Genomic DNA, 72,089 nt, shown 5'->3' on the forward strand with positions numbered 1-72,089 from the left:
TAATGCATTTACCTTAGCCTTTTCCAATTTTCCTTAACCAAAACACACATCCAGTGATGCCCACTAGGATATATTTGCCCAACAATCAGCTTGGAATAAGTTTCCCTTAACCGTGGTCTTATTTTGCCTTTATTAACTTTTATTACATGAACTTTTCACCAGGGTTGTTACAAAATCCTCCCCCTTGGGGAACACCATCCTCATTTTTAAACCACAACAAAACCTCAGCAAAAACATTGAAAAGAAAACATACTGCCCATGGAGCTTTATAACTTAGCTCGTTGCAGTATTTACAATGAAATACCTGCTCAAAATCAAAACATCATGACAACATGACAATATAAAAACCATAATAATATGACACCCATACCGCTTATTGGAGCTTTATAACTTAGCTCATGGCGGTATTTACATCCATATACATATACATACATATACCAAAACATTAGAAAAACATATTCCAAACATATACCAACATCAAACCAAAACCACTTTGCCTCAACCAGCAAACAATGAAGGATACAAGGCCTACATCTGATCTACCATCTCCCATGTGGCTTCTTCAGGCCCAAAGTGCTTCCACTAAACTTTAACTTTATCTATGGCTCTGTTCCTGAGCATGAGATGCTTTTGCTGCAATATGCATTGAGCCTCTGGCTGTAACTCTCCTTCTTTCTCTACTTGCAATACAGATCAATCAATAACATGATCAAAATCCTTTATATACTTCTTAAGCAACGGAATATGGAAAACATCATGGACTTTCACTGTTGGAGGCAGTGCAAGTCGATATGGCACTCGTCCAATCCTCTCAAGGATCTCAAAAAGTCCGCAACACCGTGGTGCCAAATTGGCACATGAACCAATCCTCAAAGAGATTTTCTTGTGCTTGATGTGAAAATACACATTCTCCCCAACCTGAAACCCCTTGAATACCCTGTGTTGGTATGCATAACTCTTTTGTATCTTGTGTTTCCTTTAGATTCTTCTTTATAACCTGCATTTCCTGATCCATGTCGGTCAACATATCCGGTCCAATAAATACTTTGTTCACTGGATCACTTCAGCTGATGGGAGTGTTACAACTCCGCCCATACAATGCCTCAAAAGGACTTATCCTCAATGACTATTGATAACCATTGTTGATTGTGAACTCAACCAATGTAAGATATTCCTCCCATTTCTTCTGCTGGTGTATGACATACATCCTCAACATATCCTCCAAGATCATGTTGACCCTCTCTGCTTGTCCATCTATCTGCGGATGATAAGTTATACTGAAGGCCAACTCTATACCCAAGCCTGCAAATAGCTCCATCCAAAACTTGAAAGTGAACTTTGCATCCCTGTCTGACACAATCTTCTTTGGAACACTGTGTAATCTCACTATCTCTTGTATGAAAACCTGTGCTACCTCACTGGTTGAATATGTAGTCTTTACTGGAATGAAATGATATACCTTGCTCAACTTGTCAACCACGACCATAATAGAATCATGTTGCCTCACTTTCATTGGAAGACCTGTGATGAAATCCATGGAAATGACCTCCCATTTCCATTCTAGAATTGCTATAGGTTGTAGTAAACCACCTAGATACTTACATTCCGCCTTTACCTGCTGACAATGTAAACATCTAACCACGAACTCTACCACTTCCTTCTTTAGATTTGGCCAATAGTAGAACTTCTTCACCGTCGTCAATGTGTTATGATATCCTAGATGACCCAAGTATGGCCCGACATGAAACTTCCTCAAGATAAGCTTCTTGATCTCACTGCAATTCAATGCATAGATCTTGTCTCAAAATCTCACCAAACCATCTAACGTGAGATGATAGTCTGCATCCTCATCACCTGTACTTGTATCTGTACTTGTGCTCTACTGTAACCTGTGCATAATATCCATATATTTTTCATCTCGTTGTCCTACCTACAAGATCCTATCATGTAACTCTGTCCCATAAGGGCTCATAAATTCTATATGATTTACTTGTACCTTCTTGCTAAGAGCATCTACAACATGGTTCTCCTTCCCTTTGATGTATTTGATCTCGAATTCGAACTCACTAAGGGTAGCCAACCATCTAGCTTGCCTAGAATTTAGATTCAGCTGATCAAACAAATACCTCAACCCACTATGATTACTCATCAATGTAAACCTCCTGCCTAGAAGATAGTGTCTCCACATCTTCAATGCATGTATAATTGCTACTAGCTCAAGATCATGCGTCAGATAGTTCTACTCGTGCTCATTCAGTTTTCGTGAATCATAGAACACTACTTGTCCTTCTTGCATGAGAACTCCACCAAGTCCTCTCTTGAAAGCATTTGTACACACTACAAACTTCTTGTCCAGATCCACAATCTTTAACACTAGTGCATGTGTCAACAACTGTTTAAGATGCTCAAAACTAGCTTCACATTCTTCTGTCCATTCGAACTTCTTACCTTTTTTCTGCAATGATGTGATAGGATATGAAATTCGTGAGAAGTTCCTAATGAACCTCCTGTAGTAACCTGCCAATCCCATAAATGATCTCACCTCATCCACATTCTTAGGAGTTGCCCACTCCATGATGGACCTTATATTTTTTGGATCCACTACTATGCCATCCTTGGAGACAACATGCCCAAATAATGTAACTCTGTCTGAAAGAAGTTGCACTTGCTAAGTTTAGCATACAACTGATGCTCTCTTAGAAATCTCAACATTGCTACTAAATTCTCGACATGTTATTCCTCATTCTTATAATATACCAGTATGTCATCAATGAATACAATAACAAACTTGTCCAGATATGGACGCAACACACTATTCATCAAACACATGAATGTAGCTGGAGCATTAGTCAAACCAAATGGAACAACAACAAACTTATAATGCCCATTCCTGGTCATGAATGCAGTCTTGAAGATATCCTCTTCCTTGATGCGTACTTGATGGTATCCTGATCTCAAGTCGATCTTAGAGAACATTGTTGCTCCCTTCAACTGATCAATCCTCGACAAAGGGTACTTGTTCTTGATTGTTACCTTGTTCAGTTTCCTGTAGTAAATGCACAATCTGAGAGTACCATCTTTCTTCTTCACAAACAACATTGGTGTGCCCCAAGGTGATACACTTGGCCTAATGTATCCCTTGTCCAACATTTCCTTCAGCTACAACTTTAACTCAACCAACTCAGGTGTGGTCATCCTGTAAGGTGATTTTGATGTTGGAGCTACCCATAGAACCAACTCAATAGAAAAGTCTACCTCCCTGTGAGGTGGAAACTCTGTAATGTCCTCAGGAAATACATCCTGAAATTGTTGCAAAATTGGGTACCTACTTAACACATCTGCATCCTCAACCTCCTTACCTTTGTCACTAGAAATGTGTATTACAAACATCACACAACCTTTTCTGCAACTACGCTTAGCTTGCATAGCAGTAACCATCCTCATTGATGTAGGCTTCTTCTTCCCCTACAAAGTCCTCTTTTCCCCACTATCATCCACAAACTCAATGGCCTTGTCGAAGCAATCCACTTTGGTTCTGTGAAGGTATAACCAATCCATAACCAAAATCATACTATATGATAGGAATGACAATACATTCAAATGTGTTGTTGTAGGCATACCATTTAACTCAAATGCACAAGCTCTCACCCAATGGTGAACTCTCTTATTTGTACCCGTAGCTAACTATACCAACCAAGATTTTGCATGCACTTGTTTTCTCAAGCCACACTTATCCACTAGGTCAAGATTAATATAACTATAGTTAGATCCAAGATCAATCAAAATAGAAACAACTTGATCGCAAAGCTTACTGTCCATCTCAATGATTGATTCCTGATGGTCCACCTGCCTGTTGTCCACCGTTGCATATATCCGAGGAATGATATGACCAACATCACCAATTGTATGCGCCTCCTCAGCACTATAGATATGGGTTCTACCACCACTCTAATATTGCGGACAATCTCTCTTATGATGATCCTTACCACATATCCAACATTGCAATGGTTCCCTACCACCGCCTCTAGCTTGCTTCTCTCCACGTCCCTTCTCAGCTGTATTGAATCTCTTGTAAGGAACTAAATTTTCTTTCCCACTTGCATATTTAGGCCTTCCTCTCTTTTTTGGCCATTTTCCTTTAGCTTTCTCATTTATTTTCAATTCACGCTTAGGCTCAACTTTACGCTTTGAATGCTCATAATGATGCTCAACTTTCAGATGGCCTCCTCCAATGATCTAGGCTCATCGAAATCAATTTAGTCTTTGTATGCAACTGGAAATCCACTGATGAATATTTGAACCTTGGCCTTCTCCCCCCTGAGGTAAGGCACATATCTCAACAACTCCAAAAACTTGCTAGTATACTCAGCATCTGTCATAGAACCCATCCACAGCTCATAAAACTCCTTAGCTTTGTCATCATAGTACCTCTCAAACAAGTACTTCTTCTTTAAGAGCCTTTCAAATGCATGCAAAGTCAAATCCTCCTCATGTATACCTTTGACATTCTTCATGTCTTTCCACCAAATATCTGCTTTACCTTTGAGATTGAAAGTGTCTATCTTTGCTTTCATGTTTTTTGAATAACCATACAATCAGAATAATTCCTTCATACTAAGCAACCATGCTTCTGCATCCTGTGATTTCTTCATCTCTCCATTAAAGTTAGGTGGGTTTTCCTTCTTAAACTCATCTGGAAAGTATCCCCTATCACTCCTCATGTAAGGATGATAACGATGATGATCGTGATGTCTATCAGAGCTAGAACTAGAATAGTACCTGTGTCGATCACCTCTCTTATCCAGAGTATCCAACAACCTGCCATCTCTGATCATGTCAGATATATCTGACCTATGTCTACTAGGAGACCTAATGTCGTATTCCTCATTAGTTCGGTCCTCATGTCCATGGCTAATCTGAAGTGGTCCTTGTCGCCGCAAATCTGAAAAACTATGAAGTAGTATCGCATTCACCTCTACTTGTTTCTCTTGTGCCTGCATGATTTTGTCATTGTTTACTTTGTAACTCCTTATTTCTTCCTTCAAGCTTCTCAATGTGCTTACCAAGTCAAAAGAGTTACCTACACCATGCTACCCATCTAATGCATAGGGAGATTCTATGTAGTCTACCACCTTGCTAGCCATCTGATCTCTTTCCTGTAAGGAATACTATGTCAGCTAAACCAATTCACAATAAGCCAACGTACGTTATCATAATTAAGGGAGGATACCTTATCTGAAAGATCATTAAATCAACGTGATACATGTATAACATAATCATAACAACATATAGACATGTATTGAATAAATGTATCAACGCATAAACATCATTCTAGCTAGAGTCCAGTCATCAATGCAAGGCCATATCAACATTGCATGTTATGACCACATGCATGACAGCAACCATTACTCCATTGCACACATTTCCACATGCAACTATCAACATGCATAACCAATGCCTAATCAACTACACATACGTATGAACACATATAGTTGAGCACAAGAAATCAATTCTTGTAATCAACCTACAAGACTGATACATGTAATCAAAACATTCAAGAATGCACTTGACATACAAGGATGTAGTCAAGCGACATATAACCATATGCAACCAGTTATATACTTTCGACAATGCATCCCACAAAATCACATCAAGTTCCACATGACAACCTTACTACAATCATGATCAACATGATGCAATGCAACACACACATGAAATGCAAGAGTAAAAGACACACATGCAACTAACATGCATGCATGACCAACACTTTCACCCAAGGAGAGTGCAACCTCGCTCTGATACTAATCTATAACACTCGCTCCTCCCAGGTCCACCCAAGCAACCAACAAACCAAGGTAAACATGCGATGAGAGAGGCTACTATAAGGCATTCAACTTCCTTGGTGACCTTAAAAAAATGGAACCGACGGAACATATAAAAAAACCCATCCACATCAACAACATAACCCACAGGAGACATGTCATCCACTCAGACATCCTGTCCCTAAGTCCCACTGATGATTTAAGCCTTTTAACCCCTGGTCGCTCTCATGTCATAGGCAATATAGCGACTAGAAGCTAAAGTCTCTCTCACAGGGCTGTGTGCCAACATCCCTGGACTTTTTCCAGTAGACCTGTGCCAGCGTCCCTGAGATTTGAGCCACTTTTCTAGCCCAAAATCTCTGGCTTTGCCCAAAACTTGTTACAACCTCCATAATCCATCAAAGACATAATGACAATATAAACAATTCAAAATTCAACCTCAAGACTAGGGCTGAGCATCCCCATCTAGGACAGACATTCTATCAAACACTTGGCATCAATGCAACCTACAGGTCTAGGATACAAGACAAAGCATAAATGACTAAAAGAACTTATGAAACATAACCAAAAGGATCACCTCCTTCTCCATTGAACTATTATATCATCAATTAGGTCTTGCATCCATTCATTTAACAATTACAAGTAAATACATGAAATAACCATGACATGAACCAGTCATTTAACCATGCTTATAGCCAGCATAAAACCATATAAAAATCAGAGATATGACAACCATTAAATCCACATATAAACAAGTGGAAAATTAAGAGAGCTTAACTTTTATTAATCATAGGAAAATTCGAACAGGTTCAGGACTTCCACGTACCACCCGACTATAGACATGAATTAACCAAATCTTTCTTTCAGCCAGTCACCCCCATGCCATATTCCAAGCATGTGGGATCTTACAGAAAAGCTAATCCAAAAAAACCAAGGGAATATAGAGGTTAAACCACATCCACCTCATCAATGACAACCATGATCACACCAAAACTAGTGCTCCAATCAAAACCTAATCGAACTTGGAATGTCATCCGGAATCCATCACTATCCTTGATGAATTTTTCATCTTTTTTTCTCTCAGGCTTCACTGCAATCCAATCCTGGATCACTAGGATCTAAACCGAGATCAGTCCCTTAGGCTTTACTGCAATCCAAACCTGCATCACTAGGCCCTAAATCAAGACTTCTCCCTCAGGATTTACCGTGTATACTGCCAAAACCAGTCAATGGATTCCTAGGCCTTTGGGAATGAAACTTGAGACCACCTTTGCTCGGATTCCAAAATCCATACAGCAAAACAAAGCTCAAAACCGAGATAAACATCCCTACATACCATGGCATCCGGAAGAAGGCAAGGCTAGGCTGAAAACCGTTGTCATAACCCGACAAAACCATGCCACCAAAAAAAAGAGAACCATACACCAACATGAAAGGCCATGCATGTCCAAACCAGCTAGCAAATCACACATGAAAAAGGTTACCTGCAAGTATTCTTGTTGAAGCTGCTTAATCCCGCTTTCCTTTCCTTGATCCTTGATTTCCTTCCTTTCCCTTTGCTTGTTTTTCCTTCCTTGATCCAAAGCTAGAGTGCTCCAAGAAAACTCTAAGTGACCAAGAGTGAGGGAGAGAGAGAATAATGAAAGAGTTCCAAACTTGAACTGGAAAAAGGTTACCAACTGATCCTCAGAAGCCTTTTTATTAATGAGACCTTTATTTTCTTCATTTTCCATTATTTTCCTTCAATTTCCTCCTCACATGCAACCTGTGACCTTTCACCTCACTTTTCTCCTAATTTCCTTTATTTTCATAAACAAATGTGCCCCAAATGCTTTTTTTCCTTTCAATGCCTTTGCCTTGGCCTTTTCCAATTTCCCTTAATCAAAAAACACATCCATTGGTGACCACTAGGATATATTTGCCCAACATTCAGCTTGGAATAAGTGTCCCTTAACCGTGGTCTTATTTTGCCTTTATTAACTTTTATTACATGAACTTTTCACCAAGGTTGTTACATTATTTAATATAATTAAACACTAGTATAGTTATATAAATTAAATAGTTGGTAAATGTCAATAGACATCAATTCATAATAAGCATCAAAACATTTTTTTTAAGTGAAATTATATTGCTTGAAATATTCATAGTACATGGTTTTTTCTATTTAAAAACTTATCAGTCCCACTCTGCCATACCGAAATCTGGATGTGGAGACTGGTAGAAAATTGTCCCTGAGACTGCCAAAAACCAAACTAGTATCATCATCTAAATAGGAAAAACAGTAATCAATACACCCTACAAAATGATTGCATAGCATATGGTTCAAGACTCCAATGAAGTCATTGTGGCAAGGTCATCCGCCTTCACCCCAAGAGGTTCTTGAAGCTTGAACTCGGACTCAATATGTTTTTCCATGTGAACAAGATGAGTCCCTAGCTTGTTTAAAGTGTCCTACATCTTCCACTGATTCCTATGGATTTTGTTCAAGGATATGATCATGTAATTTCTTTCTTCATGTTTTTCTTAAAGAACACAACCTACCAGTATCTTAAGATGCCAGTGGAGAGTGATTGATTGAAGATATTGGTTCCTTCTTCCCCTGTTTTGACCGTGGTTAGGAAGCTAGTGGGATACCTCATCTAACACATCAACATTAGAATGAGCGAGATGCTCCTTAGTGACCTGAGCTTCCCACTTTCAAATGTCCTTACACGTAATAGGGGGAGTCACTACATGGAAGGCTATAGCATCCTCCTTAGTCTACGCCTTCGTGCATGGCTTACAGGGCTAGCTCGGACCCCCTTCACCTCGACGCCCTCTAGCTCGAAGTCGGGTCATGTGTCCAAAAAACTAGAGAAAGTCAAAATAGAAGAGAAATAACACACACCCATGACCCATAGGTATCCAAGAAATAAGACCTCCTCCTCCATAGGAAAAGCGACCTAGATAGCAAAAAAAGATCAATCTCACTTACCCCACTCAACACCAAAACTACCCAACTATCCACACTATCCAGCAGCCACAAACAGAGGTTCCACAACCACTGAAAGTTCTTCCATAGGTGGTCAGTCCCTCCAATAAATGAAGAGAAACTCAGGACCTGACCAAGAGAAAATTCCCATATACCTAAACAAAACAAGCACATAAGAGAGACAACCAGGCACTTTCTTAACACAACTACTACCTCAAAATTTAACAGGGTTAGAGTGCAACTCAACACATGAACATATAACAAACAAAGTCATAATGAGATAATTACCTGGAATACGAATATCCTACCCAGAAGAAGACCGCAAGACCAAGACCAACCACTACTCCCCTTCGCCACTAAGCCCGGACGAATTCTTAGCAAGTGTTCGATGAACCTCACACCAGGATGTCAATCCCCATACTTGAATGTGACTTCAACAGGAGACCATAAGCCACTTAATACACACTAAGTAAAAAATATGCATAGAATTTGCAGGGAAGAAGGAGGGAAAGGATTCTAGCTCCTTGTTGGCATTGTGCCCAAGTTATCCCAAACATAATATTGCCATACCATTGACTAGAAACAAACAATGTGGAGTTGCACAATATAGCCACTTTCCCTCACCTTCATCAACTCTTTAAAACCTTGAAGCCTTAAATGAATGCTTGCCATCTTAACTGCCTTGAGTAGGGGAGTGTTAACACTCAAGATCTCAAGCATGGGAATAAGCCTCTCCTACATGCAATAGTCTACCCACAAACAATGGCGAGATGGATAACCCTGATCTAGATGTCGCAATGTAATGTGTGGACCACCCCGATTGAGGAATAAGCATCAAAACACTTCATCATACAAGTTTGCTAAAATTGAAAAAAATAGAGTAACTTTATTTAAAATAATAATAATTAATGATAATATATATACACACACACATTTTAAAATTACATGTAACAATATTCTTAACCATGGAGATCCCCATTTTATAGTGAAGATTCTTAATCTATAAATAGGCATTGTTAAAATACCATGGGCCAATACCATGGCTTATCAATACCACATGTCCAAATTACCATAACGCATTTCATATGCCACTTATATGATATTTTTTTAATTAATAAATTTAATTAAAAGGGAAAAAAGGACATCGTAACCATCTTTGATTTGTTTATACTACTAAGAATATTCTATGGAGATTACATACTACCATCCACCTAATAATTATTAATGATTAAATTAAATTTTGGAAACCCAATTCCAAAATAGGCATGCCTTATCGACGTAATAATATATTATTTTTATATTTTAAACATTTAATTTTAAATTTTAAAAATAATATAATATAATTTAACAATAATATAAAAAAGCCTAATATAATATATATCACATAAATTTTGAATTAAAATGTATCGTATAACATAACTAATCTAGATTCATCTTAACTCCCAATGTCTATATATATATATATATTCTTATAATACCAGTTGCAAAACCATGGATTGTAAAGATGGATAAAATGTTTAAGAAACATGATAAGATAGGATATTACAACATTCTATCTTAACTATGGATCTACCAAGTGTCAAATCTCTTTTCACTCTAAAAGAGGTTTGCACCTCAAGAGATTTGATCCCTCTTCGTGCTTGGTAGATATGGAGTTAAGATGATCTGGGTTGTTTTTTTTTTGGTAACGAAAAAAATGTAATTGGGTCACTCTTGTACTCGTGTGGCACGAGGTCGATTCCGACTGCTACCACTATACCTTTGGGGCTTATGACTTGTCCTCCTCTGTAGACTAGGTTACAAGATGGGGATTGAGCTTTGGATCTCTTAGTTTCCATGATTTCATATCACTTCGATCACCAATTGAGATGCCACTAGACTAAGTTGGTTTAATTATTAATTATAAGTATAATTATTAATTTGATTTTTTATTTTTATGTAATTTGACCAAGTCAAAATGTTTTATTAATAATTATAATTATTAATTTCATTTTTATGTAATTTGATCTAGTCAAAATGCTTACATAACATAACAAGGCAGGACATTACAACATCAACATCTCTTCCATACTCCACTGGAGAGTGCCTCTCGACATACTAAAATAACATACGGAAACTACGCAATATGTGACCTAAGTCTGTGATATATTATAAGACTCAATTCACTTTATATATATCATTCGTATATTATTTTATCTTTCTATTACATTATTGTTTGGTCAATTTAGAGTGTCCTAAATTGCTATATTAATTGTCAATCCGGGAGTCGTAAACTGTTGAAGTGTGGCGCACTATATGTGCAAGATAAGCTATTTCTTACTTTTTGTCGTTTTTTATTTTTTATTTTGTTTTGGAGGTTTTTATCTTCGTTTATCTCCTAATGTGAAATGGAAATTCTAAAAGACAAGTATGGATATAAATTTTCAAGGCAATTATGTCCTTTATAATGGTTTCCAAAACTTCAAACTTCAGAAGGTCTTAGAACATGCTAATGATGAAATTAATTCCTAAAAGAAAATGAAAATGTGCCACTGTTCTAATCAAACAAACAGTGAACTATTGATCATGAAACCATTATCCCTGATGTTGCCTAAATACAAAAGAAATGAATTAAGCTACTGTACTCAAAGAAATCCAAAAAAAATTGCAAGTAAAGTAAAGCTAAAATCGAATTACATCAATTCATATTCTGACCCCTCGCCAAATAGTCTCGCTATGGCTTTCAGAAGTAATCATCAACAACTTGAGAAATCTGATATCTAATTGCAGAAAAGTAAACTTAAAATCAAATCACATCAATTCATAGTCTGACCCCTCGCCAGTTAGTCTCGCTATGGCTTTCGGAGGTAATCATCAACAACTTGAGCAATCTGATATCTAATTGCAGAAAAATAAAGCTAATATCAAATTACACACTCATACTTCAATCCCTCGCCATTAGTCTCGCTATGGCTTTCGGAGGTAACTGAAAATGATATGAGCAATTCAATATCTAAGCTAACTAATAAAGCCAATGAACAAAACTGAAATAAACAAAACAGAACTGAAATTAAAAGCTAAGAAAAGTAAGTCAGTAGAAAGACTGATTCCATGTCATTAGTCATTGTGAAAACTATATGAAAATGCTCGGGCTGCCTATTGTAATCTGGAACATACACACTGATCAGCGTTAACAACAATTTAAAGCATGTAAAATTATGAACAAAAATGAAACGTTAGTACCATAGGAAATGCAATATACATAAGTGAATAACTATGGCATAATAAACATAAAGAAACACAGCATGAAACTGTACAACAATAAGAAACAAAACCTCGACGTGTGTAGGGTCCCTCTGCACAACCTCGAGCAACAACTATCAATCAAGAATTATGCTTCAGAAACAGAGTCTGCTCATATATTCAGAACGCAGTCACAATAATGGAACTAGTGTCATGACACAGTGGGCTTTTTAATAGCAAAATTACATTCCAAAAGATTAACTATTATGCGTATAGAAACACATTATTTATAACAAAAGGCTACATAACCTAAAAACTGCGCTGACAAAGGACATGTGAACGACAACGTCCATGGATCTAGCATCATGGTTGCCGAGATGATGCAATCTATTGAAAGCGGCTTGTTGGATTTACATCGTGGGCAACCTACAGGTGTCAGCGTGCCTCCAGAAATCTAGAAACGGCCACGAAAATCTTTCACGTGCTTGGAAACAGAGTCCTGTTGCCGTAGGACTCTTCTGTTTGACCACCGCTTGACCACCGTTGACCATGGCCTCCTCTGATGAATTTGACTGAGCCAATAGGACTTAGTCCATGTCCACGTCATTTTCAACTTGCCCATGTGGCTCGATTTTCCTGAAGACACCTGCAATATAGACTTTAACAAAAACGGTTGCAGAAAGTTGAAGCAGCTGCGGAAAGTGACAGGATTCCGCAGCTCAATGAGCAAAAATCTAATTCAAACAGCAGACACAAAACATAGTTAAAAACCACTTTAAGTGCTCTTTTATGATTAATATGCAATGATGTTGATAGCTTAGGAGGTCCAGGTAAATGGAAAAAGTCTAGGAAGGTGTATAGGAAAGATGCAAGTTCAGGGCTCAACAATTATTCTTTTTTATTAGTATTGTTAAGTCATATTATAGTATTACCTTGATGGGGGTGCATGCCTGGGAGGACGGTTGGATCGTCGATCACTCCCGTGTGGAGACATGACTTGAAGCTTAATGCAAGGTGGTGGGAGGGAAGGTGAGCCGCCCCCACGTATTGTTTCATTAACTATGCAAGTGTGTGATAGTCGAGCCCCTCTGGGATGGTGGCGGTATAGCGAGATGGGTATAAGAGATTGGGAAGAAGTCAGGCCAGAACATTCGGAGGTGAAATCGTTGTGGAAAACAAGTTTTGTGTCTCCTTTTGTATACCAGTGGGAGTTTCAAAAGAAAGTTGGTGCATGCTAGCTATGGCGTAGATAGGAATCTGGAGGACTCTGACGGTCTAGGCGAACCTAGACTCGAAGGTGGTGGGGTCCTTTTGGTAAGTTTGCTCGTCTTAGCTTTTTGTGTTCATAATGCGTTCAACCATCTGGATTCTCTATATATTGGTTTTTGAACAAGGCTGGGGTGGTGTGGGTGTCGAACCAGTTTGATCAAGATTAAGTGCTATTCTAGTGGACTATGCATGGGGTTCTTTGGGGATATTACCAGTGTTTAGGTTCAATATTCACATTTGCATACTAGGTTTTGGCTTGTTCGATGTTCTAGAGAATTGTCTCTTTGTTGCTTTACTTTTAAGTTTGGAAGGTTATTGTGTTAGTGTTTGGAGTGCCTAATGAACTCTCGCATACTGAGGAGCTCTTTCTCTTGGTCGCAGTAAAGAAACATCACCCCAGGTTTGTCAGTTCTCTGATCTGGCTTGGGATCTCTGGTAGTGGGGGAAATATTGTTTGTGGTGGAAGTTGTGGAGGTTGGGTGTCTGGTGCATGGATGCACAATGACTTAATAGGAGTTGGTGGAGTGAAATTTGGTTAAGGAGGATAAATTGTGAATTTAAAAGTGAGTGGCGGTTCGTGAAAGGAAATCGCCATGTTACTTCTCTTGGCATGGCTACAGGTCATTTGGTTGAAGGGTCAGTGCACTCCCTAGGAGGTTTGGTGTGGTTCTGAGGCGGTTGGAGTTTAATTGTTTGTATTTGTGTATATTGGTTCCCTGGTGGTGCTTGTGAGGATGGAGCAAAGATGAAGTTGGCTCTGAGGTCCTCGCATCAAGACAAAGCCTCCCATGCTCCGCCTAACTGTGAGGGAAATGTTCGAAGTGGGGGTGTGAAGGTTAGTCATGGTTGTGGAGGAGGTAGACAGTTTTGCGAGGGTCATGGTCGTGGCAGTGGAATGACCCATCGTAACGGTAGGGGTTGCAGCAAGAGCCCTACTGGGCGTGGGCATGGGCATGGGGGTCCTCTCGTCATGCGGCCTCTTATAGTATATCAATGCATTATGTTCAGGAAATGTTGGAAGCTCAAGACAAGACTCACCGGGAAGAACATGAGGCTATGATGGCAACACTCTTGTAGTTGCAATACTTCCAATGCGACATTCGTGAGTGTGTGGTTGTGGTATGGCATGGATAGAATATGCTACAGGAAAAACTGGATAAGTTAGAAGCATGGTTGAATCATCTGGAGAAGCATGTAGATTGATCGTATCACCCTCCTCGCCCCAGGGACAAGGCCTGATAATCTAGCGTCCATCACTTCCGACGACTAGCCATAGTGACTAGGGTGTTATATATTTTGCAGGTTTTTTTGGTGTCTTTGGCCTTCTTTGAGACAATTCCAATTCCCTGGAGCATAGTGAGACAATTCCAGGGACAATTCTCTTTATGAATTGTCTCTTTATTATTCTTTGTAATGATCAGTTATCAATGGTAAACAAACCCAGTGGGGGTGAGACCACTAGTTTTTTTTGGTGTTGTATGTAAAACATTTTGGCAATTAATTGAAATTATAATTCAATTTATTTTAATATTAAATTATTATTTTTAATTATGAATTAAATTATATGTAATATGAATTAAGGATAAGTCACATTTGATGGCTCAAAATATTGACAAGAAAAGCTTCAATGTGAGTATCCCGGAAATGCAAGATCAAAATTTCTCTTCTCAAAAAAACCTCGAATTTCAAATATAATATATTATATATTAGATTTTTATATAGTATTTTTATTATATATTCTTATATGGTTTTGATTTTAATTTAGATGATAATTAATAATATATAATGTAAATAAAATATATAAATTATTATTTATATTTTATTTCAAAGTTTTAGTTGGTTAAGGATAAACGACAATTCATTAGTTCTCCAAGTATAATAATTTTTGTTTTTATACTTAAAGTCAAACATTTTACATGATTTTTCAATCCAACTTAATTATAGACTTTGTAAATTTTCAATTTAATTTAACTATAGTTAGATAGGTTGTAGTGCAAAAAAATGAGATATCAGTATACCTCCTCATAAAATGACTTATTCAATATTTCACTGTATTTCTAACTAGTAACTTGCAATCTTATTTTAAATCTCAAAATATTAATTACTTATGTTTAATTAAGTTAATCTTTAACTAATGATTTAATGCATTAAATTTATATAATTAATTTAATTTTTTTAATAATAATAATAAATACATTTAATTGACAATTATAAATATATTTAATCATATTATGCTTTATTATTATTATTATTAATAAATTATATGATATATTTTTTAATTATAAATTAATTTATGTATAATATGAATTAAGAATGAGCCATACTAGATGACTCCAAACATTCACAAGAAAAATTTAAATGTAAATATTTAAAAAATGTAAGATCAAAATTTTTCGTCTCATACAATCTTCCAATCTCAAATATAATATATTATGTATTAGATGTAAATATTTAAAAAATGTAAGATCAAAATTTTTCGTCTCATACAATCTTCCAATCTCAAATATAATATATTATGTATTAGATTTTTATATAGTATTTTCATTATATTATTATGTGATTTTAATTTTAATTTAGATTGTAATTAATAATATATAATGTAAATAAGAAGTTATGAACTATTATTTATATTTTATTTTAAAGTTATAGTTGTTTAAGGACAAAGAATAATTCATTAGTTCTTGAAGTATATACAGTTTGAGTGAGTTTAATGGTTAAGAGCATGTGTTTTCTCTTAAGGGATTATAAGTTCAAACCTAGAGGGGGTAGAGTATGTATGCCTTCATAGACTTTTAGTAGACAAACCCTTCCGTGGATCCCTTGTCCCACAAACAAGGGGGTCTCATAGTGGACCTAATGGTTAAGAGCATGTGTTTCTTCCTAAGAGATCACAAGGGGGTAGAGTATGTACGCCTTCGTAGACTTTTAGCAGTAGAGTATGTATGGGGGTCTCACAGTAGACCTAATGGTTAAGAGCATGTGTTTCCTCCGAAGAGATCACACGGGGGTAGAGTATGTATGCCTTCGTAGACTTTTAGCAGTCAAATCATTGCGCAGAGATGGGTCCCTTGTCCCACAAACAAAGGGGGATGGGAGATGGGTCCCTTGTTCCACAAAAAAGGGAGATGAGTCCCTTGTCCCACAAACAAAGAAGTCTCATACACCAATTTAGTGTATGACTTGGTCATAACCTTAAAAATAGATAATAATAATAATATATTTTTCCTTCTATATAAGTCAAATATTTTCTTTACTTCTATTAAAAAAAATTAATTAATTTTAATTGTACATGATTTTTCAATCCAACTTAACTATAGAATTTATAAATTTTCAATTTAATTTAACTATAGTTACATAGATGGTAGTGAAAAAAATAAGTTATCGCTATATCTCGTCGTAAAATAACTAATTCAATATTTTATTATATTTTTAATCACTAATTTATAATATTTTATTATTATGTTCTAAGAAACTGATTTTACACTTTTTATGTTTAATTATATTTAATTAAATCCAACTTTAATGGATGATTTAATGCATTACACTCATATAATTAAACTAATTTAATAATAATACCAATAAATACATTTAATTAATAATTTACCCAGATGCGACTAACAATCAAATCCGCAATGTACCATCATAAAATTTATAACATGCAGTCCATTCATGGAGTCACTCCAAACACTTACACTTTAGTTGATCGTTGATGGGTGTTTTTCGTTCACCTGAGATGAGTAAATACTTTTTTGTTCACCTTAGATGAGTAAATACTTCATGCTTAATCTTTTTATTCACTGTAACTAAGTAAATACCTCAATCTTTCAATTGACCATCGATGGCAAAAGCCTTACTAAATCTATTGACTACTTACGGGGTAGATTTTAGCAAGCTCCGCAAAATCCCGGAGAAACTGAATTCTCATTACTAATTATGGGGTAGATTTTAGCTAGCTATCCAATAAATTTAGGAGAATTTGCATTAGACATTAAAGAGAATTATTTTTATTTTTTTTCAGGTCGAAAAAGCTATATTGCATTTATATCAGAAATATAAACAAGAACATTATATCAGTTCAGTTGTTCTTCATATACATGATATAAAAACATACGAAAGATCTATCACCAAGGCTCAGACCAAAACTGAAAGACGGAATTGTTCCACATATATGAGCCTATAATAGGATCGGCATAAACCAAAAAAGCTCCCAATAAGATTGAACAGCATCTGAACAGGACTGCCTAATGAAACCAAAAATTTACAGACAATAAAGGACTGAAACTATAGAGGACTCGCAGTCCATAGCAAATCGAAGGCAGCAAAAAGAAACGGATCCTGGTATACTGCTTCCGGCAGCAGGAGTATGTAAACACTCATGAAGAACCTGCGATCACTGGAAAAGCAAAGCTTCAGCGACCAGAGAGAAATATCAGAGCTTACTAGAAAACAAAACCAGAGAAAGATGAAAGAGCCAGAGTCAAGAGAAGGTTAGAAATCAGGAGGGAGGAAGTCCTGAATGGATATAATATTGCCCTCAAAAGAAACCTGCAAGAACCATAAACCTGGAGCCATCCGGAGCCCTTTTTTGGATAAATCATCTGCGGCTTGGTTAAGATCCCTCTTGATGTGACGAATGGACACACCCTTAGATCTGTTCCATAAAAAATTAATCCTATCAATCCATCCAGAGAGCTGCGGTTTCCTTATGATGTTCTTACCACGAAGACCATCAACCAAGACCTTAGAATCACCAAAAATGGAAACATCCTGGAGATTGACAAAAAGACAAAAATGAAGAAGGCCAGCAAGGGCCATCGCTTCCGCCTTACTGTTAGAACCACTCCCTCCATTCCAAAAAAGATGATAATGGCAATTTTCATTTACCACAATAAAAACCCCACAGCCACATTGGCCATCCTGTTCAGCCCCATCGAAGAAGGCTCTCGGCATAGCAGACAGGTCCTGCTGACTCACACTTTCTTTCTGATCTGGATCCTTGGATATGCTTTGCGGGATCGATTCAAATATAGAAGAGATGGTGGAGATAATTTCCATGAGATGGGAGACCTTACCATTGAAGACAACCTTATTGCGCCATTTCCATATACACCATACCGTAATGATGAAGATTGATCTCCATGATTTCTTTTGAAGGCTGCACCATAAAAAAGCATCAGAAATAGAAGAATGAGACATGTGCTGTACACCATGGGTATTCTCCAGATTCCACCACAGAAGACGAGTCTTCTTGCAATCAAAGAAAAGGTGGAAGTTGGTTTCTTCTTCAGCCCAACAGATGGAGCATACACCCGGACCCTGCCAACCGCGTTTTCTTAAGTTATCCCAAGAGAGGTTCCTATTGTGAAAAGCCAGCCAAGAGAACAGGATCATTTTTGAGGGGCATCCTGTTTTCCAGAGAATGGGCGGAAAGGAGGGTTTGAGGAGAGAAGGTAGTTTGCTAATCAGATCTTTGTAAACATCCTTTACTTGGACAGCATATAAAACCTTTGAACTTCTCCAAATGAGATCATCATGTTCCTTTGAACGAAAAATTCCACAGTTCCTGAGTTGGATTTTGATTTGGTCCCACTGCAAAGCTATGTCTAAAGGCATCCCCATACATTCAGCTTCCTTCCATAGGGGAATCAGGCCATTCCATCCAGCAATAAGACTCTCCCAGTAAAATATACCTTTCCTGTGGAGAAAGTCTAGAAGAGAATTCTGAATCTCAATCACTTCAGCACCACCCATAAAACAGTCTTTTCCAATGAGAATATTTTTACCTGTTTGGAAATGCCAGAATAAATTTTCCAGAAAAAATTTGCCAATTTTCCGAAGGCTTTGCCAAATAGGAGATCCCCTAGAAGAGCCTAATTGCTCCTTTCTGAGCCAATATGCCAACTTCTTCCTTCTTAGATATTTGAAACGAATAATGTTACTCCACGGACCATCCTCGAAAATGCCTCTCCATAGAGTCCTGCATAGTAAAGCTCTGGCAAAAGATTTCAATTCTAAAAGCCCCCAGCCTCCGCATTTCTTTGGTTTGGAAATACTGGCTAGAGATGCGAGATGGTATTTTTTTCCCCACTTGATCTCCCCATATGAAGTTCGCCGTGAGCTTATTCATTGCCGTAATTATGCTTGCTGGGATGGCAAATAAATGAGCCCAATATACCATCAACTGATTTAAAACCGACTGGGCGAGGATCACTCTGCCCCCGAGAGAGAGATATCTATACTGCCATACGGAAATCTTCTTGTAAAATTTGTCTAAAATCCATCCCCAGTCTGCCTTTTTATAACCTGCGGCTTTTAGCTGAAAGCCCAAATATTTCAACCCTAGCCTGATAGGATGGGCTTTGATTCCAAACAGCTCCGTCAGCCAATCAATCACATCCTGGCTCGATTCATTATGAAAAAAGACAGACTTTTCAAAATTGATATGAAGGCCTGTTGCTTTTTGAAAATTATCCAAGATCTCGAAGTAGCATGACCATGTAATCTTGCATAACATTCCAAACATTATGATATCATCAACAAACAGATTATGGGATATCGAGATTCCCCTACAAATTTTAAGCGGAGAAACTCTGGATTCTTCAACGGCTTTATTTATATGAAGACTAAGAGTATTCATTGTCAGGATAAATAAAAGAGGCGATAAGGGGCATCCTTGCCGGAGACCTCTGGAGGCAGAAAAGAAAGGGGAAGGAATTCCATTTATGATCACCGAGAAATTCACCATCTCAACACACGCCATTATCCAGTTTGTCATACCAGTATTTAGGCCAATCTTTACCAATAAGCACCTTAGGAATCCCCAATCGAGGCAGTCGTATGCCTTTTGGAGATCAATCTTAAGGATGACTGCATTCCTTTTCCTTTTCTGAATAGTAAATAATCCTTCCTGGGTACTTGCCACGGCATCCTGTATGTTCCTCCCTTTCAGAAATGCATGCTGCTCTGATGAAATATGCTTTGATAAAGAACCTTTAATCCTTTCTGCGATTATTTTCGCAATGATTTTATAAGTAATATTGCATAGAGAGATCGGCCGGAAATCCATAAAAGACTCAGCTTCATCATTCTTTGGGATAAGGGCAATATTGGTGGAAGCAACCTTTGTATTTATACTGCCCGCTATTCTTGAGCCCTCTACCATTTTTAACAAATCCCCTTTGAAAAGGTCAAAGAAGTGAGTAAAAAACTCAATTGTCCAGCCATCCGGCCCTGGACATTTATCAGATTTAAATGACTTCATAACCCCAAGCAGCTCTTCCTCAGAGATTTTTTGAAAAATTCTATCATTTGTTTCCTCATCAAACATCTTTGGGAAAATTTCCTTCAAATCTTTGATATTGCTTGCCAAAAAATCTTACTGCCTCGTTTGATATATCTTGCTGGGAATAAATGAGCTGACCATTTCCATCTCTTATCTTCCATATGGAGTTTTTTTCACGTCTGGCATTTGCGAAATTGTGAAAGAACTTTGTATTTTTATCCCCTTCTTTAATCCAAGTCGCTCTGCTTTTTAGCCGCCAATAGGATTCCTCTTGTTCCAAAATTTTAATTTTCTTTTTTTGCAGCTCCTTTATGAGGCATCTCGACTCCAGTGATAAACTATGAGAGGCAATAGCCTCCGATGCCATATCTAAAGCTCTTTGAATACTTCTTAGTTCTTTCCTGTTTGCTTGTCTTTTCTCATATTGCCATTTTTTCACCACCTTCCGCATATAATCCATTTTGTCCTTAAAAGTCATCAAGAGCGTGGACGGATTATTATTTGCCAGCTCAATCCATGATTTTTTAATGATATCATTAAATCCCGGATCCTCCAGATAAGAGCTGTTAAACTTGAATGAGTATCCTTTCCTGAAACTTTTTCCTTCCAGCCTAACATGATTGGCCTATGATCTGAAATGAAAATGTTTTCTATTGATGAGAATGGCATACCCATACAATCAATCATACTAGCGTGAATAAGGAACCTGTCCAGCCTTTTTGCAACATAAGCTTCATCAATTCTGCCATTTTCCCAAGTCGGGATCATTCGAGGAGGAAGGACGTCCACTAAATTCCTCTTGAGAAATTCATTTTTCAACCTTTCAGCAAGAGGATCCTTTTTTCTTTTGCTGCCCCATATCTCGTCCATGCTTAAAGTGAGGTTTAAATCTCCTGCAATCAATAAATTTTCCACATCAAAAATTTCGGAATCCAAAATTTTCTCCCAGAATAGCATTCTGTCCCTGTAGGGTGCATATATATTGAGAATATTAATGGGAAAATTATGTCCTCTCATTTTTGCAGAAATTAAAATTCCTGCCAGACATCTATAAGTTTTCGCCTTGATCCAAGATGGGTCCCAAAGGACTGCTAGCCCTCCCGAGAGCCCCATCGCTTCAGTGGCAGAGATGTGCCATGAAGGATACATCTTCCTGAAGTAAGAAACCGCAGCAGAGGCATCATGCATTGTCTCCTGTATTAGAATTATTTTGGGACTTACAGAATGAAAAAAAAAATTTAAGGCCAAAAACTTGGGATCTGTCCCCAAGCCTCTTATATTCATGGAGATTGAAAAATTCATATTGGAGAGTTCTCGGCCTTGCATGCTCTAAGAGGCCTGTCTTCAGTCATGTCTATGATTGGGACTTCAACCAGAGATAAATTGCGGATCCCCCTGCCCTCCCCTCTCCCCCTGAAATGCCTGCTTCCCCCTTTTGTTTTCCTTCTCACTGTTATATTTCTGGCCGACTTCGGACTGATTTGAGGGGACGGTTGAGAATGGGGCTTGTGAATTGTAAGCTCCCTGAGCTGAAGCGATTTTTTGTTCAGCAGGAAATCCAGATCACTGCCTACCGAATTCGAAGGCGATGAATTAGGCGAGTTAACAGGTGTAGGCGAAACCATAATTTCTTTTCCTCTATCTGATGACAGATTTTTGTTATTCTGAGAAGGAGTAGAGGATGGATTGAACAGATTTTCATTAATGGTTTCATAGAGAGGATGCGGAGTCGGACGCGGGCAGGGGATCTCGTGGTCCGAAGCAGGCTCCAAAGGGGGCATAGACGGAGATATAGGCTCCGGAATGTATGGATTAACAGGAATGTCGTGGTCCGAGACAGGCTCCATGGATGGGATCGGATCTTTCGGATGAGATGAGAGTCGACGGTCATTCTCAGCGATATCCGGATGGTCATCAAAATCTGTGAGAGACCTATTCTTTGCAGATGACGAAATCTCAGATTCCCCGTCAGGGGATGAGATTTTGAAGGGCTTTGCAACATACCTATTAAGACTGTGCTGTTTCCGGTTGATTGATAGGCGTCTTGGACAATTCTTAATTAGATGCCCAGTGCGATGGCAAACTGAACATCTAAAGGGAATCCCCCAGAAATCGAGCCTTTGCCTGATTTTTGAGTCCCTCCATTGAATGTCTATGTGAGCCGGAAAACCCCCTCTGAAAGGTTTATCTATCAGTATCCATGCTACCCGTTTGTCTTTTTCACCTAACACCCAAGGATCCACATATACGCATCTTCCGATTGCATTACCAATTTCTGCTAGCGTTTCCTTTGACCACAATTCTAATGGTAATCCGGGTAGCTTGACCCAAATTAAGTTATTAGATGGAATGTTTTTCAATGGATTATAGCCCATGTACCATCTGTGTAAGGCCAAGAAACTTCTTTTATAAACCCATTGATGATTTAGGATGATTTCCAGATCAACTGAGTTTAGAAAGTGGAAGCAATACCATTCTTTTAATAACCTGGAAATAATCGGAACATATCCAATTAAAGGCTTCCATTGCTGCTCAAGCCAGCATCTCATTTTCGCATCGTCTAATTCCGGGAAATGCCATCTCCCAACTAAAGCCTTAGTTTGAAGACTCTCAATGCGTTCTGACAGATGACTACTGTTAATACTGATGGCAGCGGGAGGGGGAATAGTCTTGACAGGTTTGATATTTCCCTTGTGACGGATCTCTTGCCATGACTTTTGGGATATATCCTTTCCGAGCTGGCTGTTAGGAATATGACATTTTTCATTTAACAGACCTTTTCTCTCATTTTGAGGGACCGAGGGATGAATGAGCATCTCCTCCAGCGTGGATTGCCACTCGTTATCCCCTTTGGCGGATTTATGAGCCGATTCCGCCTGTATCGCTGCTTGTATCATCGCCTCGAGATCAAATTTAAGAATGGTAAAAAATTGTTTTTTTTTTGCGTCTAGTTTTAATGGGTAAAAAATTGTTTTGCTCGTCTTAGGCACATAAACATTGTCATATATGTAATGTATTAAACAAATTATCTCTTAGAATAGGTTATTACTATAATTTACCACATTAATTTATACACATAGACATTGACATATTGGAAAAAATAAAAAATAAAAATAAAATCTCTCCTCTAATGGATTATTACTAGAATTTACCACATTCACTCAAGTAAACTTACCAACATTTACTAACTCTAAAATTTATTAACTCATAGATAGATAGGAGTAAAATTATAAAGATTGCAACGTTATCACATTACTTCCCACCAAAATTTATGCACTTCTTTGCACAAATTTAGGTAGGAGGACTTGAAATTAATTTTTCCACTTTAGAAATCAAATTTACTCCCAACAAGCTCTTGTAAACTTGCATTACCATAATAATATGAATAAATGTACCATGATCTCCCTTGATAATAAACAAGTTCCTACCAAAATTACTATGCCTTGATTAATTATATTAACCCTTGGTATATGGACTTACAATTATTTGGGTCTTATTGAGATTTATGGAAAGTGAAGCTTACTCCTTATACCAGCTCAATAGTTTAGGATATATTAGACCCAAACCTTACCCTTGTAACTATGGAAATAGGGGAGGCATCAGGTGAAATTACTTTCACATCACCATACCAGATTTGTATGACATTTTAGCACATGTTCCACATTCTGAATCATGTACGAGAAGAGAGATAAATCAATACAACATCTAAGTTTACCATAAAATTCAAAGAGAAAATAAACAATAACAATAGGAAATAGAAGTAATACTTATTTGAAATTTCAAGCTAGCAACTGACTTGGGAATAAGTCTTTTCCTACCCAACTAGAGGCTCAATTGCACCAATGTTCTTTACAACTAACGACCCCTAGCCAAATTACAATACCACAAGTGGAAACTATCAACACTTTGAAATCTTGGATGGGTGAAGGAAACTCTCCTTCTCAAAGAAAAAACATCAGAGAATGACTCTTCTTGTTGAGCCTAGGGTTTCCACATATCTTTGATGCTTTTTAACTAGCCAACGTAGAAATATGAAAATCCCTTCACTTCCCTACAATCCCTCGATGATTGCATTGCCCATTGTTTATCATAATGGCCCAACGTGCAACAATTTGTAACTCCCACTACTCATCCAAGTTCCAAAGCTCTCTACTGAGCAATAGAAATCCAAAATTGATTTTTAGAGAGCCCAAAACATACCAACAATGTTTCAATCTATGATCGACACTTTTCTATGTGTATATGGGCACCCTAAACTTTGTATAAACACTCAAAACAATGCATCAAAATTTCTACTCAAAGATGAAAATGCTCTACTTAAGAAATCACTACTCTATGCACTCTCGTGTCTTTGGCCTTTCTAGGTACGATTTGAATCAACTTGTGGATGTTTGATTTGCATGGTTTTCCCCATTTCCCCACACCATTTTTTGGTCAACCCTAAAATTCCAAGATGGGTACTTTCCCATGCTTCCCAATGAATTTTGAAAGTACTCCACAACCACCACTCAACCCCCTATAATGTTATGAGAGGTTACTTTAGCTATCCATTGCTTCATTCAATGAATTATGCGTTGGTAGGAAATAAAAGTAATACAAATTTGAATTAAATTTTTGGCTTATATATTTGGGTGAGTTTTTTTTCTAGAAATAGCATGCATGGTTAACTTCCCTTACCCTATGACTAGTTCCCACTTATGGTATCATAACCTATATCAGTGTTCACATTCCCAATTAGTTACTCAAGAATTTTTTTTAATTATCAAAGAAAATACTTACATATGCATCATTTTTAGATCATTCAGCTTGGTTTGTCACCATGATGACATTTAAACATTTTTAGAGGTGATAATGACATAGATAGTTATAGTGATCTAGAGGTTCAAAATGGGGATGCTACAATCTCACCCATTTAAAGGAACATTGTTATTGTTATTCTACTATATAAAATAATGTATTATGTAGTAAACAAAATTTGGTGGCATCCTTTAGTTTCCATGTGGTTTCTTTTTCTCCATAGCGCTTCCATTGCACTTTGACTTACATGATTGATCTAGGTGGATATTGGTGGTCACCTGCCTATTCCACCTAAACCTCCAGTCAGTTTCATCAACTTCCTTGATTATAGCAGCATTTACTATTTTTAGCAATTTTTCAAGTCCTAAACTTCCAGAGTTGTTTTGACCCCCTAAATGACGTTTTTTTTAGGTTCATCGTAGGCTACTAGCCATAGGCCAAGGCCTTTTGCAAATCCTATAGTACTCGAAGATATTTTTCTAACGAGGTGTCATACATGCCAAATAGAGATCATATGACCAAGTTATAACCCTAGGAAGTTGGCTTCCCAACTAACCCTAATGCCCACAAACTCTTAGTGTTCCATCTTCCAGGGTTAGGTTTTTGGTTGTTTAGGGTTTCCCTTTGTTGTTCAATAATAAAAAGGCCCTTGAGCCTCATTTTAACCAAGTTCAGAGGCATGTAGCCACCACATCTCTTCTCAGAGTTAAACTATCATTGCCCGAGCTAGTTTATTTCCATTCTATATGTAAGCATATTTTAGTTCTTTGATGTTAATGAAATGACATTTTATTTCTGTTGCATCTCCGTGTTTATGTTTATATATGTGTTTTGTTGCATTCACGCATAAGTCTGGAATAGTGGTATCAGAGTGATATGCTCTTTCTCTATTTTTCTTTGCATGTACCTAACAAGGTCAGGGTATAAGGAGTTAGGGATTGAACTTGTTGAACCTTTGCAAGACCAGCCTTGCAAACCCTAATGGTCTCCCATGGCGAAAGAAAAGAAAGACGAGAAGCAGGAGATCCTTTCAAAATATTGCGCGAAGAAGCCCTCAAGCGATAAAGGAACATGATGATGGACAACTTTTCCCAAATCCTTCGGCGACTACCCACAGATACCGCATCTTCATCCAACAGCCACTCTGGAGGCACCACTCCCTTTAAGGTACAATTCAACTTTGACATTCCCATATTTGAAGGCTAGATAGATGTAGAGTTAAATTTGTTGGAAGGATATGTTTCGATTCATGAATTTTCCAATACGAATTTTTTTCACTTTAGCACTCCTCAAATCTCCGCTCCATGTCAAGGACTGGTGGGAAACTTATTGTGAACAGAAGGATGAGAGAGAATACTCATTGTTTTCAACCACACCCTCTTGGAATTCTTTCTGAGGTGCCATTAAGGAATAATATTACCCTATCGGGAGCTATGAAGATAAATACATAATGTGGACCACGTTGTGGCAGGGAAGGGACCGAGACATGTCGGAGTTCACAAAAAACTTTCATACCCAAGTACCACGACTATCTACAAAAGTACATCTAGGACGAGATGGAGTTCCTGCACATCTCCTCGCTTGGTGTTGCCTATCGATACATTGTCAAGATCGAGCATAAATTTAAACAAAGAACCGAGACTTTGTATCTGTGAATTCGAAGTAAGGGAAAAGTGCCCCAAAACCACAGAACAAAGGACAAAGCCAAGGTGGTGCAACCCAGGACAACCCGCCAAATCCGCAAGAAAAGAAAAACACCACGAAGACAAAGAAGGACACATGAAAATGGTGTGAGTTTCAAAAGAGCCCCACTCACAACACAAGTGAGTGTTGAGCCAATCAGTCACTCCTGGCTGAGCTGAAGACTTCCAAATTAGATGCATGTTCCAACTCTGAGTCAAAACCCGACAAGGGGAATGACAAAGGGAAGCAAATTATTTATGTGAAACCCAGTGCCATTGTTGCCACCCCCAAGATCCAGAAGATTGAGACCGAAGATACAGAGGAGGGGGGACGTCTCTTCCACTCACAAATATGGGTGAAGGGTTCTCGACTGTAGTTCATTGTTGACAGAGGGAGCCAAAAGAAACTCATTTCAGTAGAGGTCATGAAGCGGTTGGGCCTACCGACCACACCACAACTACAGCCTTACACCATCGGGTGGCTTCACTAAGGACGAGATCTCCGCGTCAGCCAGCAGTTCCACCTTCCCTACAACATCAAGCCCTTCATAGATGAGGTATTTTGTGATGTTTCTCCTCTTGAAGTTTGTGATGTAGTATTAGGCCAGCCATACTTTTGGAAGTGTTATGTTGTGTATGAGTCTAGGCATCACATTGTTATTATTAATTTGTGTAATAAGTTATACAGGATACCAAAGGTAGCACCGCCTACCACCATCTCTTTGATCTCTGCAAAGCAATGCAATAACATCATTTCCCAGACCAAGAAATTTGTCTTCCTTATGATTAAACCTCAAGGAAAGAAGAATATTGTGGCCATATCCACAGCCTATAGATAGGGTTCCTCCACACAACAACAACACATGGACAAGGTCGTGGAGGAGTACAGGGACATCTTCACCTCACCTACAAGGGTACCCCTATATTGTTAGGTCAAGCACTTCATCGATTTGACCTCGGGTGTGCCTCTACCCAATAGAATGATATATCGATGCTCTGTTTTGGAGAACGATGAAATCAAGAGGCAGATTCAGGAGCTGTTGCAAAAAGGGCACATCAAGCCAAGTTTATCACCCTGTGGGAGCCCGATCATGTTTGTATAGAAGAATGACGAGACCTAGAGACTCTGTATTGACTATAGGGAACTGAATAAGATCATTATCCAGAATACGTATCCAATCCCACATATTAATGACCTTCTGGACCAGCGCAAGGGGGCCAAATATTTTGGCAAGATTGACTTGAAGTTCAGTTATCATTAGGTACCAATTGAACCCTCCAATGTGTGAAAGACTTCCTTCAAATACAAGGAGGGACTTTTTGAATGGTTGGTTATGCCTTTCGGGTTGATGAATGCCCCCACAACCTTCATGAGGCTCATGGATGACGTCTTTCATCCCTTCACCAACTCATTCATGGTAGTGTATTTGGGCAACATCCTAATCTTCATCCAGAGTTGAGAATAACACCTTCACCATATTTGAAAAGTCCTCCAAACCTTGTGTGAACACAAATCGTGTGCCAATTTGGAGAAATGCACTTTTGGTATGACCCAAGTTCAATATATGGGGTGTATCATTTATGAGCGGGGCGTGCATGTGGACACAACCAAGATACAAGTTATTCGAGATTGGCCAGCCCCAACCACTCTAACAGAGCTCCACATTTTTCTAGGTCTTGCCAATTTCTACTGTAGGTTCATGTTGGTTTTCTCTCATATCACTTGGCCTTTGAGCCAAGTCACCAATGGCAGAGTGACATCAAAGTTATTTTGGTTTGAATCCCAACAAAAGGCATTTTTTGAGTTGAAGCATCACCTCTTCTCTTCACCATTTCTCACATTACTAGACCTACAACAACCATATGAGATTGAAAGAGATGCCTTCGACTATGATATTGGTGTAGTTCTTACTTAGTAGGGGCATCTGATGGCATATCACTGTGAGAAACTTTCAGACATAGTCTAAAAGTATCCCACCTATGACAAAGAGATGTATTCCATTATGCAGGCCTACTGATAATGGAAGCATTACATTTCGGGGAAGGCAACGATCATCCACACAGACCACCGACCCGTGTAGTTCATACAAACACAAGAAAAGTTGCAGAATGATCACCATCAGAAATGGTCTACATGCCTGCAACAATTCCATTTGAACATTAAGTACAAGAAGGGAAACACCAATAATGTTGCTAAATGCCTTAGTCGATCGCCAGTCATAGTGCTAACCACTATGCTCGACTCTTGGGGACAAGAGACTTCGTACTGGCCACATCTTTACAAGAATGATCTAGAATTAGACACCACATACCAGATGATCCTGGAAGGTACGCAGGTTTCAAAATTTTACCTCCAGGATGCACTATTATGCCATCTAGGACAACTTTGTGTACATTCACGCGAGTGTGCCAAGATTATTTGGGAGGCACACTATAGTCGATTCGTTGGACATTTTTGGGTTGAAATGATAGTGGTAGTACTGTAGAAATATTTTTATTGGTAAAACCTTCAACATGATGTTGGGAAGTGCATCAGATCCTGCACTACCTATGCCATTGCCGAACCTACAATCAAGAAGCAAGGCCTGTATACTCCTCTACCTACTCTTATCCAGCCCTGGGAATCCATCTCCATGGATTACATGTTGGGCCTTCTTTCTACCAAGTAGGGCAACAACTATGTTTTTGTGGTCATTGATAGATTCTCTAAGATGGCCATTCTTGCGGCCTGCAAGAAGAGTATCTCAGTAGAAGCCATTGCCAAACTCTTATTTTAACAAGTATGGGTACACTTTGGGATCCCACAGTCCATTATCTTAGATCGAGATAGCTAATTCCTAAGTTCGTTATGGTCAAGCCTCTAGTTGTTGTTGGATACCAAGCTCACTAAGTCCAATACCTTTCACCCTCAAATTGATGGCCAAATAGAGGTTGTCAACAGGATGATCATACACATCATGTGTAAAACTCGAAGCACCCATGCACATTAGATGACAACCTCCCCTATGTCCAACACAACTACAATATGGCTCTCAATAAGTCAACTAGACACAACCCCTTTCAGGTGGGACTGAGATTCCAAACACTATGTCCCATTGATGCTGCCATACCATTTGCATTTACTCGGGCAGATTCAGCTCATGTCTAGTACAAAGTTGATAGGGTTGACAACTTCATTGAATGAATTCAACACATTTTCCAATAGGTCCATGACATATTGGACAAATAAAATGCAAAGTACAAGCTACGTCATGATCAACATTGGGTGCCACACAATTTCGAGGTGGGCGACAAAGTTTGGTTACATTTACAGAAGGAGCACCTCGTTGGGCCACACCGCAAGCTTCACCCACTCTGATATGGGCCTTACACCATCAATAAGGCTATAGGGGACAATGCTTTCAAGCTTAGCATTCCATTGTTCCTTGGTCTGCACCCAATATTAAATTTGGATCGGCTGCAACCATACTTTCCCCCATTGTTGGACACATCCGAAGTTGCTGAGTAGTTGGCACCAACAGATCTCAACCCAAGTTGTATCGAACATGCCAAAATTGATAGGATAATGGACACACAGATCAAGAACACTTAACAACATAGGATCCAACTATATCGAGTTGTCAAAGCAGGGCAACTCCTTCACCAAGGCAAGTGGCTCACCAGGGACCAAGTTCAACAGAAATTTCCTCACCTCATGGAGGCTCTGCACGCAATGGCGACCATTGATTCCTAAGCGGGGAGGAATAATCTTGTTGGATATTGGTGGCCACTCACCTATTCCACCTAGACCTCCATTCGGTTTCATCATTTTCCTTTATTATAACAACATTTACTATTTTTAGTATTTTTTTCAAGCCTTGAACTTCATGAGCCGGTTTAACCCCCTAAACAACATTTTTTTGAGGTTCGCTACAAGGCATATTGCCATAGGTAGGGGCCTATCCCAAATCTTGTAGTACACAGAGAGATCTTTATAACGAGGTATCAAATGCACCAAATGAAGATCATGTGACCAAGTTACAACCCCGGGAAGTTGGCTGGCAAACTAAACCTCTTGGTGTTCCATCTCCTAGGGTTAGATTTTTGGTTGTTTAGGTTTCCATTTGTTGCTCAATAATAAAAATTCCCTTGAGCCTCATTGTAATAGAGTTCAGAGGCATGTATCCACCACATCTCTTCTAAGAGATAAACTACCATCGCTCGAGCTAGTTTATTTCTATTTTGTATTTAAGCATATTTTAGTTCTTTAATGTTAATGAAATTTTATTTTATTTCTACTTCATCTCTATGTTTATGTTTATATTTGTGTTTTGTTGCATTCTTGCATAAGTCTAGATCAATGATGGCTCAACTCTGGAGTAGTTTGTCCTTCCTGTCTACTATGCATTGAGGCTCGGGTTGGAATTATCCTTCTAGATCGACTTGGATCACAATCCAGTCAATGATTGTGATTGGAATCTTAAACATATTTCTTAATAAAATAAATGGAATACAACATGTGCTTTAACATTAGGAGATAAGGCAATCATGTATGCAATCATTCAAACTCTCTCCAGAATCTTGAACATTCCATAATAGTTTATTGGGTATACTTGTTGAAAAGTAAATCATAAGCTTTTGAAACTTTCATAAATTTTCATGCATGGATTGAAAATGATTCATAATCACATATTGGCTCCCTTCATACTGATAATTGAAAATAATATACTTCTAATTAATTTTAAAACTATCTTCGTTAACATGGGATTCAACATCAAACTATTGTTCCATACAATCCTCAACAAAATGGTGTAGCTGAAAGAATGAACAAGACTATTTTAAATATGGTTCACTCCATGATGTTTTTCAAAAATGTAAAGTTGATGTTTTGGGATGATGCAGTTTTATGTGCAATATATGTCAAAAAAATATGTCCATCTCATGCTCTCAGAAATAATACTCCTTATGAAATGTGGTATGGCCACATTCCTTCAGTAAGACATCTCAATATCTTTGGTTCCACCTATTATGCCTTGATTTCTAAGGAACAAAGAAGAAAGCTTGATGCAAGGAGTCAAAAATGCATCTTCTTGGGGTATTCAGATACCACCAAAACATATTGTCTTTATGATGAGGTAAATAAGAAGTTTGTTTTGTTTAGAGATGTGATTTTTCTTGAATCACCAATACTGACAACATTGTTGAGTGACAACTTGATCATTTAGATAGATTCAATCATGAAAAAATTTATAATTAATTTGATAATGAGATTCCACACCTTGAAGGGTGGATCCCTATCTTGGATCAATCTATAAAATCTCGTTATGAAGCATTGTCTTCCATTCATGTAGTTTTGGCCACTTTTTCAAAAAAAGAAGACCCTTTGAGTGATGTGATTGAGGATTGGAAGGATAAATCTTGATGTAGCCCCACCTCAATCAATAGAGAAACCTAGAACATCTCAAAAATGTTCCCCAAAATGGCTCACCAAAACACTTGAAAGTGTTTATCTTCATGTGGCCAGAAATATGGGAATTAGAAGTTCCACTAGAAAAAATGGAGGTGATGTAGATGATTCTGATTCAATTGATAATATCGATGTTTCATATGATTGTGAGTTGAATTTATCTACTAAATTTGAACCAATTTCCTTTAAAAAACTACTTCTCATGATAAATGGAAAGAAGCAATGCAGAGGGAGTATGATTCTCTCATAAAGATTGGAACTTAGTGAACCCTCCATCTGGAAGAAAATCAATTGGCTACAAGTGGGTCTACAAGAATGAGTACAAATCCGATGACTCACTTGAAAAATATAAATCAAGGCTTGTGGCAAAAGGATTTGCACAAAAAAGAAGGTGTCAATTATGAATAGACCTTTCCCCTCACAACAAAGGGGGTCGTCATTCAGACTTTCTTCGCCTTGGTAGCTTAGAATGTATGGAAAATTCATGAAATGGCTGTGGATACTTCTTTATTGAATGGATACTAGAAATAAAATTTCTTCATGTCTCAACCAAAAGGCTTTATTGTGAAGGGACAAACACAAAATGTATGCAAACTAACAAACTGATATATGGCCTCAAACAAACATTGTGAGCCTGGTATTACAAATTGATTGAGCATATTCTAAACTTGAATTTCAAACACTTTAATCTTGATTACAACTCTGTTTGTCAAGAAAATTAGCAAAATGTATGTATATATTGTGGTATATGTAGGTCATCCATTGATAACATGGTATAATGAAAACTATATTGCCTCTATAAATAAAAATTGAAGAAAGGATTTGAGATGAGAGATTTGGTACAAATTCACTATTACTTGGGCATTGAAGTAACCCAACATCCAAGGTATATATTTGTTTCTCAAAAGAAGTACATTGGAGAATTGTTGAACAAGTTTGGCATGGTTGAATGCAACCCTTTTTTTACTTCGATTGAACAAAATTTGAAGCTCACATCTAAAGAAGGAAATGAATTTAAGGATGCAACTAAATATAGACATCTTGTGGGAAGTTTTATCTACCTCACCACTACCTAACTATATATTTCATTTGTTGTTAGAATCCTTTCCATATTCATGCAAAGGCCTTGTGAATGAAATTATACTACTTCAAAAAGAGTTCTAAAGTACTTGAAAGGAAGTCAAGACTTTGGACTCAAATATTCATAGGTGGACGACTTCAGCTTGATTGGATATTCTGCTTTAGACTTTGATGGAGATATGTAAAATGGAGTGTCTACATCAAGCTATACTGTGAGTCTTGTGTTAGGATCTATATCCTAGAGGTCATGCAAACAATTAAATCCAACAGATTCCATGACAAAGTAAAAATATGTGGTAGGTGAAAAAACAACAAAGGAGATTGTCTGGCTCAAGAAAATTCTTGAAGACTTGCAGGAGAAACAAGTGAACTATACTCCCCTTCTGATTTACAAGGCTTTTGCAATTATGTTGGCCAAGAATTACAAATTCCATGATCGAACCAAACATATCAACAAAAAGTATCATTTGATTCGATACCATGTAGAGGCCAAGGTTATTCATATAAGAAATTGTTCCATAAATGAGCAAATTGCAAACATCTTCACTAAAGCACTTGGAATAGAAAAGTTTGAAAATTTCATAATCATGCTTAGAATCATAAACACCCCATAGAATTAAAGGTGGGGGATGTTAGACACCTACTCCTTAGGTATTGGGTGAATAATTTGTAGATATGTAAATAAAAGGAAATGTGAATGATTAGAATAGGAATCAACATTGGAAGATGAAACCAAGGGTTTCTCTAGTATGTTATATAAGTCTCTCATCAATGTAAAACCAATCCAATTTGGGAGTTATTCCTTGGCCTAACACAATTGACAGATGCCAACTAATAGGAAATTATTTTCTAATGATGTTCATCAGTCGATAGACATTTCAAAATCTATTAGTATAAGGGGTTTTTATTTTGATGTTGTTCAATGTGGTACTTAACCTTATTGCATGATACAATGGCAATCTAACATCCCATCCTTCAAAATCAAGATTTTTTTGGCTAAGCTCATGGTCACAAGCCCCCATCGAACCATATGGACAAAGGGTAGGGCTAAAGCCTCCAATCCCCAAATTTTCAAAACTTCTACTAACAACCCTAAAAATTTAAAGGGTCAACCATAAAATTTTGAAAAATTTGCTAAGATCCCAAGCCAATTTCAAAGGATTGAAATTGACACTAATAGGGCATAAACCTTTCCTATATAATTATAAAGACTCAAAATATTCTCTAGCCTATGAAGACATCCCAAACATTACCTTCAACATGACATCTTCATAACAAAAAGACATAAATTATCCAATTGCCATATCTTCCCAACTCCACCCAACTAAGATGAAATATTCTTACTCCTTTGCTCTGCAAATTGCACATCACACTGTCAACTCCAACTCTTACAAATAGAGGGGCTAGCCTTTCAGCTTACCTTTAGAGGAAACAAGGTCTCCCATCACTGATGAACTATCAAATCTTCTTGTTCAAACACGTATACAACCATAGGTGTTTCCTCCCACAATTGGCCTAGTAAAATCCATCACATTACAAAATACATGAAGAGCCTTAGAGCTCAAGTCAACTTATACATTCACCTTACTAAAACACACATCACATATTCATCACAAGTAACTCTTTAAAGATTACTTTTGTACACAACATTACGTAACAAAGGAATTTACAACCATTAACCATTTGCCACAACTTTTAACTGATCATTACAAACATACATAATAACTAGCATACAAAAAATCATGAAACATTAAACAAAAATTTCATTTTATTAATAGATAAATAAACACACTCATCTGATTCAATTAAAATTGTTAGAAACTTAAGAAGGGAGATCCAATATCCACCCAAACATAGGCACAACTACACTATAGTTTTCTTGCAGCTGACCACCCCTGAGCCATATCCAATGCTTTAAAAGGAAGAATCTCTCAAGGTTCTATAGATTTCAAATCAGGGTAGAGGATGTGAAGGCCACTCTCATTCACATATAGGAATCAAGATTTTACCTTTCAATTACCAATCCTAGGCCTATTAGCACAAAAAAGTATGACCATGATGGTCTGCACAACACAAAGGGAAACCCTTCACTAATCTAGCAGTCTCTTAGTTATTCTCCTTTTCTCAATATATTACGTGCTTGAATAAGAAAAACCATTTAGACTTTCCTCTTGGTCCTTTGACTCAAGTTGAAGGCTTCCTTACTGATTTCCTTACCCAAGTAAGTTAAAATCATAATTCCATACAAGAAAACTGTGACTGGGAAGGCTTTTTGTCTCCTTTTGTTCAAAATCATAGTCTTAACACCCACATGTGGTTCTCTCTTTCATTCCTAGTAGTTTTCTCTAGTCCGCTTGCACACACTTCTCTTACATTCCTTGACTACTCTCTCCTTGCTCTTCCTCAATTTGTTTTTTTTTTCATCTCTCTCTATATTCTGCCTACTCCCTCATGTGCACTCCTCATCCATTAGAATTTAGGGTCCCTCCTTGGGTTGTGTGGTCAACCATAAGTCTCTAGAATGGGTGCATAGCCATATTTATGGAGTAGTTTGATACCATTATCGCTACCCCCCTGCCACTCACCCCCATTATTCTATTGGCAATTAAGTTAGTTAAATTGCCAAATAAAAAATAAGAACATTTAATTCAAAGTGAGATAGGAAACTTCTCAAATCCTCTTTATAACTTTCCTATTAGGCATTGAGTGTTTGGTTGTGCTCTTCTTCAACTTTTGTAATATAATAAATAAGAGTTAATAGTTACATCAAATGAAATTTGTTAAAGTACTCATGTTGGTCATTCCAATAGTATCAATGTTAATTATATATTACAAAACACAGGATTTAAAAAGAGATGTTAACTTAGTTGTTATGTTATATATTTATTGTTTTACTTATTCATGCACTTCCTTCATATGTTTAGTAATGATTGCATTTACACTTCTTTGGCTGAATTTAGGAAACTTGTCAAATCTATTAACATTCTTGGTGATGCCCATTCATAATATGGAAATTTTTTATTCATGTCGATTTACTTAATAGATGGTTCTATACAAACTTCTTTGATACTAACACTACATCCTATTATCCCAAATTTTATATGGTCAAACACCTTGAGAGGTCTCCTAGACTTCTATTAACCACTTCAATGTTCTAATTAGTGTTTGGATGAGGTTTCCTGGACTTCTATTAACCACTTTAATTTTCTCATTAGTGTTTGGATGACATGTAATGTTGATGTACAACTTTGTATCCAATTTCTTTCCTAATGTCCTCCAAACGTGGCCAATAAATTTATTATCTTTATATGAAATCGTGCTTCTTAACAAACCAAGCAAATATATTTTCATTAGAAAAGTAAATCATATAATTAGTTTGTTCTTTTTTAAAACAAAATAAAACAAAACAACTTTCTTAATTTGAACACTAATTTTTTTGGCATGAGATAAAAAAATGTCATTTCTTATAATGTATATATCATTATGAAAATAAAATAATATCTTTATTTAACCATTTTGACATGAAATTCATGTTGATTTTTTCTAATAATACTTCTAATATTAGAAATAATTTATATAATATTTAATTAATTATATACAATTTTAATATGGAAATGAAATAATTAATTAAATTAAACACTAATATATAATCAAACTAAGCACCAATATATAATTAAACATATATTGTGTAGATATTGTTGTAAATACTTTAATAACCAATTATAAGTTTTTGCTAATGAAGTAAAATATACAAGAAAGGTAAGTAATATAGAAATTCAATTATCTAATCAATTTCAATTAAAATGTGTTAGAATTTATTTGGTATCGAGTTAGTCAAACTTTGTATTTCTCAAGACTTTATAATTTGCAATGGTATAATCAAGTGGCCAAACTCTAACTAGATGACTTGTATTCATGGGCTTGGAAGTAGTGTCATGGATTATGTGATATATGATATCCCTATTCCAACCAGATTGTAAAGTTTGAATTCATAAATGGCCATGAGCTTGACTCTGATCATAGACATTTAAACCTTAACTCTAAACTTTTCCATGCAAAACAATCACATGCATGAGAAATGTAAGAGTTAAAAGAGTAAAATCATTCTCTTCTTAAAGGATTTAAATAGGGATTTACACCTCTTAACTTATAATGATAACATTGAAAACCTCTATCATAATTTTATTACAACTCTCTCTGCTACCATTAGCAAGTTCTTTACCAAGGTGTCATATAAAAAGAATAATAGAACCACCATCCCTTGGTATGATAATGATTCTAAAATTGCTAGAAAAATGATTAATGATGATATTAACAAAATATTAAATCTCGATCAGATAAACATGTACAAAGTTCTTATTAAAAAAAAAAAGACACCATATAAATAGAAATCAAGAGTAGTTACTACACCTCTCTAAGTTTGATCCTAGAAATTTTTGGAGGAATACTTTGATTCATAAGTCTAACGGAAATTATTCGATTCCCTTGAAGAGCTAGAATATTTACCTTAAAAACCTTTAAGATTCCCTAACACCATGGACACCATTTTGCATGTCCCTATAGAGGATATCTTTTCTTTGGAATACATTGAGTTTAGGGTTAAGTAACTCACTAATGGGAAAAAATAAGGACATTGAAGGCTTCCAGCCTGAAATTTTTAAAATGGGAGAATCTACCCTCATTCCACATATACAAGCTCTTTAATTTAGCACTGAAGAATGACTTCCCTAAGCATTGGACACAAAGTCTTATTGTGCCTATATTTATGAGTGGGGATAAAATAATTCCCTCTAATTATAGGACCATTACGATCAACCACATTTTAGCCAAGTTGTATGGGATTATTTTGGGAAAAGAAGATTAGTCTTTGGCTTGAAATCCATGGTAAAAGAGCTAAAGGCCAAGCTAGGTTTAGGAAATATCATTCAACTGTGGACCATCTTGTTACTCTTAGGATAATTGTAGAGGAATGCCACAATAATAAAACTAATCTCTTATTTTTTTTGTTGAATTTAGAAAAGTTTTTGACACCATTCCTAGAACAAAGCTATTGAAGAGGCTAGAAGAGATAATGGTTCTTCTTGAGTTGAAGGTTGTTATGACAAGGCTATACGATAATATTATGGATAAGTTTGATACCACTAAGGGTTGGTTGTAAGAAATTAAATGCAATATTGGAGTCAAGCAATGGTATTCCTTATCCCTTACCATTTTTGGCATATACATTGATAAGATAGAAGAGCTTTTGGAAGTTGTTCATTGTGTTGGCCCCATGCTCATTGGTATGGCCATAATTCTTCTCATTTATGCTGATGATATTGTTCTTTTGGAAATGATCCATTACGATCTTGGAAAACAACTCAGAATCCTCCAAGATTTCTGCTCCAAAATGACTATGATTGTAAATACTGACAAAACTAAAGTTACAATAATTAAATCCAAAAAGTTCACCTAGATACTTTCATTTATGACAACAACTTCTTGGAGGAAGTTCCTTCATACAAATATTCGGGAATCAACATCCATCGTAAGATCAATTGGAATTATAGCATTGAGAAAAAGATAAATGGAGGCTGGAAGCTTATTACTAGGTTTGAAAACAATTGTATGTTGACAGATCTTTGGATTTGGTCTTAAAAAAGAACTCCTCTTTGAGATTTTTGTCACTCCTATTATTTTATATGAATGTGAAGGGCTACAATATATCTAGAGAGTAATGGATGTAATTTGAATAGATCCAAAGAAGTTTATAGCCTACAATTTCAAGAAGAAGTAAAATACTCCCTACCTTATCCCTTGGATTGAAGTAAGTCTTTCCCCCATTGAAAGCATGCCTATGACTAGGAATCTTATATATTAGAAGAAGTTATAGAACATGGACACCAAGAGGTTTCTTAAAATTGTTTCTAACTCTAGCCAAAACCCCTATATTTAGCTCAAGCGAGGGTGGCATAAGGATGCCTAGTCTTGGCTAGACAATTAGGGAGTAAAGGAGTAGACCATCTTACAAAATTCAAATGATATTAAAAATACTATTACTTCCATATTTAAGGTGATATTATGGGGAAATAAGGCGCTGGAGAGAAAAAGGGAACTACGATATTATAAGGAGGTGATCAACTCCAATTTTGAAAACGAAAATTATCTCTCTGTCTTGACTAGTGTTAAGAAGAAAATAAACATTGCCAAGATTAGAACTAATTCTCATGAGCTTCATAGTGAATCTAGATATTGGTTAGTTCCCAAAACGCCATGGGATGAAAGGGTTTGTCACTTATGCGATCCAAAGAGGGTTGAAGATGAAAAACACTTTCTCTTAAATTGTCTATCTCATACTCACATTCAATCTAATTTTTAAAATATTTGTCACACTACCAACCTTCTTGACCTTTTCACTCAACAAAACTATGGTGATCGGGAACATTTCTCTCGCTTCTTTTTTAGCATAAAAATAAAATATTAAAGAATTATGACTATTCTCTTACCTTCTTAAAGTCTAATAAACCATATTGAAAAATGTTAATCATCATCCTCACAAATCATTAATAAATATAATATCAAGGATTCATATCCAATATATATTTCTATGATTTATTATAGATAACAAACCTGTTGTTCTTTCAAAATAATCTTTATTTAATTTAAATTTACATAATATTGAAATAATTATTAATATGAATAAAATTAAAAAAGAAATATTAAGTATTTAATTATTTAACAAACCTGTTGTTCTTTCAAAATAATCTTTATTTAATTTAAATTTACATAATATTGAAATAATTATTAATATGAATAAAATTAAAAAAGAAATATTAAGTATTTAATTAAATAATTAAAATATTTCTGTGATTTATTATAGATAACAAACCTGTTGTTCTTTCAAAATTATCTTTATTTAATTTAAATTTACATAATACTGAAATAATTATTAATATGAATAAAATTAAAAAAGAAATATTATGTATTTAATTAAATAATTAAAATATAAATTTTATGATTATAAAAATATTTTTAACTGATGTTTAATATTTTTAACTAACATTCTAATTTATTGATTAAATTATTACAATAGAAAGTATTACAATCATAACATGGTAATGAATAATTTGTTTATAGTTTCAGTTACAAATTACGTCATCTTCGTTTAAACACCGATGGCTCCAGTCATTAAGAAATACAATGTCGGTATAACCATGGGGATGTAGCTCAAACGGTAGAGCGCTCGCTTTGCATGCGAGAGGTACGGGGTTCGATACCCCGCATCTCCAACTTCAAATGCATGGTCGTAATAAATTAAGGCAAGGCAAGGGGGTTTGAGAACAAGGTTATGCTCAATTTTGTAATAAATTAAGGCAAGGCAAGGGGAATTTCAGTGTTTTATATTAAAGTGTAAGTTATTTATATTAAATTATTATTTATATGAATTTTTGTTGTTGTTAAGTTTGGTAGGATTATTTCATTTTTTATTAAATAAAGGTAAATTTACACTACATAGTTTGGTTAGGTGGTTTCAATTTGTCCTAAAGGGAAACCAAGTTTGTTAGCCACCTATCCGCATTGTAAGCCATCCAAAAACAATAAAGTCTTAATCTCTCTAGCCAAGCTATATATGTCTCTGTTTCATGTCCATACACTAGATATCTATCTAAACTTATATTTGCATGACAGAAATTAAAATCTATCCACATAAAACAAAAGTAGGCATGGGGAAGTGACTATCCCTTCTGCTCCTCCGAGGCAGATTCTACAGGTGTCGGGTCCTTGGCTGATGCCCCAGGCATCTCATTCAGTTCCAGTATGCATGGGATGTGACGGTCAATTCTATCTAGCCTGATGTCTTTCTTATGAAGCTGGAATTGAATTTTCTACAAGTCTTGCTTGTAGCTTGACATACCTTGGAGTGTCACTGTCATTCCTACAGAAATATGTTCCATTGCTTTTCCCAATAAACTCTTCATCAACCAATAGAGGTATAGAGTTTGTTTGAACTGCGTAATTCTTCCTCTGATGTTACCCAAGACCGGGACTAAAGTCCTCTAGTTGTCCATGTCCTCCTCTGTCTCACTGCCTTGTTTTATTTCCTCCTCCCACTCTTCTAGCAACTTCCAAATTCCTTCATTCGTCCCCTCACGGTAAGCCTCCGCCGCTTCAGTGATAAGGTGTTCTACTGACTTCCTGCCCCTGTAAGGCTCCGACGTGCTAGGCTCTTTATCTTTCCTAGGTGTCGGGCCTCTCCTTCCTCATCCTTGTCCTCTCGCGGGTCTAGCCATGTCTAGGTGATCTGAGCCCTGGTGACAACAACATTTTGTTAATCCAAAACAAATCACTGCAGTTTGGTACCTTTCTTGTATTGTTGTGACAGCACAATGAGCGACGCCATACTTCACCTCTCCCCTTGTTCTCTCAGCCTCGGAGCTGGGGTGGTTCAAAGACTGAACCCCATAATGGGGCTGTTCCCAGCTACCTGCTATCGCTCCCCTTCTCCAAACTCGGCAACTTCTGGTCACAGTTAGGTAAGCCCCCCCCGCCTATACTAAGCTCGCAGACCCTTCCTCCTCCTTACTGAATTCCATGAAGAAATTGGGACCCTTGCCCCCTCTGCCCAGGAGATAATAGCGCTGCCTCCCACTTGCTCCCAATTAGCTTTCCATTCGCAGTCTCTGGCTTTGCCATAGTCCCAAAAGGAATTCCCGTTAACCCAGTGCTTGCTTTGGCTGTTGCTGCAAGGTCTGCCTCCCATGCACCTTATCTATTCTATGGGAATTGGGTATGCAGGTTGTGCGCAGAGGATGTTAAGGACAAGTTGTGTAGGGTTGAGAGTGGCATCAGAATGGAGGACATCCTCAATGCCCATATGCGGTTATGTTCCCAATTCAAAGTTGATACGACTATAAACATCACTAATGCAATGCATTAGATTTTGCATCACAAGTTCGAGTCACACAGAGTGCTTTGCTCCACTCAGAGCAACTCTGTCCTTAGGGAGGAGGTAACAGTGGTACACCCCTCTTCTCTAAGTCGTAACACTAATTGTATTTCTATAAGATCAATTTCCTCAAGCAAGATGCAATTGGGATCAAGTGCAATTTTTTGGTGATTTTGATGGAAAAGGGTTTTCTCTTGATAAACAAATTCATTTTAATGCTTGATCTCTTGCGGTCGAAAATCCTTTCACCATTTTCTCTTTTTTTTCCTGCTTTTGTAAAACGTTTACTGCTAATAATTTTATGGGCTAATGTTGCCTTTTCTCTCAATTGAGAATGGAAAATGAAACCCTGCAAAACACTTAGATTCCAACTGTAGGATGACATGGTGCAGACTGTAATACTATTGGCCCATATGCATTTTGGTTTCAATTTATTGATTTTTTTTTTATTTTTCGCTTTTCTTTTGTATTTGACTTGTACAACAGAGAAACAAAGTTCTTAATATTTTTTATGCTTTCATAATGTTTCAAATTGTTGAATTGGATTTGAGTATTAACTGCCTCCATGATTTTTGTTCCAGATGTTGCAATCGATACTTTCACTATCATCATGCAAGAGTAACAATTTTCATGCAATGGATTTAGTGTTGTGGTTTGGAACGTCTTTAGTTTTCTTGGCACTTTCCATTTGCAAGCCGATATAGGCAATTCAATTGTAGACAACCTGTCCTTCATAATTGGTGTGTTGGCGAAGGGAAAATCTACAATTCTCATTTATGGAAGCTTGAATTTTATTTTTTCTTGGTGTGAATACCATTTGTTTCTTTATTGTATTGCAGGTTATAAATATGACAATAGATCCTAATGCAAAGATTGGGTTCATACCAAACACAAAAGATGATCCACACAAGGGGAAACCTGATATTCCCTTCCCTTGCTACACAGGAATATTGCATTCTCTACGAGGATCATTTTTTCATCTTTTCTTGGACATTTCCATTTTTTATGTATAGTTATTTTTTTTGTTTAACTTTAAATCAATTATTGAAGGTGCATGCTTTTCTCATTTATGTTTTTCTCTTTTATGAGAGAGAGTAGTTGCAAATGGATGAAATATAGGAAAAGATGTACAAAAAATATGTAGATGACTCTTCTATTTTTAATGATATTATAGGTTATGAGAAATTAGTAGGGTTGTGGATTTGAGGGAGTTTTTACTGTTACTTTCCACCTTATGAATCTTCAAAATGAAAAAATGTGCGTCATGTTTTTTAAAGGAACAATGAATTATTTTTAAATAGACAATGTTGGTATTTCAATTGTGAAAGAATGTTTACTCTCTGGAGGAGGTCACATATTCAAGTTCTTTATTTGGAGGAGTGTACAGTTTCAAATCAAGAGTGGGTAAGGTGTATGAAAGATACCTTGTAAAACTCCTTTTGTAGCAGGATCAACCTTTCTAAAATACCAAAAATACAAAGTTATCAATGGGGAGTAGGGAAACTTTTAAATGGAGGACTCATCCATAATGATTACGACGTACTGTCAAAAATTCCACATAACAATTTACAATCGAATTCGAGGAAGTGTTGTTTGCCTCTGTAGGATCTGTTATTTAGTATAGGTATTTCATGACCCGTTGAAAATGTAGACATCCGCAGTCCACATTGGACAACAGTGCTTCAAGTTAAGTGAATGAAATCACCTATGAGATTCCTTGTGTTTTTTTTTTGTACCGGATGCATGTCAAATGACACATGGGAATTGTTTGTAGTGTTGGTGGTGGATTAACATATTTGTTACATGTCATATTGTTGTAGGGTCGAATTTTGTTTCAAGTAGAAGATGGTGATTAGTGAAATGCCTTCAAATTTTCTTTTTCTAGCTAGTGACAACTACTTAACTATTCTGGGGATGAACATGAGATGTTGCTTCAACCATGGCCCATCTTGGTTTGTCTTTTAGCAGGTCACAAAACATTTGGTAGCATCTCTTTCTATTGAGAAGGGAAATATTTCTCTAGTTTAGAAATTCCCACTTCAGGATCCATTTTAAAGAAATCATCTCAATCTCAATGTCAACATAAAAAGAATAAAATATTTAAACAAAATAATTATAATATCTCTGGAAGAATCCCTAAATCCATCGGCCACCTCCATCAACTAGAAAAATTAAATCTTTCTCTGAACCAGTTGTCGAGTAGTATACATGTAACTCTGGGGAAATGTAACCACCCTCCTCCCACATTTACCCAAGTTAACCAGTCTGATGGGGTAAACATGTGATGAGAGGCTACTATGATGTGATTCAACTCCCCATGTACAGATAAGGAAGTGGAACCGACCAAACTAGACCATTATGACCTTCCACACATGCTACAAAACCTCCAGGAGCCAACCAACCTTTCCAGGTGATCAACCCTTGAGGCAACTTGCTTTTTCACTACCCTAGAGCCTTAGTCACTCCCATGACAAAGAATTCATGTGACTGGGACCCACTAGTTGCTCCCACTGCAAGGCATCCATGCGATTATGGCCTTTTACAGGCAGTTCTGTGCCAACGACCCCATATTTTGTGCCACTTTTTCAGGGCAAAGGCTCAAGGCATTGCCCAAAACTTCATGAAACTTACAAAAATTATAAATAACATAGAAACAAGGGTGCTAATGCAAACAATTGATAAATTACTTGATTGTACCCCTACTAGCCATGACAGGCATTTCGTCAAACATATCATAAATATGTAATTAATAGGTCATACCAATAGATTTGAGCATAAGGGTCTCATACTTATCTGAGAATTGTAAGGAAGCATTGATGCCTTATCACAACAACTAAATTATCATCTACAGGTCATATATTAACTTTTCATTCATTTGAAATCAAAACATGATGGAAGTCATACATCAATTATGTCATAAAACCTGCTCATAACCAACATATAAGCAACATAAATAACAAGAGTATAACAACCATAAAAACCACATATAAACAAGTATATTTACCCATCAAATACAAGAGGAAATAAGCTCTTATTAACATATGAAAAATAAACCAGGTCTGGGACTTCCATGTATCACCCGACCATAGATTGGCTGAACCAAATCTTTCTTCAAACCAATCACCCTCATGCCATATTCTAAGCATGAATGTAGGATCTCATGGAACAAATACAACAAAACTAAATCAGGGCTTTCAGAGGCCAAACCACCTCAACCCTCAACCAATGATTCCACCTCATGATCAGACATCACTAACCATCACTAGATTGGTCTCTAACCAAGATTTCCAGGGCTCTAGATCTTTTGTTCCAACCAGGGCTTCCAGGACTAGTAGCTCAACCCACAATTGTTATCGGACTTCTAGATAATTTGTCCAACCAAGGTTTCCAGGACTAGTAACTCAACCCACCAAGGGCTTCCATATCATTTTTCCATCCAAGGCTTCCAAGACTAGTAACTCAACCCAAGTTGTTACAGGACTTCCAGAGCGTTGTCTAATCAAGGCTACAGGAACTAGTAACTCAACACACAACCGAAGGAACATGAGAACCAACCAGAAAACAAAAGGAAAGAAACACACAACACCATGGTTATCCAGGAAATGGAAAGGCTAGGAAAATCCACCGTTAATCCGGGAATTCCTCCATGCCAATGATAGATCATAACCAAAAACCACACATATGTGCCTTGCATACCAAAACTAGCAAGGAAATCATACATGCAACTCAGTACCTGCAAGAAAAACATGTTGTAGCTTTTGATCTCAATGTCCTCTTGCGATTTCCTACTCTTCCTTTTCCTTCATGCTCCAAAACTCCAAGTATGCCAAACTCCTCCAAGAGTGCTCCAAGAAAACTCTAAGTGTCCAATAGTATGAGAGAGAAAGTAGAATAGAGAGCTCCAAGCTAAAACTAACAAAAGTATGCAAATTGATCCTCAAAATCCTTTTTAGTAATGAGGCCTCTATTTTCTTCAAATTTCCATTATTTTCCTTCATTTTCCTCCTCACATGCAACCTATCATCTTTCACCTCCCTTTTCTCCCAATTTTCATTATTTTCATAAATAAAATGCCAATAAATTCCACTTTCCTTTCCCAAATCCTTTGTCATTTCCTTTTCCAATTTACATAGCCATTAATTAATCACATGTGATCCCCATCAATATGTTTTTTTCCAATGTTTAACTTGGAATACGTGTCCCATGACCATGGTTTTTATTTTTCCGTTATTAACTTTATTACATGGATTTTTTACCTAGGTTGTTACGAAACCTTGCCCCTTGGGGGAACACCGTCTTCGGTGTTCAATGACACCTACAACCAATAAGACTGTTGAAAAGAAAAACAAACTTCCCATGGAGCTTTATAACTTAGCTCGTTGCAGTATTTACAATGAACAACCTGTTGAGAAGCAAACCAAATTGAGAAACATAACCACATGACAACCATAATGACATGACACCCATACTGCTTATTGGAGCTTTATAACACAACTCATGGTGGTATTTACATCCATATACATATATACATAAACCAATCATCACAAAAAAACATATGCCAAAAACATTTGCTCAACTAGCGAATCGAGAAGGATACATAGACCACATTTGATCTGCCATCTCCCATGTAGCTTCATCAAGTCTAGAGTGCTTCCATTGCACTTTAACTTGCTTGATTTCTTGGTTTTAGAGCATGAACATCTTTCTCTGCAAAACGCACTAAGGTTCCCGTTGGAATTCTCCCTATGGCCCCACCTGCAATACATACCTTTAAATCACATGATCAGCATCTCTAACATACTTCTTAAGCAATGACGCATGGAAAACATCATGGACTTTCACAGTCGGAGGTAGTGCAAGTTGATAAGCTACTGGTCCAATCTTCTCAAGAATCTTGAAAGGTCCACAAAACCAAGGTTCTAGCTTGGCACACGATCTAATCCTCAAGGATCTCTTCTTGGCCTTGATGCGTAAGACCACATTTGATCTGCCATCTCCCATGTAGCTTCATCGAGTCTAGAGTGCTTCCATTGCACTTTAACTTGCTCGATTTCTTGTTTTTAGAGCATGAGCATCTTTCTCTGCAAAACGCACTAAGGTTCCCGTTGGAATTCTCCCTATGGCCCCACCTGTAATACATACCTTTAAATCACATGATCAACATCTCTAACATACTTCTTAAGCAATGACGCATGGAAAACATCATGGACTTTCACAGTCGGAGGTAGTGCAATTTGATAAGCTACTGGTCCAATCTTCTCAAGAATCTTAAAAGGTCCACAAAACCGAGGTTCTAGCTTGGCACACGATCTAATCCTCAAGGATCTCTTCTTGGCCTTGATGCGTAAGACCACATTTGATCTGCCATCTCCCATGTAGCTTCATCGAGTCTAGAGTGCTTCCATTGCACTTTAACTTGCTCGATTTCTTGGTTTTAGAGCATGAGCATCTTTCTCTACAAAATGCACTAAGGTTCCCGTTGGAATTCTCCCTATGGCCCCACCTGCAATACATACCTTTAAATCACATGATCAGCATCTCTAACATACTTCTTAAGCAATGACGCATGGAAAACATCATGACTTTCACAGTCGGAGGTAGTGCAAGTTGATAAGCTACTGGTCCAATCTTCTCAAGAATCTTGAAAGGTCCACAAAACCGAGGTTCTAGCTTGGCACACGATCTAATCCTCAAGGATCTCTTCTTGGCCTTGATGCGTAAGCACACTTGTTCCCCAACCTGAAACTCCTTAAACAACCTGTTCAGATATGCGTAACTCTTCTGTCTATCTTGTGTTGCCTTTAGATTCTTTTTTATTACCTGCATTTCCTATTCCATCTCTACCAACATGTCCAGTCCAATCAACACCCTATTCATTGGATCATTCCAACTAATGGGAGTATTACAATTCCGCCCATACAATGCCCCAAATAGACTCATCCTCAAAGATTCTTGATACCCATTGTTGTAAGTGAACTTAGCCAATAGAAGATTCTCTTCCCACTTCCATTATTGATGCATCACATACATCCTCAACATATCCTCCAATATCATGTTTACCCTCTCTGTCTATCCATATGTTTGCGGATGATAAGCTATGTTGAAGGCCAACTTTGTACCCAAGCCTACAAATAACTCTTTCCAGAATCCAGAAGTGAACTTGGCATCCCTGTCTGACACAATATTCTTTGAAACACCATAAAACCTCACTACTTCTCTGATGAAGACCTGTGCTATATTATTAGATGAATAATTAGACTTCACTAGAATGAAGTGCGCTACCTTTGTTAACTTTTCCACCACAACCATGATGGAATCATGTTGTCTAGATGTCCTCAGAAAACATGTAATGAAGTCCATGGAGATGACCTCCCATTTCCACTCTGGACTCAAAATTGGCTGTAGTAATCCACCTGGATGCTTACATTTTTCTTTTACCTGTTTCCAATCCAAGCACCTAGCCACAACTCCTCCACTTCTTTCTTCAAGTTCGGCCAATGGTAGAACTTCTTCACCGATTTCAATGTCTTTTGATATCCTAGGTGACCTAAATATGACTTAGCATGAAATTCCCTCAAGATAAGCTTCTTGAGCTCACTGTTGTCTGACACATATATCATGTCCCTAAATATGACCAAGCCATCTGCTGTGAGACAATAGTCCACATCCTGATCACTTATACCCTGATGTAACTTGTGCATAAGCTCCCTATACCTGTCATCCTACTGACCTTCCTACAAGATCTGATCCTGTAAATCTGTCCCATAGGAGCTCATAGATGCTATGTGATTTACCTATATCCACCTGCTAAGAGCATCTGTAACCCTGTTCTATTTACCTTTAATGTACCTAATCTCAAAGTCGAACTCACTGATTGTGGCCAACCATCTAGCTTGCCTGGAATTTAGATTTAGTTGGTCAAATAGATACCTTAATCCATTGTGATCACTCATCAAGATGAACCGCCTGCCAAGAAGATAGTGCCTCCACATCTTCAAAGCATGGATGATCACTGCCAACTCAAGATCATGTGTTGGATAATTTTTCTCATGCTCATTCAATTTCCTTGATTCATAGCATACTACTTGTCCTTCCTGCATAAGGACTCCACCAAGCCCTCTCTTGCAAGCATTTGTACATACCACAAACTCTTTGTCTAGATCTGCAATCTTTAAAACTGGAGCATTTGTCAACAATTGCTTCAACTTCTCAAAACTGGCTACACATTCCTCTTTCCATTCAAATTTCTTACCTTTCCTTTGCAATGACGTAATAGGATAAGAAATCTGTGAGAAGTTCCTGATGAACCTCCTGTAATAACCTGCTAACCCCATGAATGATCTTACCTCATCCACATTTCTAGGAGCTTCCCACTCCATGATAGCCCTTATCTTCTCTGGATCCATTGTTATGCCTTCCTTGGAAACTACATGTCCCAAGTAATGTACCTCTGTCTAAAAGAAACTACATTTACTGAGATTGGCATACAATTGATGCTCTCTCAACAATCTCAATACTACTGCTAAATGTTCGACATGTTCTTCCTCATTTTTATAATATACCAATATATCATCAATGAATACAATAACAAACTTGTCAAGATAAGTACACAACACACTATTCATAAAGCACATGAAAGTAGTTGGAGCATTATTTAAACCAAATGGAACCACAACAAACTCATAATGTCCATACATGGTCTGGAAAGAAGTCTTATAGGTGTCTTCTTCTTTGATGTGTACCTGATGGTATCCCGATATCAGATAAATCTTTGATAACACTGTTTCTCCCTTCAACTAATCAAACAAGTCATCGATCCTTGGAAACGGATACCTGTTCTTAATGATCACCTTGTTCAACTACTTGTAATCAATGCATAACCTAAGAGTACCATCCTTCTTCTTCACAAATAACACTAGTGCACCCCAAGGTGACAAACTTGGCCTAATGCATCCCTTGTCAAGCATTTCCTTCAATTGAAACTTCAACTACACCAACTCCGATGTGCTCATCCTGTAAGGTGACTTTGTTGTTGGTGTTGCCCTTGGTAACAACTCAATAGAAAATTCCACTTCCCTGTAAGGTGGAAACTCTGAAATATTTGCTAGAAACACAGCCTAAAACTATTGTAAAATTGGGTACCTGCTCAAAACATCTGCATCCTCAACTTCCTTACCTTTATGAGTGGAAATATGCATTTTGAATAACACACACCCTTTTCTATGACTGCACTTTGTCTGCATAGTTGTCACCACTCTATCTGATGTTTCCTTCTTCTTACCCTGTAAGACTCTTTGTTCCCCATTGTCATACAAACACTCAATAAACTTGTCACAAAAATCCACCTTGGTCCTATGAAGATACAACCAGTCCATGCCCAACAACATACTATATGATCCCAATGGGAATACATTCAAATGTGCTGACGTACGCATACCATTCAAATCAAATGCACAAGCTCTTACCCAATGATGAACTATCTTGTTTGTACCTGTAGAAAACTTCACTAACCAAGATTATGATTGCACTTATTTATTCAAACCACAGTTATCCACTAGGTCAGGATTAACATAACCATAATTAAATCTAGGGTCAATTAAAATAGAAACAACTTGATCACAAAGCTTACGATCCATCTTAATAATAGACACTTGGTGATCTACCTTCTTATTCTCCAATGTTGCATAGATCCATGGAATACTCTATCCAACATCTCCTACTGTCTATGCCTCCTTAGCACTGTAGATATGTGGTCTACCACCCTCATGTTGTGAACAATATCTCTCATGATGATCTCCTCTACAAGTCCAACACTGCAAGGGCTTCCAACCATCACCCTTGTTCTACTCCTCACACCAAAATCCCTATCCTCTATCAGATGCATTAAACTTCTTATGCGGGGTTGCATTATCTTTGTTACTTGTATCTTGAGGTCTTTCTCGCTTCTTATCCCATTTTCATTTATTCTTGCATTACCTTTCTAGTCTGGCTTAGTCTCATATCTGCACTTTGATTGCTCATAACAATGCTTTAGCTTTTGGATGGCCTCCTCCAATGATCTAGGCTCATCAAACTCAATCATGTCTTTGAATGCTATTGAAAACCCATTGATGAATCTCTAAATCTTGGCCTTCTCCTCCTTAAGATAAGGTACATATATCAATAACTCCAAAAATATGCTAGTGTACTCCTCATCAGTCATAGATCCCATCTTCAACTCATATAATTCTTTTGCCCTGTCATCATATTATCTCTCTGATAGATACTTCTTCCTGAATAGTCTCTCAAACTCATTCCAAGTCAACTCCTCTTGTAAGGATGATAACAATGACGACTATGAAACTTATCTAAACCAAAACTATAGTAAATTTCGTGTCCACTGCCTCATCTATCAGGTGTATCAAGAATATTCCATCTCTGACTGTGTCATTTCTATCCAACATGTACCCACCATGTGTCCTGCTACCATATGCTCCATTAGTCCTATCCTCTTATCCATGACTGGTTCTAAGCGGTCCTTGTTTCTGCAAGTCTTACAAGCTCTGAATAATCACTGCATTAACCTCTGCTTGTTTCTACTGTGCCCTAGCAAGTCTCTCTTGTGATTGAATGATTCGTTCATTATATTCTTTGCAACTCCTTATTTCTACCTTCAAACTTCTTAAAGTGTCTGTTATGTCAGGTGAATATCCCTCACCATGTCGTTCATATGATATATAGGGAGAATATCGTGAGTTGTAGTCTACCATCTTGCTAGTCATCTTTGATATTCTCTTCCTGCAAGGTATATCATGTCATCTAAAGCAATTCGTAAACAAATCAACGTACCTCATTATAGTTCAAAGAGGATATATCGTCTACAAGATCAACTAGATTAGCACAATATATGTGTAATCGTAATCATATCAACATTTAATCATCATTTCAACCATTATCTAATCATCAATGCTTGACCATACCAACCAGATATCATGACCCTATATGACAACTATCACCATGCCAATGTATTCATAAAAACATATAAGCATTGTCATGCATAACCAATGCATGATTGACATACACTCATCAAAACCACATCCAACAACAATACCCTCAACTTTCACATGGAGAAACCACTGCAACTATGACCAACATCATGCATACACAACAAGTACATAGACCACAAGTATAAATAACACATATGTAATCGACATGTATGCACGACCAACACACATCACCCATCTAGTCCAAGGGGTGAACCATGCTCTGATACCACTCTATAACCACCTTCCTCCCACATTTACCCAAGTGAACTAGTCCGCTAGGGTAAGCATGTGACGAGAGGCTATTATGATGTGATTCAACTCCCCATGTACAGTTAAGGAAGTGGAACCGACCAAATCAAATCATTATGACCTACCACATATGCTTCAAAACCTCAAGGGGCCAACCAACATTTCCAGGTGATCAACCCCTGAGGAAACTTGCTCTTTCATTGTCCTAGAGCCTCAGTCGCTCCCATGACAAGGCATGCATGCAACTAAGACCCTCTAGTCTCTCCCACAACAAGGCCTCCATGCGAATGTGGCCTTTTTTAGGTGGTTTTGTGCCAGTGACCCCAAATTTTGTACCACTTTTTCAGGCCCAGGGCTCAGGCCATTTCCCAAAACTTCATGAAAATTATAGAAATGATAAATAACATAGAAAAAAGGGTACCAATGCAAACATTTGATCAATGACTTGATTGGACATCTACTAACAATGATAGGAATTTCGTTAAACATATCACACATATGTAATCTACATGTCATAACAACATATCTGAACATAGGGGTCTCATACTTATCTGAGAACCGTAAGGAAACACAAATGCCTTATCACTATAATCACATTATCATCTATTAGGTCATATATTCATTGTTCATTCATTTTCAAATCAAAACATGATGGAATCCATACATTAAGTCTATCATAAAGCATGCTCGTAACTAGCTTATAACTAACACAAATAACAAGGATATAACAACCATAAAAACCAATTATACACAAGTATATTTACCCATAAAATACAAGGGGAAAGAATCTATTATTAACATATGCAAAATGCAACTAGGTCTGGGACTTCCATGTACCACCCGACCATAGATTGACTAAACCAAATATTTATTTCAGCTAATCATCCCTGTGCCATATTCCAAACATGAATGTGGGATCTAGTGGAACAAAAACAAACCAGGGCTTCCAGAGGCCAAACCACCTCAACCCTCAACCCGTGATTCCACCTCAAGGTCGGACATCACTAACCATCACCATATTGGTCTCTACCCAAGTTGTCCAGGGCTCTTGAGTGTTTGTTCCAACCAAGGCTTCTAGGACTAGTAACTCAACCCACAACTGTTGTCGGATTTCCAGAGCATTTGTCCAACTAGGGCTTATAGGACTAGTAACTTAACCCACAAGGGCTTCTAGAGCGTTTGTCCAAGCAAGGCTTCCATGACTAGTAACTCAACCCAAGTTGTTACAGGGCTTCAAGAGTGTTTGTCTAACCAAGGCTCCAGGAACTAGTAACTCAACCCATAACCAAAGGAACATGAGAACCAACCAGAAAACAAAAGGAAGAAACCCACAACACCATGGCTATCCAGGAAATGTCAAGGCTAGGAAAATCCATCGTCAATCTAGGAATTCCTCCATGCCAATGATGAATCATAACCAAGAAACCACATGCCTGTGTCATGTATGCCAAAACTATCAAGGAAATCATACATGCAATTCAGTACCTACCAGCAAAAACTATTGTAGTTATTGATCTTGACGTCCTCTTTCCTTTTCCCGCTCTTCCTTTTCCTTCTTACTCCAGAACTCCAAGTATGCCATACTCCTCCAAGAATGCTCCAAGAAAACTCTATCTGTCCAAGAGTATGATAGAGAGAGAGTAGAATAGAGAGCTCCAAGATAAAATTGACAAAAGTCTGCAAATTGATCCTCATAAGCCTTTTTATTAATGAGGCCTTTATTTTCTTCAATTTTCCATTATTTTCCTCCTCACATGCAACTTATGACCTTTCACCTCCATTTTCTCCTAATTTCCATTATTTTCATAAATAAAATGCCAATAAATGCCACTTTGTCTTTCTAAAGCCTTTGCCATTTCCTTTGCCAATTTCCATAGCCATTAATTAATGACAAGTGATCCCCATCACTATGTTTTTTTCCCAACATTCATGTTGGAATATGTGTCCCATGACCATGGTTATTATTTTTCCTTTATTAACTTTATTACATGGATTTTTGACCAAGCTTGTTATGGGAAATGTATGAAGTTACTACAACAAGACCTATCATATCACAGGCTCACAAGGCACATACCTAATGAAATTGGGGGTCTCCATTCATGTAGGCCTTGGTAAAATTGTTGCAAAGCTAAGTTAATTTATTGCTTGTTGTTAGAGGCAATAATTTATGTTGTAAAGCAAAAAATTCCAAGCTAGACAACATCTAGATTACATAGCATATCACATATCTCTTTAAATATGCTCTTCTTCCATATGTTACTGACTTATGGCGTTTCCTTTGCAAAATTTGGTGCAATTTCTAATATTTATTATTGTTCACATTTCCTTTACACCCTTTAAAGTCATATTATTTTTTGTTAATTTGACCAATATTTTAGTTTTAATTTATTCCTAATCTAATTATTTTAATTTAATTTATTCCTAATCTAATTATTTGATAATTTAATTCTATATTATTCTCATAACTTATCTTATTTATTCTTATTTGACTTTTTCCTCTCTAATTATTAATAAATTGTTTTTAATTTTCAATAATATTAACAAAATTTCTTTACTTGTCTATTTATCTACTTATTCATGGTCTAGCACTCTTCATATCTGTAATATAGCTTTTTGTCCCTAAAGATGGGTGAAGTGTTCACTAGAAACATCATACACCTTAGCGATACTACATAATATTCTAGAAGATATCAACATCAACTTAATTAACTTTTTCAGTTTTGTACTTCTTTTTACTTTTATTTATTTGTAAATTAAAGTTAGAGATGCTACAAGAGAACTATTATGCTGTAAGCAACCCCACGCATGTGCAACATGCAACCTTACAATAGCGCTATTGATTACAAATTTAGGTGTTAATTTTTAAAATGTTACTGGTCATGCCTTCGATTGTTGTGTACAAAATGTTGATTTTTGTGTAGCTTGGGAGGTACTCCAAGCCCTAGTGTTCAAGGGTTGGAGGTCAATGTGCCACAAGTAGGCTTGTGGGCTTAGAACCCAAGCCTGGGGTTTTGCGCCCATAGATGATTGGGACAAAACCGTGGCGGGTCTTCAACATGTGTTGGATGAGGATGATAGCTCTCGGCGAGACGATTCTAACACAATGAGAATCATCTGATTCCGAGTTGTCGTTGAGGAGTTTTGAATTTCTGAAGTCATATGCTGGCGTTGTGACTTATGTTTAAGGTTAGCCTAAGGATATTTTAGGCATAATGACAGTTTTACATCCCTTAGAAGTGACGTTATGAAGCCCCTCTTATTAGTATATATAGAGGGTGAGTGTGAGGACTTATTCTCCTCCAACAAGAGCGATGCAATAATCTAGAAGGCAGCTTGTTGAGGAGGGACAACCTATGCCCTAGTCGCAACACAAGGAGGCAAGAACAACATGAGGAAGGAAGTCCGTTTAAGGGTTTTTTTAGGGTTCACTTTTCTATTTGGAGGAGAGTACTGCAAGTGGAAGGGCCAAGGTCCCTTGGAGGAAGGTCGAGGCTATTGTGGGTTAACGTAGGTTGGTTTGAGGGCTTCCTAGATGTTGTTGAGAGGGACACAACCCTGTTTGTGAAGGCCACAACTTAGGAGGGAACATTTAGGAGGCTTGGAGTTGATTTGGAGGGTGGAAATACCTCCCAAGAGGTTGTCACAACCCTAATGTGGGTACTGAAAGGTGCCACCGTACTTTTAGGGAGACTCTCCCTTGTTTTAGGTATGAATCTACCCTAAAAGAGTAGCATGGAGGGAAACACATACTTGGAGGACATACACAACAAGGAGGAGTAATTCTAGGCCATTTTGTTGGGTGGTTAGGGACTATGGTTAGTACCCTAACCAGTTTCAGAATTGCATCATTGCAAGAAATCAAAACAACAACGTTTGAAGGTGTGTTGGGTCAAGTTTTGACTAGTGTTTTGATTGGTATACATTGCAAATCGCTGGGAGCCATTTGTTGGAGTTGCCTTAGGCTTGAAGTAACTACAACTAGGAGAAGATATCACTATGGAGTGATGTAAGTGTGGACAAAGTTGATGTAGCCTGTGTAAGACAAGGAGGTAAGGCTAAAGTGGCATGTTAGAAGCCCTAATTGGTGGACAGTTTCCACAATGAAGATTGGAGCCCAAATTTGTGAAATAGCTCCTCTATTGCAGAACAAAGGGAATATTGATGAAGTCTGTGGGTAGTCATGACTAAGGGTCTCCTAAGTGTGGGGATGCCCTAACTAGGAGCAGCTGCTATAGTGTGGACTTGGTCTCCTATGGACTGTTGGAGGGAAACATGAGAGAAGACCAAGTGTGGACATGGATTGGGAACTTATGGTCTACTGGAGGGCAACACGATAGTGTCCAAGTTGGAGCCTGATGAGCAACACCTTGATGAACAAATGTAGTTGTGAGAGAGACAATTGTTGAGCTAAAGGGCTGACAAATTAGAGGAGCAGTTTGTGGAGCTCGAGACTTGTATGTGGAGAAGGACTTTTACAACAGATGATGGGTAGTCCTACTAGCTCGTGTTCATTCTAGGAGATGGACATATTGCAGTGATAGGTGGCAGTCCTTTGTGCCCTATGTTGGTCTTCATCGGTGCAATGCAGGAAGACCATAGTGGGTTGAAGTCCTTGAGTAGTTGAGGAGTAGCAGTGGGCAAGTGAGAGTTGTTCGCAAGTGGAGCTGTGAACAAATCGATGGGAGTCTTGATGTGTTAACACATTGATGGACGAACGATCAACTAGTGAGCAGATTTGATAGTTGAGATTTAGCGGCCAGATGGACTTAGAGCATTGATAAAGGCAGGAGCTGCAGATCGGGAGATGAAGGACCAATCAAGTACATGGTACGACCAAGAGGAGTTGAGAGAGCATGCAACAGCCAAATGGTTAGAGTATCTTGTTGAGGGTAGATCAGTTGTCGATGTACTGACACCAAGCCTATCTTGTTGAGGGTAGATCAGTTGTCGATGTACTGACACCAAGCCGGAGTTTTCTATCTTGTACTAGTGGATGTATGAGGGTCGTTATCCCTGGTATAGGAGTCCTAGACTTGTGTATTATATGTTGTTTAATATAACGAAGTTGGGTTGAAAAATGTAAACATTTGTTTATATTCTGTGCATGTGATTCACTGCTGTTTATATTCCGTTGTGCAAATTATTTCTAGTTGAGATTCTTGGTTTAGTAGCGTCAGTGATTTTAAGACTCTAACCTAGACCTAAGGTCATGGAAATTCAACATGGTATCAGAGGCTATCTGATCTACTTTGAGAGACAGTGAATCAAAGTGTGCATAATGAAGCAAATCAAAGGGAGTTGTGGGTGTCTAGATCATGGAGCAAAGGGCCCAACTGAAGACATGGAGATGTGATCTCGATAGACTACATGATGAGATGTGCTGGGAGTTCTGGTGGATCGGTGGTGAATCTAGTGCACTTCAGTATGTTGTGTGGCGGTTTGTAGATTGTGGACTTCTTATGTCTTGTCATGGATGGTTGGGACAACTAGAGGGTTTCTTCGGTATGGACGAGATCAAGTTGATCGAGATGGCTTCATGTGATGGACTATAGGTTGGTAGGCTAGAGTCTTCATTGGATCGTGATGTTGCATATTTGAGATTGGTGGGATTTGCACGAGTGGTATTTGATCTAGTAGGATGAGTGCTTGCAAGGCTGAGACAATGGAGATCATGTAGGCTCAGAGGGAGCAACCCTATGGAGGTTAGGTATCTTTAAGTTCAAATGTGATTAGGACGAAGCACTACCAAGATCGCCATATTCATTCTACAGGGTATGTTGTAGTGATGGATGCTAGATGGGTTAATGTCGTCGAATGATGATGGTTACTTCGTAGTCTTGGAAGTACCTCCCTCACTAAGAGGGAGTGTTGATTTTTATGTAGCTTGGGAGGTGCTCCAAGCCCTAGTGTTCGAGGGTTGGAGGTCAAAGCACCACAAGTAGTCTTGTGGGCTTAGAACCCGAGCCTGGGATTTTTCACCCATAGATGTTTGGGCCAAAAACGTGACGAGTCTTCAACATGTTTTGGATGAGGATGATAGATCTCAGCAAATTGATTCTAACGCATTAAGAATCATCCATTTCTGAGTTGTCATTGAGGAGTTATGAATTTTTTAAGTCATATGTTGGGGTTGTGACTTATGTTTAAGTTCGGCCTAAGGATATTTTAGGAATATGAAAGTTGGACAGCCCCTATAAGTGACGTTATGAAGCCCCTCTTATTAGTATATATAGAGGGTGAGTGTCGGGACTTATTCTCATCCAACAAAAGCAACACAATACTCTAGAAGGAAACTCGTTGAGGAGGGACAACCTATGCCCTAGCCACAACACAAGGAGGCAAGAACAACGTGAGGAAGGAAGTTTGTTTAAGGGTTTTTTCAGAGTCCGTGTTGTTGTTTGGAGGCCGAGTACTACTGGTGGAAGGGTTGAGGTAACTTGGAGGAAGGTTAGGGCTACTATGGGTTAACACAGGCTGGTTTGAGGGCTTCCTAGATGTTGTTGAGAGGGTTGCAACCATGTTTGTGAAGGCCACAACTCAGGAGGGAACATCGAGGAGGCTTGGAGCTAATTTGGAGGGTGGACAAACCTCCCAAGAGGCTGTCGCAGCCCTAGTGTGGGTGTTGAAAGGTGCCACAGTACTTTTAGGGAGACTGTCCCTTGTTTTGGGCATGAATCTACCCTAAAAGAGCAACATGGAGGGAAACATATACTTGGAGGAAATCTGTAGCAAGGAGGAGTAATTCTGGACCATTTTGTTGGGTGGTTAGGGACTATGGTTAGTGCCCTAACCAGTCCCAGAATTGCAGCATTGCATCAAATCAAAACAACAACATTTGAAGGTGTGTTGGGTCAAGTTTTGACCAATGTTTGGATATGTCTACATTGCAAATTGTTGGGAGCCATTTGTTGGAGTTGCCTTGGGCTTGAAGGAACTCCAACTAGGAGGAGATCCCGCTATGGAGTGATGTAAGTGTGGATAGAGTTGATGCAGCCTGTGGAAGCCAAGGAGGTAGGGTTGATGTGGCATGTTAGAAGCCCTAACCAGTGGGCAGTTTCCACAGTGAAGATTGGAGCCCAAATTTGTGCAATAGCTCCTCTATTGTAGAACGAAGGGCATATTGGTGAAGTCTGTGGGCAACCATGTGTAAGGGTCTCCTAAGTGGTCTCTCATGGACTGTGCGAGGGCAATGTGAGAGAAGACCAAGTGTGGACATGGATTGGGCACTTATGGTCTGTTGGAGGACAATGTGATAATGTCCAAGTTGGGTCCTAGTGAGCAACACCTTGATGGGCAAAGGTAGTTGCGAGAGAGGTAGTTGTTGAGCTCAACAGTTGACGAACTAGCAGAGCAGTTTGTGGAGCCCGACACTTGTGTGTGGAGAAGGACTTCTACAATAGTCAATGGGTAGTCCTCTTAGCCCGTGTTCATTATGTGAGATGGACACCTTGCAATGATAGGTGGCAGCCCTCTGTTCCCTATGTCGGTCTTCATCAGTGCAGTGCAGGAAGATCATAGTGGGCTGAAGTCCCTGAGTTGCTGAGGAATAGTAGTGGGTAGGTGAGAGTTGTCACTACAGTAAATTTCACCCTAAAAGTGCCCATGAAATTGTCATGTAATTTCCATGTCATAATATGTAAACCAATCAAAATCCTTTAAATTTGAAAAGAGATACATGTCTTAAATAATTTTAAATTGTTTAATTTGGTTATTTTATTAATATTTCTTTTTTTGCTATATAATACTACCTAAGCACCCACGAGGGATTTGAACTGGTGACTTATCGCAAGAAGTGGCTTAACAGTACACCCAATCACCACCAATCCAAAGCCCCGTGGGCATTTTATTAATATTATTTAACTACCTTACCCATATGAATTAGAATATCGAAAAAGTTATTAATGTAATGAAAATCTTGATATTAGTGAAAAAATATAAATTAAAAATGTGGTCCCATTTGATAATAATAACCATGCCCCAAAAATACACCAAAAAAATAGTTAAATATAAAATAATTAAATAGTTAAAAAATGTATTCCGGAAAGGACAAATTGCCAGATCGAGGTAAAAAAATATAAAATAAATAGTTAAATAGTTAGAAAATAGCTAAATATAAAATGATTAAATAGTTAAAAAATGTATTTCATAAAGAACAAATTACAAAATTTCGGCCAAAAAATATATTTTGAGATAAATTGTGGCCTTAGTACACAACTCCGTTAAAAAAATCAACAAAAAAAAGAGTTAAATACAAAATATATATAGACACTTAAATATAAAATATAAATGTAGAAAATTAAATTTAAATATAAGATATATATAGACAATTATTTTTAAAAAAGTGTCATATACTGAGGGATTTCAATAAAAGTAAAAAATTAGATAGTATATTAATTTTTTTTATTAAACCTTGTGCTACTAGATATCGTAACATAGAAAAAAGTAAAGTAATATTAAAATATTATCAACATGACATTTTTTATTAATTTCTTGATTTTTCCTTAGGAGGCCACTTTTAGGCTAAAATTTCATATAATGTCACAAGTGGAGCTGTGAACAACTCGACAGGAGCATCGAGATGTTGATGCGTTTATGGGTGAACGATCAACTAGTAAGAAAATTTGATAGCCGAGATTCAATGGCCAGATGGACTTGGAGCATTGATAGAGGTAAGAGTTACAAATCGGGAGCCGAAGGACCGAGCAGGTACAGGGTATGACTGAGAGGAGCTGAGAGAGCATGCAACAACCAGATGGTCAAAGTATCATGTTGAGGCCAGATTGGTTGTAGATGTACTGACACCAAGCCCCAATTTTGTATCTTTTACTAGTGGATGTATGAGGGCCATTATCCTTGGTACAAGAGCCCTAGACTATTGTATTATATGTTGTTTAATATAATGAAGTTCGGTTGAAAAATGTAAAAAGTTGACAATATTATATGCATGTGTGATTTACTGTTGTTTATATTCTGTTGTGCAAAGTATTTTTGGTTGAGATTCTTGGTTTGGTAGTGTCAGTGATTTTAAGACTCTAACCTAGACCCAAGGTTGTGGAAATTCAACACAAAACAATGCTCACAACATATAATAGATATTTTTGATCCCTCATTGTTGTAGCATAGAATGATAATTGTGAAAGGGGGGAGCGTGGGGGAGACGTGAGGTTGTGAAAGGTGGGGGGGTGTGGTTGAGGCTACAATTTTTCTGTGTGCAAGTGACAATGACTATAGACTTAGCTTGGTCCCCAGATTTCATATTATTCTGTTTGGAGAATTAATGGCCATTAGTTTCTTTATGACATCGATTACAAATATGTCCATTGGGGAATGTAGAGGTATGAATGTTAGATATGATTAACTACAAGTAGTATGTATGTATTAATTCCAAACATGGCATCAATCCATTTGAAAAAAGACTAGGTAGCTTGCATATGGCCATGATGTTGAAAACACATATTGGGAAATCCATAGAATATATTGTTCTTTGTTTTTCTTTACAATTTTTCTATGTCTCATTTGTTCATCAAGTTTATGTTCGACACATTTTTTTATCATATTTATCATTTTGTTTTGTTCATTATGTTCCTTCTATAGTAGTGATTAGATTAGATGCTTTAAAGATAATGATGTACTTTTCCATTTATATATTCTTCTCTTGTTTAAATATTGCTTTTAGGAAGATTAGACAATGAAAGAAGTGTATTAAGTACATGAAATTAAAGAAACAAAATTAAATTAGTGAAGTTTAAATATGAATTTTGAATTTTCACAGGTATTTCAAAATCATATTTATATAATAAAAACAATTGCACCTACAACCTACTCCTCCTTGCTAAATTGCTAAAATATTCAAAACTTAAAATTCCTATTCTCACAAAAGTACGATGAAAATGGTGGCTCAATTCTCATACTTGTGAAACACATGTAACACATTCATTTCCATTTTATATTCCTAAACTTGGCTAAACCTAATTTTATTAATTTTATATTTGATCGGTAAATTGCCATGAATATTCCACTTAACGGTTTGTCATAACAGATCTGATAGAATTATATTTAAAATTTTGAAATCTACACTATTAGGGCTTTATTTCCTTTTAAATGTTTGGATTTGTAGGTTACTGTTAATTTCATATGCATGTAAATTAAATTATGTGGAAAATAGAGAACAACAAAATAAAAGAAAGATATGACATGGGAAACCCTTTCGGGAGGAAAAACCTTGCTGGAAGGTGAGGTTGCTTTTCTCTCTTTCTCTAAATAGAACATGGTTGTGAGTACAAAGAAGTATGGGATGTAGCCCATGTGGTACTACAGTGCACAAATCATTTGTGTGTGCTCTATCTTCTATCCCTCTCGATTATTTTTTCTCATTTATGGAACAAATGCACTCGAAAGAATGAAACCCCTTTTCCTTCTAGTGACTTGATTATGACACAACCCGATAACCTACTAGTGGTTAGGTTTGACTACCTCACCTCTTAATTAGAGTTACAATTTGGAATTTTCTAGAGTATTCTTCATCATAATCATGTGGCTAGCCAATTTTCCATGAATAATGGGGGCTAACATGACATCCTCTCAAATTATGGTGGTGAAAACAAGAAGATCAACTTCTGGGTGACATAACTTTTTCATACGAACTCTAATTGAAGTGATTATTATGTCGTTGGAAAGGTCTCTATGTGTAGAATATGAAGAAAAGGAATTATGACAATGCAGAAAAGTTGTACCCCCAAAAACATCATTTGATGCCTCAAAATGCTCCCATAAGGTTTTAGACCCCAATTCTCCAAATTGGGTCCCGTTAGTAAAAATGGTCCCATTAACTGATTCCTCCACATTTTCCACTCTAAAAGCATTAAGATGGATGAAAAACAATGTAATGATCCACCATGGATCAATATTCCTCAAATTTTTATTTTAATGCTTTGAATCCACCAAGTGTTGCGACATATTGTGTTTGATCATGCTAGTTTTTGTTACATGTTTATTGACATAAAAGGATATTACCACATGATGTAGAAGACATAGGAAGAAAAACATCCGTAAGAACAAACTCTGTCTTTTAACTTTTTATCAAGGATCTAATGAAGGAGCAACCATCACCAAGGACCTTTGTGATGTGATTTGAACAAATCTTGGTCTTTTTGATGGTAGCCATGCATTTTTGGGACGTAGGAAAAAAAACCCTATATGTGGTTTCCTTACATGAAAATAAAGAGCACATTCCTTTGCAAATCCCTCTTTTAACACCTTATGTCCTTTCCCATCCATGCCACATAATCTATTTTCATAGTCATTAGAAAACAAACCATCTACTTTTATTTCCCGCTTCATTTCTTGAAATTTCTTCAAACTTATCACCTCGAGATGGTTCCTTGAAATAGGTATCCTCCTAATGTTCCCTAATGGTGTGTTCCTCTGGTTAAAATATCCTTGCCATCTTATCATAAAATGAATAACCATGCCAAATCTTGTCCAAGAGATTCTGGTGGGATTTGAAAATCATTCATGAAAGTTGCGTAGTAATAATAAAAATCCGAATAAAAACTAAAGCAAGACCTATTTCATTAAAAAAACTAAAAAAATCTAACTCCATCTTAGATCTATTATCTTACTATTTTATTTTTAAAAAATATACAATATTGTTAACATTTAAATAATTACTCAACTTTACATATTATATAATATCAAAAAGTAAAATCTAAATAAAATACAAATTCATTAAAATTTAATACTCATTGTCTCTTATTAATCTCAATTATTTAGTAAAAAGAAGCATTTTCATATATATCTAATACAACTCAATATTAATATTAATATTAATATAATTTATAATTATTTATATTTAAATAAAAGTAATCAATATATTTAGGTGTTTTTATTTAATCTCTTTCTTTTTTAAATATATATATATATTGTTTTGCATTAATTATATATATATATTTTGTTTTGCATTAGACTAATTTATCATGATTTTTGAATAGTCCACTTAGCACTCATTGCGCATTGGGTGATGCTCACAGGAGTGAAGAAGTGGGATTGAAACTAGTGAAATAAATCACATAGCGTCAATCGTCACTTCCGGGGCTTGCACCTGGTAACCAGGACTTCCCGAGAGGTCACCCATCCTAGATCACCTCTGGCTCAAGCGCGCTTAATAGATGAGTTTTCCTCACAATCAAGTCCACTTAGCTTGCTACCCCATTTACAAAACCTTAGCAAGTATTATGCCTCATGAACCATTCAAGTAGAGTTCCCTTCACTCTTTTGAATTAAGTATTGGGGTTTTTCGGAGTGCGTTATATTAGATATCATTTTTTTGGGATTCAACTGCGTTAAGTAAGTCATTCATTTATGACCATTTCCATGAGAGACCCCTCATAGGGGTGAAGAATTGGGATTGAAACTAGTGAAATAAATCACATAGCATCAATCATCACTTCTGGGGCTTGCACCCGGTAACCAGGGCTTCCTGGGAGGTCACCCATCCCAGATCGCCTCTGGCTCAAGCACGCTTCACTGTGGAGTTTTCCCCACAATCAAGCCCACTTAGCTTGCTACCCCATTTGCAAAACCTTAGCAAGTATTGTGCCTCATGAACCATTCAAGTAGAGTTCCCTTCACTCTTTTGAATTAAGTATTGGGGGTTTTCGTAGTGCATTATATTAGATATCATTTTTTTGGGATTCAACTGCGTTAAGTAAGTCATTCATCTATGACCATTTCCATGAGAGGTAGTCGTAACTGACTAATTTCTCATGATTTTTGAATAGTCCACTTAGCACTCATTGCATCGGGTGATGCTCACAGGGGTGAAGAAGTGGGATTGAAACTAGTGAAATAAATCACATAGCGTCAATCATCACTTCCGGGGCTTGCACCCGGTAACCAGGACTTCCAGGGCTTGCACAGTTAAGCGCGCTTGAGCCAGAGGCGATTTGGCATGGGTGACCTCCCGGGAAGTCCTGGTTACCGGGTGCAAGCCCCAGAAGTGATGATTGATGCTATGTGATTTATTTTATTAGTTTCAATCCCACTTCTTCACACCTATGAGCATCACTCGATGCAATGAGTGATAAGTGGACTATTCAAAAATCATAAGAAATTAGTCAATTACGACTACCATAGATGAATGACTTACTTAACACAGTGGAACTCCAAAAAATGTTATCTAAGATAACGCAATGCGAAAACCCCCAATACTAAATTTTAATTTTTAAAAATTGTTTCAAAAATTTCTATATAATTTAATATATAATAATATTTATCCTTATATTTTTTTATTATTTTCTTTAATATAATATTAAATATTAAATAATTATTAAATTAAGAATAAAGTTGTGAACTATATTTTAAGACATCAATACTATATATTGAAATCAATTATATAATTCACCATTATTTTGTACTAGCATTCAAATTCCACATCACCTTTGATTAACTTGCCGATCTTTACTATTTTTTATAAATTGAAAATAGATATTTATTAAAGAAATAAATTCCGAAATATTTTTTTGTTAAATAAATTTCTTCAAAAGTTATTTAATCATTATTTTATATGATAAGTTTATTAAATATTTACATCTATATATATATATCTATCTATAATTAAATTTTTTTAATTAAATATATTTATATTATTATTAAAAAAAAATTTCACCATTTTTTTTTTTTAAATACAAATTATAAATCAAAAAACTTAAATTCAAAAAATTATAAATTCTTAATAAATATATAATCCCTCCAATTATAGGACCATCATGATAAACCTTTTGTTTGCAAAGCTATTTGGAAGCATGCTAGAAAACAAAATTAGCAAGTGGGCAGAAGAAAGAGATAAGCATGCTAAAGAGCAAGCAGGTTTTAGACCTAAACATTCCTCAATTGATCATTGCATAACTTTAAGGCACATCATTGAAAAAGTTTGGGAGGAAAAGGAAGAATTCTTTTGTTGGTTTTTTGATTTCATAAAAGCATTTGACTCGGTTCCTAGGGATAAACTTTGGCATAGAATGGAGGAACTTGGGGTTCCTAATCATTTGAGAGCAGCTGTGCATAGGCTGTATGAAGAGGTGAAAGTCAAAATTAGAACTTCAGCAGACATTTATGAAAGTTTTAGAAGCAATATCGGGGTCAAGCAAGGTTTCCCACTGTCTCCTACACTTTTTGGTTTATATATCGACAAGCTTGAGGAGTGGTTAAATTCGCAAGGCTGGTGATGGTATCTATTTGTGCAAGTTTGTTATAAGGATTCTTTTGTATGCAGATGACCTTATTCTGATTGCTAAATCAGCTCTTGGTTTGCAAGAGCACTTACTATCTCTTGAGAATTTTTGTAGCAGTGTGGGGATGCAAGTCAATATCAGCAAAATGAAAATAGTGGTCTTCTCTAAGAAAAGAAAACATAACTAGCATAAGTTCTACTTTGATCAGTGTTATTGCTCACATTGCAGATCAAGAAAATACCACCATTTTTTCTCAGGGCTAGAAATCTGTTCATCAGCTCAATATCCCTCCCCATTGGCACCAATCGTGGCAATCTTACATATCAACACTGAGTGAATCTCACATCAGAATCAAGGAGGGACCTGACGAGCTCATGTGGTGCCTTGCGGAGAATGGAATATATACTCCAAAAGCTAGTTACCTCGGGCTGATTGCTAACAGACAGCCGGAGCAGATTCATGATTGGTGGCAGAACATTTGGAAGATAAACTCCCCTCCGCGAACCAAGCTATTCTTTTGGTGCGTGCTCAGCAACAAAGTTCCCACTGGGGAATCCTTAACCCACCGTGCCCTTCATGGACCACACTGGTGTGTCCTCTGTAAACAAGCATCTGAATCGACAGACCATCTTTTTTTAAAATGTGAATCATCGACTAATCTCTGGCAGTCTATCTCCTCATCGATCCAATTGACGGGCAGATGGAATGGGGATAACATAAACCATGCCTGGGAAAGCTGGTGTAGTGCGCACCGTGGATCTAAGCTAATCTGTCTCCCTCTGCTCATATGTTTGAATATTTGGCTGATTCGAAACCAAATTATCTTTGATGACGTTGTAGCAAATTGGCAAAATATTACAACAAAGATCATTTCTGCCTACCATGAACTACCTGAGCACACTAGGCCTCGTCCTAGAAGATCACTTGCACCCAATCCCATCGTCAAATCTACCCCCTAGGCATATTTTGACAGTGCTGCACAAGACTAAGGGTGTGGGGGAGGATTCCTATTGTTCCTACCTGAATAGCAACACTTCAAGGTCAAGATGGGACTCGGTGAAGGGACAAACAATTACGCAGAATTAATCACCCTCTGCCATTCACTGCACTTTTCACTTGGCCACGATTGCTACAATCTACAAATTTATGGAGACCCAAAAATTATTATAAATTGTTTCAATAACATCACTTCCTGGCATGCACACACTCTCAGAAATATTTTGGATGAAGCGAACATATTTGAAGCAAAGTTTAACTCCATCTCTTGTCATCATATTTGCAGGGAACATAACTTCAGTGCTGACATGCTTTCCAAGGAGGCCACGCTACTACCCAGAGGCCAGTGGATGATACAGGAGCAAAGGGGTACTGCTGAGTACCAATACTACCACAAGTCGTATATCGATCAGACATATCATAGGGCTGAGAGAGCCTAATCTTATTTTTGGGACCTGCACAATTTTTTATATTGTATATATTTCAGCTGTATTTTTTCTCAAACTATATATTATGGACATCACCCTGCGTGGTGTATGTATATTGTAGATATCTCATATATGATACTCTATTTTCTAGACTCTCTTATATTATTACCCTGCGTGGTGAATTATGAATGCTACACACATCACCATTTTTGTAAGACAGAGACATATTTTTTACTGATACACACTGAGATGGCCAAGGGCTAATGATGCATATGCTGCCAAGCATCTACTATATGTAAGTTTTCAAAAATAATGAAAGATTACTATTTTTCCTGGGGAAAAAATGTTCTACTTTGAAGGCAACATTCTGGAAGAAGTTGCAGATTACAAATACCTCGGAATTGACTTCAACAAAAATCTAAGCTAGAATGGTTGTAGAAAGAAAAGAACTTTGGGGGGTTGGAAAGCATTTTATGCTTTTCAAAATAGGTGTAGAGAGGCAGAGTTAAGGGACTGAAAGACCACTCAAACTCTTTTTGGGCTTCTAGTGATTCCGGTGATTCTCTATGGTTGTGAACTGTGGGCTAGCAGTACCTCTGACATGCAGTGGAGACAAATTGAGAAAATTCAGAAGCGTTTGATTACAAACAAATTTAAGATTAAAAGTGCAGTTCCTTATGATATCTTGTTAAGTGAAACAGGGACTGCTCATATTGAAGCAATTGCTATGGTGCGAGTCATAAGGTATTTAAAAAAATTTGAGCAAATGGAAGAGGGTAGATGGCCTAAGGTTGTCTTTAATGATAGATTGTGCAAGAGCAAAAAAACTTGGGCGCAACAAAATAACAAATGGTTTAGTAAATGGGGTATTTGCTTGAACATGTATCCCATAAACAACAAAGAGATAAAAGCTTTTTTTATGGAAAAGTTCCACAAATGTACTTGGGATAAGGAGCTAGGAAGAAAGAAAAATTACTATATTGAAGTGTTTAATCTCACTCATAATCATCAACCAAAAGCATACATAGAGGCCAATATCTCTTGGAGAGCCAAAATTCTTATTGCTCAGTTAAGGACTAATTCTCATCAACTCCGTTGTGAAACAAGGCGCTGGAAAAGGCCAAAGAAAGTGTGGGAGGAAAGGGTATGCATTTTTTGTTTTTTCCGGAAAAGTGGAAACAAAAAAACATTTCATTTTAGAATGTGAGGCCTTCAAAGAAAACAGGGAAAGTTATGCAGATATGCTGGCAGCTAGCTCTTGGGATAATCTATTTAGCGAGGGGTTTGTCAAGAAACTGGGAGCATTTATTGTGAAGCTTCATAGAAAAAGGGCCGAATACATCAAGCAGATGAAGAAGCAATTTGTCCCATAAGCTATCTTTAGCCTCGTGGATGTTAAAATAATTTCTTTCTTTCTTTCTTTCTTTTTAATAAAAATAAAATAATTTATTAACCTAAAACCTAACTTTAACTTTAAATCCTGATCATGTTAGATCTTATTCAAATCCAAACGAATTTGTAAAAAGATAAACGTATTTATTCTTATATTAATTCCACACCAAAAATATAAAGTATATTTCAAGATAGTAGAGCTTATAACGGAGATAACTTTGAAGCTATAAGATTCACGTAAATTGAAAGTTTGGGTGGGCCTTTTCTCAAGGCCATTGGATTGATTCCCGCAGACAGGGGGAACAAACAAATGAAATGATTTAGACTGGTATTTTTTCCTTTTTGAGGCCTAGGTAAATGAATGATGGAAAATAAAGCCAAAAAGGTGATGTTATATTCCAAGAATTCCAAATCATCTACGAGGAGAATTGGCAAATTACAATGCTCTTAGCGACATACTGAAGGAACACATGGCTAATTTTTTTTTATGGGTTTCTATAGCCCTGTTGAATGAGATTGAAAAGAAAATGAAGGGGTGTAATTAAATATTAAGTATGAACTGGCACAACTCTAGGGGTATATAGTTTTGTTGGGGATTGGATTACAGGATTTGTGGGGACTAATTTTCTATCGATAGTCAATAGGACCAACTTTTCACACAGAGCCATTGGACTACAACCTCCAGACTAGTATGAATTGGCTATTGTGGCTACACAATAGCCCTTGATAGTGGACAATCATCAAACACCCCACTTCCATATCTTTTCTTCATGCCCTTTAAAGTCTTTTCCACTCATGAGTGATACCAACCCTAGCCCTTTTTGCACTTTTAATTAAATTAATTGATTAAAGAAAATGTAATATGAACATGTGCCATATGAACATGAATTATGGTTTTCTTGGCATGTGGCATTAGTAAACCATCGTATTGGCCCATAGTATTGGAATAAAGCCTATTTACAAATTAAGAATTCCCATGGTAAAATAGGAATAAATCTGCATAGTTAAGAATCTTGTTACAACTTATATATATATATATATATATATATATATATATATATATATATATATATCTATCTATATATTATTTTTAATAATTATCATTTAAACAAATAAATTATTTCTTATGATTTTTTTAATCATGGCGATGTGAGATGTATCATGAAATAAGTGTTTTGATGCTTATCGAAGATTACCAACTATTTAATTTATATAACTGCCCTGATACATGTAATATTGAATTCACAAATTATGTTTAGTGTACCACACTATTCTATTGATTCACTTGTCATAAAGTTAATACACCTAGTTATATAAAAACTTCTCACATAACCAAGTAGGAATAATGGTTTGCATAATAAAAAATTTACCACCTTTATGATAGGGGAGGGACGCTAGTTGTTGCACGCCCTCCCTGATACAACATCAAACAACCACCTCAGAATTGAATGCCCTGTATGACACGTATCCAATGCATCATCCCATCTGTTGTGGTAGATGGGGAATTAACCTGTGCCTTGTTTCTCTTGTTTTTCCTTATCGGTTAGGGTAAATTAGGGTTTACTATGTTTGAACCCTGTGATATTTTTCTTGGGGCCGATGTGTGGCCGTTCTTTTTCCCCCACTGTTGTCCAACCAATGCTTTGATGTTGGTCAACATACACTTAGTGATTACGCTCGACTAGTTTCGTTACTAAGAGAAGTAGTTTGTGTGCTGAGAGAAGTGATTTGTGATTTGTTCAGGGGTTTGACTATTTTGGTTCAGGGTTTAGTTTTTTATGCCTCGTTTCTCCATGGTCGTGGCACACTAGCACTTGGTACAATCATTTGTTATCAACCCAACCCCAAATTTTAGTGAGCTCAACAGTGGACATGGGTTTTTCACGCTCTAGTGGGTTTTTTAGAGGGTAAGTTCTCTTGCCTGTGAATTTTTCAGGCATTTTCACTGGTTCATTTGTAGTTATTTTTGACACCTTTGTGATTTTTGCTGCAGGTAAGCTCAGTTGGGTTTGCAGGTGAGGTGTGGCGAGGGGTCGAGGTCTTCAACACTGATGCAACGGGGTTTGTGCGGCTCGATGGCTTCGTCGATGGTTGTCCAGTAGGATTCCATTCCTACCAGCTGCTAACTTTGTGTTTGTAAACACATTCAAACCATGGGAATTTTGCGCTCTTTGGTGTTTTTATGTTTATGGTTCGCTGTAAATTTTGCTTGCTTGGGGTTCGATATAAATTTTTCCCTGTTTCTATGGTTAGGGTTCACTATAAATTTTG

At 37.1% G+C, this 72,089-nt stretch overlaps 2 protein-coding genes and 1 non-coding gene across 3 annotated transcripts; 1 reads left to right on the forward strand and 2 right to left on the reverse strand.

The window, feature by feature from the left end:
- Nucleotides 1–17,565: 17,565 nt before the first annotated feature.
- LOC149160563 (uncharacterized) lies at nucleotides 17,566–19,035 on the reverse strand. Its single transcript, XM_089434640.1, has 2 exons — nucleotides 17,847–19,035; nucleotides 17,566–17,723 (listed from the first exon to the last, which is right to left on the reverse strand). Exons 1-2 carry the CDS (start codon nucleotides 19,033–19,035, stop codon nucleotides 17,566–17,568), a joined length of 1,347 nt encoding a protein of 448 aa, XP_089290766.1.
- Nucleotides 19,036–20,603: 1,568 nt separating this feature from the next.
- Nucleotides 20,604–21,754, reverse strand: LOC149160564 (uncharacterized). Its single transcript, XM_089434641.1, has 2 exons — nucleotides 21,273–21,754; nucleotides 20,604–21,129 (listed from the first exon to the last, which is right to left on the reverse strand). Exons 1-2 carry the CDS (start codon nucleotides 21,752–21,754, stop codon nucleotides 20,604–20,606), a joined length of 1,008 nt encoding a protein of 335 aa, XP_089290767.1.
- Nucleotides 21,755–40,766: 19,012 nt separating this feature from the next.
- On the forward strand, nucleotides 40,767–40,839 carry TRNAA-UGC (transfer RNA alanine (anticodon UGC)). Its single transcript has one exon. It is a non-coding gene; the product is annotated as a tRNA-Ala (tRNA).
- Nucleotides 40,840–72,089: the final 31,250 nt, after the last annotated feature.

Source organism: Pinus tabuliformis, chromosome 5_2 (genome assembly GCF_031772625.1).
Source record: "Pinus tabuliformis cultivar Carrire ecotype Pingquan chromosome 5_2, CPIR1, whole genome shotgun sequence".
In the NCBI taxonomy this organism is placed as follows: Eukaryota; Viridiplantae; Streptophyta; class Pinopsida; order Pinales; family Pinaceae; genus Pinus; species Pinus tabuliformis.

Bases quoted from the DNA above. Each gene is read 5' to 3' on its own strand.
- LOC149160564 (XM_089434641.1), bottom strand. From the start codon at position 21,754: ATGCATGATGCCTCTGCTGCGGTTTCTTACTTCAGGAAGATGTATCCT. The intron at 21,130-21,272 runs GTTCCTTATTCA...CAAGTTTAACAG, and splicing joins GTTGCAAAAAGGCTGGACAG to CTCTTATCTGGAGGATCCGG.
- LOC149160563 (XM_089434640.1), bottom strand. From the start codon at position 19,035: ATGGGTGGTGCTGAAGTGATTGAGATTCAGAATTCTCTTCTAGACTTT. The intron at 17,724-17,846 runs GTTTATGGTTCT...TTTGTTTTCTAG, and splicing joins AGGGCTCCGGATGGCTCCAG to TAAGCTCTGATATTTCTCTC.